This window comes from Haemaphysalis longicornis, unplaced genomic scaffold, assembly GCF_048455015.1.
Source record: "Haemaphysalis longicornis isolate Haplotype H1 unplaced genomic scaffold, Haemaphysalis longicornis Haplotype H1 scaffold_6, whole genome shotgun sequence".
NCBI classification, from domain to species: Eukaryota; Metazoa; Arthropoda; class Arachnida; order Ixodida; family Ixodidae; genus Haemaphysalis; species Haemaphysalis longicornis.
The window spans coordinates 101,811,202-101,883,290 of record NW_027526407.1 but is presented as its reverse complement, the minus strand read 5'-3'; the positions used below and the strand labels follow the sequence as shown (position 1 = coordinate 101,883,290).

General features: G+C 46.2%; 1 protein-coding gene across 1 annotated transcript; it reads left to right on the top strand.

Annotated features, from left to right (window-relative positions):
* Nucleotides 1–15,212: 15,212 nt before the first annotated feature.
* On the top strand, nt 15,213–44,191 carry LOC144143172 (uncharacterized). The gene is made up of 6 exons (XM_077674971.1): nt 15,213–15,821; nt 18,149–18,296; nt 21,915–22,057; nt 39,668–39,923; nt 42,513–42,607; nt 43,961–44,191. The coding sequence occupies exons 1-6, from the start codon at nt 15,231–15,233 to the stop codon at nt 44,189–44,191; spliced, it is 1,464 nt and encodes a 487-aa protein (XP_077531097.1). The 5' UTR covers nt 15,213–15,230.
* The last annotated feature ends 27,898 nt before the right edge of the window (nt 44,192–72,089 follow it).

The following is a 72,089-nucleotide window of genomic DNA, read 5'->3' as shown; positions in this document are numbered from 1 at the left end:
AGAGCATGAAGCACGGCCAGTGATCTGTGCCTGCATAGTTACTCTCATTTTAGAAGAGGGAATTCGAAGTAGAGCCAGTGCACGTTTGCCTTAGGCGTATCAAATGAACATACCCATTGCATCTAGGCAGCAACATTTTTCTAAAAAATTACGCCCACCTCCCCTCGCGGGAACCCTGGTGTGATGCGACGCTGGGAGGGGTTCAAGCGCAAGCGGAGAGCAACCGTCGACCGAAAGGCCGCCGGAGAGCGGCACACCGGTTATATGCGCAGCGCGCCCGAAGGAGAGGAGACCGCGGAGAGAGAGAGTGCCGCGGCTATGACGCAACACAATCCAACACAATCCACTTTAATCCAACCCAATCCAAATCCAATCCAATCCAAGTCAAGTCAAGCCAAGCCAAGCCAAGCCAATCGAATCCAATCCAATGCCCCTCGCGAGAGAGTGCTCGCTATCGGAGAGGAGAAGGGGATGGTGGCTGCGGACAACAACGGACGCACGCGGACAACAACGGACGCACGCTGGAAGGACAGGGCCGCTGACAAGAGATGCTCTGAGCGTCGCATCTAAAAGGCCTGATGTAAGCGAGATGAGCACCAGAGTGATTTAAACGAGGGAAGTCTGCCCCTGGTAACTGTTTCACCCTTCAGCGCCTCATTGTGGGAGTGACGGCCATGCTTGCCAGAAATTCGTATACTAAAGTATACATTTTGGTAGTCAGTCGTAACTCCTTGACATACAGTGGCTGCTTCAATATGATAACTTTGTTTTTTAGACACTCCAAATACGAGGCCTCGGGATGCTCCAGCAGGAGGAGAGGCGGACATGCCTTGAGCGTAAATTAAAATGAATATTTATAAACCAACTGCATTTATTATTGCTGAAACAATGGGTTAAAGTTTCACTCGACACACAGAAGGTACTGTTATACAAAGGCTTGCTTTGAGTAAAGCTAATGGGGCTAGTATATCTACACTCGGGGACAAATTTCCGTGGCACTGCAGTCGAGGCTACCGAGATGAACCACGTCGTTTGTCTGCGCACGTGCAAGAGTTCAACCGAAATAATCCGCTAGCTGTACCCTAATCAATTCCCAGATACATATTTCTTATGGTTTAGCCTTGGATTGATTATGTCACTAAATTACTTTTTAGGTTATGTAGAAAACACGGTGGATTATGTTTAAATTTTCGAATTTGTTTTCGTTGGAGCTGTCGCCACTTGCGCCCCAGTAATTCTCTTCCGAAGAAAACATGGCATCCTTGCTGCTGGCCTTCGGCATCCCACTACTTCATTCTACACATTGATTATCAAGAAGCTTGAGAAGCAGAGGCTGCTAAAACAAATGAAGCAAGTGGTTTGCAAAGTGCACACCCAAATGGGACTGATATAACCTGGACTATCCTTCGTTTCCCCAATTCGTACGGTTAGCCAGTTTGAACGCGGAAGAAACGTGTACGTAAGAGTGTGTGCATATGGCACTTTCGGTATACCGCGCCCGCGCAATGTAAATACGCTACACATGTTGGTGGTGCTGCCTATTTTTGATCTCCAAAAATTTTTAGAATTGAGTGCATGCCGACAGAACAGCCGCGCTGAAAAAATTCACTTCGCTCCTGAACGATACAACGCTTGGTGGTGTAGTCCACGGGTGGTCTGAGTTCTCCAGTCAAAGCGTTGGCTTGCGTTTACCAACAAATGAAGTACTGGGAACGAGACGCAAATATCCCTGCATGCTCGGTGATTGTGGTTCAGTGCACCCACAACAGAGCTCATGCGATGTATTGAACTATACCAAATCCATATCTTTCCGGCCGACACTAAGATCGAAACCGATCGATTGGGATCGATTGAGGTCGATTGAGATCGATTGAGATCGATTGGTATATACCTTGGCAGGCTAACACAAAGCAGTTAGCTCCTCCTCCTACATCCACCCATGGCATTTTCCCCGTTGCCACAGAAAGTTGTTCCCGAGTCTAGTGAGATTAGCTTTTCTAGTGATTGTAGCCTTGCTTGATATGATAGTGTCGTTGCTGAGTCTTGTGCCTCTAGTAAGGCTGCTATCTTCAGTGACGCTAATGTATCCGGGGAGGCTAGTGGCTACTGATTTTAGCGTTACACTGGACCGAAATAAATTGTGATGTTTGGCACTAGGGCCGGGTGCTATTGATTTTTGCAAGAAGTTTAAAAGGACGCACTTTACAAAACTATCCCAAGAGGACACACCGGCACATGAAACAGTCCCCAGGGCTTTGCTCTACGCCTGAAGCCCCAAACCGAGTATGCCAATGAGGGCGCTTATACCTGAACGCGGTGGCTTGCAACCACGAATTTATTGACCTTATAATTGATCATTCCGTTGACAGAAGAGATTTTTGAAGTTTTGTTTTGGTAGTCTGGTCAGCCTACCGGCCGCGCAGTTTTTGTTTGATCTGATTACTTATGTTACTCCGTTCAATACGGTGACCTGTTCATTCATGTTACTCAATACATAAAAGAGAAATATGTAGTGAAGTTCCAATACACAGAAGGCATCTCCCGAGAAACGTGAGGCCGCCACTCGAGTACAATCTTTTAATACATTCGTGTGGTTTTTGAAAGCCTTCTTATTCACAATCAAGGCATACGCATGGGCTCTTTGCCAGGCCAATCCGCAAACATAAATATTTGACTCGTTGACCGAGACGTAAACTAAGCTTGTAGAGAAACTGTGGGAAACGTTTGCCCGTAAATTCAAGATTGTCTATTTCCATAAACAAAACAGGATCCGATAACAGGAATGCCTTTCGGTAGGCAGTTATCGTCGACCTTCAGACAATTGGGAATCCTCATGCTCCACCTGTGAAACGCCGTAAAAAGACCACTTAGAGTTTGAAATACTACGACTACTTCTTTCGAAGCACTATGTGTTGGTATACCAAGCGTACGTCAGAAATTGAGCTACCTCTAACATCACCACCAAATGTGGATAATGCCTGTTTCAGAGATGGGGCAAATTTTACACTTGTGTCCACCTGTGAAACCAGTACCTATTTGACCTGCAACACCACTTGTTGATTTTGGAGACATTCAATCAGTCAGACATACATACATACAAAAATACATGCATACATACATTGAAACATACATACGTACGTGCCTACACCCATACATAGGTACGCCCACACGTATGTACATAAGCACGTACGTGCGGGTATACATACCTACATATACATAACATTCATGCATAAACGTATGTACAAACTACGGAAAGACGAACATATGGCCATACGAAAGTCCAAAATGTTACTACCTACCAAAGCGGCCAATGGCAATCATAAAACCATTGAATAGATCGTCCCGTTAGCGAGAAAACGTTACTGGCTAAGAGACAACAACTTAGAAAGTACAAAGCATACGTATATTTTCGTCGAACCCTGACGTATTAACCCGTGGTGTACAAAGCCATTACCAAGACGAATCTGTCTTGTTGCCTCGCTGATATCCTCGTTTACTAAATTAGGCAATGTTGTTTGCGCATAAAATTCGGTTCCCTGTAGCCACGATTGCTTTATTATTATTCCTTTTGGCGCGGACGTCTTATGTTTATGACAGCAATCAAAAGACCCCTATCAAATGGAGACCAAATACAAACCAACTAGTTTTCTTGGAAATTGCTCTTCAAACATGGCTCTTTTGATAGATATTACCGTTGTTTGTTTTATGCTAAAGCTGAGCGCAAGAAACGGGAAGGCATTGCATTGAAGGCCAAACGAACGACTCGCGACCCCAAGGACAAAAGTACTGGTTTTATGGTATAGCTGTATATCTAAAAGTACTCGCAATACCAGCCTTATTTTTATGTGGGGTCCCTGCTTTCGAATTTACAGAAAAACAACCAAACAAACTGCTCTGCTGTTAATGTAAATGTTAATATTCTTATGATGTACCTAGGTGCCATGCTTGTAAATCCCCAATTACTTGCATCGCAGACTAATATTTCGCCTGTAAGTTGTACAGCCCAATTATTAGGAAGAGACACACAATATTTTCTTTGTCAAAGAAAGACAAAAATCAGGCATAAAAGCGTTCAGCTTCAAACTACGAGCGGAACAGGTCTGCCAAATGCCGTCACGTTCGTGTGTGTGCTCTGGGGTGTTAGTTGTTTCACTGCCAATTAAACGTAAAAGAATTTTCAAAAATTATAAAAGTATTCACGTCTTTGTTCACAAATGCAGCGAAAATATGGTCTCAGCATAACAAATCCTCAATTGTGATCGTGTTATCTCCTGAAAAAAAAAATCTAGAAAAAGTTTGTATTTTCGATTTTTGAAACACCTCTTTCAACAACACCTTGATTTAGCAGAAAAAGTTTGAAAACAAATTTACAGAGCGCTGCCCAATCCATGCTTCGAACTATGTTAATGGTCATGTTGGATCGAGGAATTCTCTTGTAAAAATGAAACTTGGTCAGCGGTTTTTTTACAGTAAGTCATGAAGAAGGATTTCAATGTTTTTAATGTTATTATCTTGACAAACTCGATGGTAAAACTACGCGCATTATATCGCTTTGTGCGTACGTCATATTCTGCACCCTGGGAAGAGAACTTGAGCAAAAGCGATGTCGGATTGCTTATTTATACAAAGGAGGGAAATATCTTCTCACAGGAGGTGTCGCAATAATGGGTAGTATAAGAAAACAGCAACTAAGCTATAATGATGGCCTATCTAGTAATTTTTTAGGAAGTTCGTCGTATGGCACGAAGAGCACGAGAATGTTTCAAATTGCTACATGGAAAACCAGAGCCTTGAGCTTAGTGATTCGGAGGCTTGACCTGTTGAAACAAGCGGTGGTGTTGAAAGGTTGCAAAAGGTTCAGCTGTGTTTTTGTCAACAGCTCTGTTTGTTTGTCAAAGATGAGCTTGTATATCGTCGTCGCAGCGTGGACGGCAGTGACCAATTAAAGGCACTAGCACGAGCATTGCCTTGCAGGCCCGATAGCGGTCGTGGTAGCATATTACCGATGAAACCAAGTTAGCCTCGTTAGGAATCGGCCAGTGGTGTGCCATTTGTCTCTCTCGCGATGGCCACTTGCATTGTAGGGCAAAAGTGTTGCCGCTGCTGTAAGATATCAGCATAATTCCGCAACTTGCCGGGAGCCTGCTAGCTCTCGGTTAATAATGTAGAGGATGAAGGTTCCATGGACACTTGTTGCTGCGTATGCCTGTTTTTATTACATTCGGCGTGCATGGTTTTTCTTCTTTTCAGTTTTCCATTGTTTTTGTTTTATTTTTCTCTTGTTCTTGAAGGGGATTATCAAAACACCATGCTGACGGAGAAGGGGATGCCCCATTGTGTGGACGTATAAAGGAATGTAACCAATCACAGAGAATTAGGCGCTCTTTTGTGGACATTGCCTAGGTGGAGCAAAGTGACCTTAAAATGTGAGTTACTACGTCTGTTACATTTCTGGTACTAAGTACTGTCAGCTATGCTAATTAGCTAGTTTTGGCTTGGAATGATTTGGCACTAGCCATCACGTACGTTTCACTGATGTAGTTATATACAATTGCCCTAATACAAGCTTATACGCGCTTCGTTTATGTAGTTCCTACGAAGATTCAAAAAACATTGTTACGGGGTATTATTCAAATTCACAGCAAAGCTTATGTAGATTCTCTTCTCTACACCAGTAGGGATATTTTATATATGTTCAGTGCAGGGCACAGATGTGATTTTGGGAACTTGGACATGTATCTACAGAGGTGTTTGTTGTCGTCAGGGCTGCCACTACACGCGATTGATTGATTGTTAGGTTAAACGTGCCGACGCAACACAGGTGAAGAGGCGCGCCGTAGGGGAGTTCTCCGGATTAGTTTTGACCCGCTGGGGCAGTTTGGGGTGCGCGAAAGCTCGTGCACACGGGCAGTTTTAGATGCGACGCTGAGAGCATCTCTTGTCGGCGGCCCTGTCCTTCCTGCGTGCGTCCGTTGTTATTGTCCGCGTGCGTCCTCTGTTGTTGTCCGCAGCCACTCTCCCCCTCTCCTCTCCGATAGCGAACACTCTCTCGCGAGGGGCAATGGATTGGATTGGATTGGCTTGGCTTGGCTTGGCTTGGCTTGGCTTGGCTTGGATTGGATTGGATTAAAGTTGATTGTGTTGGATTGTGTTGCGTCATAGCCGCGGCACTCTCTCTCTCCGCGGTCTCCTCTCCTTCGGGCGCTGGGCATATAACCGGTGTGCCGCTCTTCGGCGGCCTTTTGGTCGACGGTTTCTCTCCGCTTGCGCTTTGAACCCCCCTCAGTGTCACCTCACACCAGGGTTCCCGCGAGGGGAGGTGGGCGTAATTTTTTTGCTTTTCGCCTCCATCAGAAAACCGGCCGCCGCGGCGGCATTCGAACCAGTGTCCTCGTGCTCAGCATCTCAATGCCTTAGCCATTGACCCATCGTGGCGGGTGCGACTACAGGCACTATGGTACATACAAAAATAAGGAATTGTCATAATTGCGATTACACATATTGCGGTAACACGTATTTCTTAAAGCTGATATTCGATTGATTGTTAGGTTTAACGCGCCGACGCAACGCAGGCGATGAGGCGCGCCGTAGTGGAGGGCTCCGGAATTAATTTGACCACCTGGGGATCTTTAACATGCGCCGAAATCTCGAACACACGGGCATTTTTGCCTTTCGCCTCCATCAGAAAAGCGGCCGCCGCGGCCGCGAATCGAACCCGCGACCTCGTGCTCAGCAGCGCAACGCCTTAGCCACTGAGCCACCGCGGCGGGTAAAGCTTATATTCATGGGCTGTAGTTTCTACTATGTTTTCGAGTTTGTAAGGGCATTCGGAAATATCGCATCAATACTGTTTACCCAACTAACACCATTGGTATCCTAAAAAAAAGTGCAGGCTAGTAGGTTTTACAACGTATATATATTTGTAAACCTCAGTTTGTTTTAAGGTGTTCTATAAATTTTTCAGACAGTTTATCTACAAGTCCAAATTCGACTTTTGGAGGAAAATGCTTCACGAAAAGCCCCTTAAGATTGGCCTGCCTATTCCGCCTTCCAACAAAAAAGGTCGGATTCTTCTTAGGAAGCCATCGCGCGACATTGATTTTTTTAATATTTTGACATTGATTTTTTTTATATTTTGGGAAGATATGCAGTTTTACATTTATTAAAATATTTTGGGGACCAATGCGTGCCCCACCGCCATCCTACCCTCCAAAATATCTCTCCACAGCTGTTTAAGTGCTTTCGCTAGTAAAGAGTTGAACCGCAGTAGAGTAACAAAATGCAAAATGTCTTCCGTCGCATTTGTCACAGCGATAATAATGCAACGGGTTTAATAGGTACTGTCCATATGGAGAACACAATCAAAGCCAACCATCACAACAGGCATGAGGCCTCTACTTGACAGGGTAAGCAGGACTGTGAGGAACAGTCAGAATAAAATCAAACCCTATGACCTACAGAGTTATTTGCAGTAAATAATTCCCCTAGGCGTTTTCGGAGCAACTATCCTCTGACCTTAAGCGTAAATAGAAAAAGGCGCAAAATTTTGTCAAAGGAAAGTGGTCTCTTTTTTCAGTATTTCGTCTAATAACCAGGCATCAAACCAACCGTTTGAACTTTTTATTGTGAGCAGGGATGCTTTGCGATTTCACGCTTTTTGATATGTTCTTTTTCTATGCTGTCAGTCAATTGGAGACAACACTTTTGCCGTACCCTGCTGGGCCATCAGAAATTCACCCTAGTAGAAGCAGCAGTTATTTTTCCCTAAAGACATGTGTAGGGCAATGGTTGAAGTAAAATTTGTTTTTTTTAACGGGCTACTTGCACCTTAAACGGCTTGCATGTCGACTATAGGATCACACATCAACCGCTGTCATAGTGTTTAGATATCAGCTTCAATCTGTTTTACGGTACCATGCCAGCTATGCAACCAAGGACATTTTGGTTTTTGTAAGTTGATATATCTTGCGCAGCAGTTTATTATACTGTTCGAGCCACGAATAGCTCGGTCTTTGAGCCCGCCCCTATATAAATTTGAGACTCTGGCATATAGCCCTCCTTGCTTCGCCTGGATCTATTCAAGATTGGTGAGTTAGGCTTCGTTGCATCACGTGATGAAATATTTGTAGCCTCAAGGCGCTTATTTTGCTTACCAATTTTGGTCTGCATGGCACTAGAATGCCGTCTGCCTTTTTTAAGCGTTTATATGAACTTGTTGGAAAATATTCTGTAGCCCTCCGCTATCTCGCGAGTGCTCTCAAGCGTTCTGCTATTGTGCAAATATAAGTATTTCCTTTGTTGTTTGGACTTTTGAAGTTGGTGGTTAGGCGCCATAAGTATGTAGACTAAAATTTCCGACAATGAGCTACCTCTGCCGTGAAAACGTCCACGGAACCAACCGATAAGTGTGTTAGTTTTGTAAGGTATAAAACTTCCAAACCGATAAGTGTGTATTTATGCAATATATAAAACTTCCAAATTTTACTGCGGACAATAAAGAAATCTTTTGTCTGCCAAACGAGCTATAGGTGACACTTGTTGGGGATTGCACACTGAGTTTAAAAATAGCATAGTGAAAAGAGAAAATTGTCTATACCAAATATTGAAGTTCAGATTTAGCAAAAGTAGGGTTTGGTACGAAAGTGTGGCAAATTATGGGCAAGTGAACGATTAGTTTACCATAGTGCGAATAAAGAGGCGTAAACAAAATAGGGAACGGCAAAGGACTCGATGTAGAGATGAACGTACAAAATTTGTGGGACAGATTATACTATGGCAAAAGACCTGATCTAGCGCCGAACTTACAAAACTTGTGGGAGAGATTGTACTAGCTTAGTTCTGGGGAGAAGTTATTGGAAGTATTAGCGAGAAGCCTTCATCCTGCCGTGAATACAGATGGGGAGTTATTGCTACTGATTAGTTCTTGCTTAATAGCCTTCGTGATAAGAAGAACGTTTGCAGCGAAGTTGCCACACTCTATGCGCCAGGGAGTTTGCTTGGGTCTTCTGGTTCAAAAAAAGTTCAAAGGGAATAAAAATGGTAGTGAAGAGAACAAAATTGAAGAAAGAGTACTCGACCCCTTACATCAGAAGTAAGCAGTGAATACAAATTATATCGTTATTCTGGTATTGCGAAACTAAATGACAGGTGTACCTTCGTAGATGACAAAGGGTGACATACAATGTCAGTGTAAGGTAATAGTAATGTTTATTTCGGTATGCGTTTATTTCTGTACTGCGTTTTGTACTGCGTGGTTATCTTGTAAGACATATACAGCGTGATCAAAGGTAAGCCAACAGGTTTTGAAAAACTTCGTGCTTTAGATGTTCGACAAAACAACATTTTCATTGAGGTCATGCAGACAGGTGGAAACAAATAGGTGCAATAACTTGATTTTTGTTGCTTACCTAATTATAATACATATTTCGTCAATGCAGACAGAGGATGGTTCGAACTAGGGTGCCGCAAAATTCTCACGGGAATATAGGCTCCGGGTGCGGCCTTATCAGGGTGACAACTCCGGTAACGCACTTCCTCACCAGAGTAGGATTGGCCACCCTGGGGTAGTAATGACCCCAACCTCCCAATGAATACACCAATTAACCTTCGGGCATGAGTCCCAAGCGGCTGGGAAGCAACTGACCACGGCGGCGGTCAGACTTGTGAGGCGGCAGACTGTGCTAAGAATCCCTGTGCCCCGACATGGCGCCAATAAATTCTGAACCAGGCAACGTTCAACACGAGGACTTTATCTAAACAGGAGACTCTAGAGGTGTCGTTAGAGGAATTGGAGGGCAATACATTCGATGTAATATGGCTGAGTGAGATTGGGAGGACAGTGGAAGCCTTCACAGTGCTGAAAAATTGGAAGGTTCTATGGTACGGTGGTCTAGGAAACAAAACAAAACTGGGAGTGGGATTTTTATTTAATAAATGCATAGCTGGCAACATAGAGGAATACTATAGCATTAACGAAAAAGTAGCAGGTCTTGTAATTAGGCCCAATAATAGGTACAAACTGAAAGTGGTACAGGGTTACGCGCCCACATCCACCCCGACGACGAACTAGTTGAACGCCTCAATGAAGATTGGGAATCAGCAATGGCTAAAGCAAAAACACAGTATACCGTAGTTTTGGGAAACGTCAACGCTAAAATAGGGAAGAAGCAGGCTGGAGAAAAGGCAGTTGGGACCTAAGGTGTAGGTTGTGGAAATAACATAGGGGCCCTACTGCTAGTGTTCGGAGAACCAAATATTCTACGCATCATGAATACCTTCTTCCGCAAACCGGAAAGCCGGAAGTGGATGGGGAGGAGCCCGAATAGGGTGCATAAAAATTGAAATAAACTTCGTACTTTGCGATAACCCGGACGTTGTGTAGGATGTGGAAGTGCCTCGAAGGGTAAGGTGTAGTGGCCATCTGATGGTATGATCTCGAATCAGGATAGATGTGAGGTGGAACTGCAACAATCTAGTATAAAATATGGCGATCAATGATCTCACAGCAAAACGGGACGTTGAAGAATTCAGGACCGGGCTGCAAAATTGATATTGAGCGCTAACCGGGGTAGCAGAGTTTACGACACAGGAAGCGAGCGGCAATCTTTCACGCATTATCATGGAGTGGGCAGTACAAATCTGAGGTATGATCGCTAGGAAAGATACTGGTAAACTTTCCCAGGAGAAGACATATTTTTTTAGAAAACAGGAAAGCATGAAAAGCTCCACCCCAGCTGATAGAAGAGAACTAGATGAGCTTTCGAAGTTAATCAAAAATCGTAACACAGATGACATACGGCAGCATATTATGAAGAGCATTCAGCATGTCGTAATGAACGGAGTTATAGTGATAACAGTGGAGATGCGTCTAGGCATGGGGAAAAATCAAATGTATGCACCTAAAGACTAAGGCCATGTCTTACAAATAGGGATAGCATAGTTATATTAACCGAGGAGTTCTAAAGAGACCTGTACAGTAGTGGTGATATGCATGATAATACACAACAAAGAAGTACTTCACAGAAGATAGACATCATAGCAGCAATGACAGAAGAAGTAAACGAGGCTTTAAAAGAAACTCAAGGGGCAATGCACTTATGAGTATCTTATTACAGCAGGCCTCTTGAAGTATGGCGGGCATATTGTCTGGGAAACCTGTATACCCAATGGCTAATGACTGCTAGTGTACCATATTCTTGGAAGAACGCGAACGTCATCACAATACATAAGTAAGGTGTCATGAAGGTCCTAAATTTCCGGCCGATCGGCTTACTGTAGGTTGTCTACAACGTATTTACTAATTTAATCGCTAACAGAATTTCTGACACCTGAGATTTAAGTCAACCAAACGAACAAGCGAGGTTTCGTAAAGGCTCTTCAACAGTAGACCATATTCATGTGTTGAATCACTGTATAGAGAAATGCGGAGAGTATACTCAACCCCTATATATATAGCCTTTGTTAAATATCCCGCTCAGCCGTTGGGAATTATAGTAGGGGGGCTGATAATTGGTATAAAATTGATATATAATCGCTATAAAAAACGGTAGGAGACAGAAAACATCAATTGTAACAGAACATACAAGGCTAACATTTCAGGGCCATATATATCAGACCGTGACTGCAATACCAATCAAGCATGGGGTACATTAGGAGGAAGCACATAACAACAGAGCGCTATAGTGTTACAAGCTAAAATTTAAAAAAATCTTAGTTAATGTCAGGCTTAAATGTTCGGCGTCCTTAATGTTTTTGTTTAATTCAAGGAATCTATTGTATAAATTATTGACATATCGTCAGCTTGGGCAGTGTGTACGTCAGCCTCGTTCTGGAACAACTTGCCGAGTACCAAAGAATGGCGAGATAATACATGCGTTACAATTATTATGGGCACACCACTTGTTGGTGCAATACGGCGGCCAAACCACTTCGTCTTCACCGCCATTTCAAGCAGGTTATAACGTTTCGGAGAACTCTGTGCTGGCGCTGCGATTCTTGCTAAACTAATAACTTTCTCAGCACCTTTCTCGTGCAGATGATGAATTCCTACAGCAACGAAGCATGCCCGCAATTCGGCAGGCTCGCGAGCATGGTATCTCCACTAGATTTCGTTTTTCACTTGAAGTAATACTTAACTAGCCTACATATCAATAAATTATCGCGCTATGCTGTGTAGGTGTGTAGCGGACAAAAACGCGAACAATTTGCGAATCATATTTTCCATTTTCTACAGCGCAAAACACCATAATAATATCGCGAAAGCAATCCAGGCCGCCGATACGTCGTTATAAATATTTCAACTAGATTGTGATTGTTCATTTGTGCGCTTATCAGGCAGAGTACCCAAGTCCCTACTTTTATTTATAAACGTGTATATATATATATATGGCTTTCAGAAGTGCGCCCCTAATAATATATGTATATATATATTGTCGCGTGGATTGTGTGTTAAGCAGGGCAATCCCCTGTTTAAGGTATGTAAGGGTCATTGCACTTGGTACAATCTCCAAGTGATGGATACGTGCCGTGTTTCTAGGATAGCCATCTAGTACGAAGACGACGACACAAACGCGTGGCCCGGGCCCCCCGCGCGCCTCTCTCGGTCAGCCATTTTTGCTGAGACTTGACGTGCTCTCTCGCCTTCCCATTTTAGGCGCCCTGCCCCTAATAAATCGGTGCAACACCGTACAGGCGATTTTGCCTGCGTCTATCGGGACGCAACAATATATATATATATATATATATATATATATATATGTATATATATATATATATATATATATATATAGAAAATAAGGGTTGGCAGTCAAGAAAACCTCGGAAAGCAAAGGGGAGGTTGTGGTGGGTCATAGAAAGAGATGGAGAATTTTTTGAGTCGAAAAGAAAGTGGTGAAAAAATGCCCGCCGGGTGGGATCCGAACCCACGACCTCCAGAATACCGGTATATATATATATATATATATATATATATATATATATATATATATATATATATATATATATATATATATATATATATATATATATATATATACATATATATATATATATTCGAACTGGCGCCAGCTACCACCCCCAAGTGCAGGAAACTAAATATACCTTACATAAATACCCCATAAAGTGGTGGGGAAACAGCCCCGTCCATAGTGTAGTGGCTATAGCATCAGACCGGTATTCTGGAGGTCGTGTGTTCGGATCCCACCCGGCGGGCATTTTTTCACCACTTTCTTTCTCACTCAAAACATTCTTCAGTGCATTCTATGATGTAACGCATTCTCCCCTTTGCTTCTTTGCTTTCCAAGGTTTTCTTGACTGCCAACCGTTACTCTACATTAATTCACTTAGCCCCTCAAGCCCCTGATTTCACATTTCTGATTCGATATATATATATATATATATATATATATATAGATATATATATATATGTATTGTAACGTGGTGACAGATGACAGCGATGTATTTACACGACTATTTACAGGCAGCCATTCTGAGCCCGGGCTCGTGGCGTACCACACCCATCTTCTTCCTTGTCGTCATTAGTGGTGGGCCATGCCGGCGCGGGTATTGTCCCGTCCAGTGACATCACCTCCCCGATCGATGACGATCGTCCCTGTCCACGCCGAGTGAAATTGGCGATTGAATGCGGATGAGATAAAAATGCAGTTATAATCACTTGCAGCCACGGATGAGGATGACGGCGTTGATGATGCCTGGCCCAGCAACAGCAACGGCTTCAACCACGGCGAAGCACGAAAGGTCCTCGAGCCACGTCGGACGGAAGGGCGGGGGAACACATCGTCGGCGTGTCTGGGTCGGCTCGTCTCTGCTGGCCTTCGTTCGGGGCTTGAGGGCTGGGGATACGGGGCGGAGGACATCGTCTTGGTATGGTCTCGACTGGGCTGGGGCGGCCCGGCGCGGCTTCGTTGTCCTTGGCGGCTATGTCCACGCATATGCGATGCGATTCCGGGGTCAGGATGGGGATGACGTACCCCGCACTTTAAACAAATGTAACATGGCGACAGATGACACGAACCGTCAGGCGATGAAGCGATATATTTACACGACTATTTCAGGCAGCCATTCTGAGCCTGGGCTCACCGCGCACCGCACCCATCTTCTTCCTTGTCGTCATTAGTGGTGGTCCATGCCGGCGCGGTTATTGTCCTGTCCATCATTTCCATACCCTATTATCGTGCGAAAGCTTAGCGAGGGCCTCGGTTCTGGCAGCCTTGATGCCAAGGTAGCATAAGAGGGTTTCCCGCCAGTTAACCGCTCATGAAAGGCTGTAGACGTTTGCGTCACACCCCGGGGGTTGAAAAAGAGGGTCCCCTTCTCCCCGTGTACTCTGAGTGGCGCTGGCTACCACCCTCAAGCGTCAGATACAGTTGTAGTAAATATAAATACCCCAGAAAGTGAAGCAGAACACAGTCGCCCAGATAGCCGAATTGGTAAGGCATTCGAGATCTAATCGAAAGGCGTGGGTTCGGTCCCCCCTCTGGGCGCGTGTTTTTCTTTCTTTCTTTATTTCTCACGTAATTAAAAAAATAATGTAACGTCAATAACGGCAAAAAAAATTCTAACCACTCCCCTATGCCTTCTTTGGCGTTGTAGACTGCCGGCATTTCTTTCTGTATTTCCTAACGAGACCCTCATTTCCATAGCCTATTACCGTGCGAAAGCTTAGCGAGGGCCTCGGTTCTGGCAGCCTTGATGCCAAGGTAGCATAAGAGGGTTTCCCGCCAGTTAACCGCTCATGAAAGGCTGTAGACGTTCGCGTCACGCCCCGGGGGTTGAAAAAGAAGGTCCCCTTCTCCCCGTGTAGTCTGAGTGGCGCTGGCTACCACCCTCAAGCGTCAGATACAGTTGTAGTAAATATAAATACCCCAGAAAGTGAAGCAGAACACAGTCGCCCAGATAGCCGAATTGGTAAGGCATTCGAGATCTAATCGAAAGGCGTGGGCTCGGTCCCCACTCTGGGCGCGTGTTTTTTTTTTCTTTCTTTCTTTCTCACGTATATCAAAAAATAATGTAACGTCAATAACGGTACAAAAAAAGTCTAACCACTCCCCTTTTCCCTATGCCTTCTTTATATATATATATATATATATATATAACGCTCGTACCCATCACGTGGCCACGAGGGCTAATTTTCTCTTTCAAATATTTTTCAGGTGCCTTGGTTATTCTCGTTACCTGAACCTTGTTACGACAAAGCCACTTCAATCCTCGCGATGAACGGAGTCAGCCGTACTGCGAAGAAACCCCAGAGGGAGCAACCAGCGTATGATGCCGAAGCCTACGCAAACAGTGTGGTTGATGTGTGTTTCAAAGACATTTCTCCCACGCTTCAATTTTACAACACCACATTCGAAAGCGATTTCATGGGGAACAGTCACTCAGTTCGAGAAAGAACACCATACGAACAGCAGCAGTTCCTCGATGTCGGTTGCGGTTGCGGCCGCGTGACCAAAGAACTCCTGTTGCCGAGCTGCCCCAAGAACATACGAAGGATTGTGGGAGTCGACATTTGCGCTAACATGGTGTCTTACGCCAGAAAACATAGCGCCCATCCAAAGATTATTTACGAGCAACTGGATATTGCGGGCGATATTTCAAACTTTTTGCAAGAATTCGGAACATTCCACCGTATTTACTGCTTCAACAGCCTCAATCGAGTTAAAGAACAGGCCATGGCTTGGAAAAATGTTTCATTTTTATTGAAGCCTGGAGGAGAGTGTCTTCTCTTTTATTCAGCATGGTACGCAACTCCGGACGTCTGGAGGGCGCTGGCTAAAAGAGAAAAGTGGAGCCGATTTTCGGAGGTTTGTAAAAAACCAATTGTTTTGTGTCCACCATAAACTGCAAATTGCCCTTCTGTATAAACTTGCAGCGATGATCTTAATGACAGCGGAACGTTATTTACTGACCTATAAAGGGTACTAATTGCATACAGAATGAAAAATAATAACACTTTCATTGAAAAATTGTGAGAACCATTTAGGTTTTTGATGTAAGAAATTTTGATCTTTATACACTTTATCTGAAATCAACTTGAACACTGATGTTGCTGCTTTTCCAACCTTCTAACGTGTTACTCATTTTCTCAAAGCGGAATACAAAACGACAGCTTTATCAACCTAGGGCTAAGAAAGTCTGTACGCTGCAGTATTCTTTTTGCTAGTTTATAACAGTAAGTGAATCGGGGTTTCCACAGGACGATTTGTATGCTCACAGTACAAAATACACTCTCTTTTATCGGTTTAGTAAAAACTTCGAGAAAACCGTTGTTTGTAACGAACCGTATAGGACCTATGCATTCGAATATTATGAAGAAATATGTATGCAAACAAAAAGGCAATTGTGTGATTAATTATCGAATACCGCAAAAAGAGCTTGACGAATTAATTTGGTAAAATGGTACACGCAAGAAATTCCAGCTCCAATCTTACTGTTTCGGATATAAAGTAGATAAGTATGTGAACCCCCTAAGGGTATTTATCATGACCATGATCTTGATTAGACTAAGGAGTTCTACTGTCAGATGAAAGCCTCTCCCATTGACCTCCGACCACCCCTGTCCTCCCCTGCTCAGGTCCATTCTGTGCCCCTGATTTTAATATTTCTTCCCTCCATCGAGATATTGGCCTTCCCCTTATTCTGTACCCGTGTCTTCGTACTTACGCCGTTACCCTGGTGGGCCAACGGTTGCCGTTTCGCCTTACTACATACTCATCTGAAGTCCATTTCTATTTTTTTATTTGAACTGTGTTATCGTCTGCTCGAGTTTGTTCCCTGATGCGAGAAGCTTACACCTAATTCACTTTTATTAAGTAGAACTGATTTCAGCATTTTTTCGGACTATTTTCTGTGCTTTTTGAGTTGTTTATGAATGGTCACAAGAATTCTCCCAAAGGGAAATGTAGGCACAACATATTGAAGCCAGAATGCGTCTGGTTACAATAACTAATACAGCGGCAGCATAATGTTAGAGTCTTAACGTTCTATATTGCCCCAGCATAGTTGTCTTAGGCGTATAATTATACGTAATTGTATATTTTTGCTTTTACGTATTTATTTGCACAACCAGTTTTTGTAGAAATGTGTGTCGATTACCATTGCATTAAAATTATTTACGGTGTCATGAGCACAAAAGCACTAATTTATGGTATTGCGTAAGCATGAAACAACCAGAAAAACCAGAACAAACGGTAACCGCGAACTCGATAGTATTGTTTGAAAATTTGAGCCTTCAAAGGGCCGCTGCAAGTCAGTGGGTAAATTTCGGGTACCGAGCAACATAAGCGCTTTGGAAGGTATTGTCAATTTATGCAGGCATGTTGTGAAGTTATCTTTGAAAGCAATTGCTTTACTGTTTGGTTAAACATCTAAAACACATCCCGCTGACAGGAACGTAAAATAGAACGGCGCTCACTCATGCTCGCGACAGTCCTAAGCAAATACGCCATTGAGACAGTGCTTTGCTTCTATGTAGAAAGTATGCTGTCGATAAAATGATTTATTAAGCATTTAACAAACATTGCAGTTCGGGAGCAAAACTTATCTTGAAACTGAACCGACACAAAAACGGCTTCCTTACATCTTGCTCGCAATTGTCGCGGTGGTTTTTTTAAAGCTGTCAATTTCTATCATTTTAAAAATACCCATGTTTCACATTAAGGACACGCCGATGTTTTTTTATCTCATAATAACAGGAACACATCAGAAAGCTAGTCGGAAAATGTACAAATTGTACTTTTTTCCCAATACTTTCTTGAGGTCCCCAATATATCCAAACAATCATCAGAAGAGATCACAAATATTCTCCGAATGACAAAGAACCAAAAGGAGTACGGAGTTTTGAAATCCCTACCATTGCCTTTCAAAACCGCAAACATCAATTAAAATTTTTATTCACCCTCTTTGGCTGTTTATTTGGGGTTATTCGTTTTGTCTGGTGCTTATCATAAATTCAGTCGTTCATACCAACACACACTATAATTGGCAGCCGCACTTTTATATTTCTTATAAAAGAGTGTGTAAAACAGAGTTTTCTACAATGAACCATTTCAATGCGAATGATTTGAAACGACGATGCCTAGTCGCAATTGTATTTCACTTTGTATTAAACAACCTTTTCAAATATCTGCAGCTCTGGGAGAGCATGATTCCAGCCACCCAGGACATGGACAGCACCGAAGAACGTTTGAAATATGCGCGCACTTTGGCAGACAATGTCGGACTGGTTTTGAGAAGTTGCGAGATAACGAACATGCACCCACCGCCGCAGGAATATGAAGGCGAGTTTTCATACAAACAATGCATTACTGCACTAAAATTTTGTTGAGATGTTAAGTATCGTCGCCGCGTTTTAGTACCCTATAAAGGGGCATTGCTGATGATGCACCTTTTATACCCCGTTTTGTCGAAACACTTCGACAAAATGAACTAGGGTGCCTTTTTTAACACACACCGGAATATAATGAATAACTATCAAGGCAGGAAAAAAATATGAAACATGATTTATAATTATTATCGAAAAAGTAACTCATCTACAGCGACTGGTAGATCATTGTACATGTTGTTATGGTGGTGATTCGCAAATTTCCCAATGAGCAAAAATTTGTAACTATTTTTGTTAGTTTCTAGAAATTTGGTTTTTAAGGTAACAAATACGCGCTATGGCTCGTATGCCCTGCACTTGTCCATCCAATTAGCTGGTTACGATGGTCAAGTATGCATACCCTTATAATCAGCTGAAACCAGATTGTGAATGGTGGTCTTCTCACGAAAATACCTGTAATGTGAATATTTGAGCACCACATCCGCGATGCCTAGCTGCTTTGATCCCGAGGTACCGGTTTAGAGTAATATAAATAAATTAAGGATCATTGTATTCGCTGAAGAATGATGATCAGTGAATGCTTTTAGCCCATAACATAGACTGGACTAAAAATTAAAGGAAAACGGATCAGCCAATTTCATTTTTTCCACGCTGTGACAGCGATCTCCACTATGAAAGGTTTTGCATCTCGGAAGCAAAACATATGCGGAACCGAAGCCATAATTTTTGCTTTGGTTTAACGCGGGTAACGTAAGTTTTCCGAGCTCGGTTTTGGCAAAAAAACGCGCCGTGAACTTGCGCGCAAAAGCTGCACAAAACGTAGACGCTTCTCGTTGCAGGCGGTACTGTAGTCACAAAGTCGGAGTTAAATGGCTACAGCCAGGGCCTCCTTTAACGGTTTTCTAATAACACGCCCCCTAATCCTTTTTCCTGTTCCATTTTCTGCACCCTTTGTCTTGAATGTCCAACGTAATTAGATGCAACAGCACAAGGGTACAAAAGATAGAGCGAAAAATTCTCATCACATGTGTTAGTCAACATACCTGTATTGTATAAGCAGTCCTTGGCTTTATCGTGAAAGTGTTAGGAGTGGCATAGACGAACTCAAAACCCTGTTGTATGATCTGAATAAACCAGAAGAACATGAAAATGTTTTTGAATGTAAAATGTTTTGTTGCCAAAGACGCTACATAACACTGTTAGACATGAAATCATCAATTATACTTAAGGCCGGTGAGTAGAGCCTACGTTATTATACTATGTGACCGAGAATGAAATCAGGTGGCATCCCAAAACGTATGTGGTGTCTTTTTATTTCGCCATATAAATCAAACTTTTACTGCCTTCACCCTGGCTTTTTTAATTTTAATTCACGCAAAAGCGCCTATGCACAGCAGATTTATTCCCCTTCGACGACATAACTGGAACCGTTTGCTCAGGCAACAGGTGTGATTTTATTTTACGATTCGGATGTCCCCGTAAGTCACTCTACGTTCCGGCAATTCCACGTTCGGGCAATTCTATTTATTTAATTTAAATTTACGCAAAAGCGTCCATGCACAGCAAATTTATTCCCCTTCGACGACATAACTGGAATCGTTTGCTCAGGCAACAGATGTGATTTTGATTAGCGATTCGGATGTCCCCGGAAATCCTTCCACGCTCCGGCAATTCCACGTTCAGGCAATTCTATTTCGACCTTTTTTTATTACGGCTCTTCCTTTCGAACAGATGTACTGAGTTTAGGTATGTGTATCTAAAGCAAAGCGTTTTATGCCTGAGTGATAGCTTTCCATGTAGTGCGGAAGTTTGCTGCAGGAAAGGCAACTTTGACCAATGTGTTTCACATAGCAATGATTACAATAGGCGAAGGTAGACCAAGCACCTGAAAAGAAAAAAAACATACCTGCAGTCGAAGTCAAACCTTGGTACAACGCTTTATCAAACCGACGCCTTTTCAATTGCACCCTTCAGACACAATCGAAACAATTTTGATTTCGGACCTTGACCTAAAGTCAGGTTGCATGGTAGTATCGTGTTTTAACCATAAATTTCTTTAGAAAGAGGTTGTGTTTTTTACTCCTAACACAGGGTTCTCTTTCACACTTACAATTCACCTGCACTGCCGCAGCTCCACCCAATTGCCAAGCGCCCCTGCGGAGTGAAGCTGTGGGTTGCGGGGTACAGCAGTTGTTCTGCAAATAACCTCGTAGGCGGCAACCTATACATTAAAAAACCAACTAAGACATAAAAAGTGCAAACGCAATACGCATTGGCATCTTTCATTTCGATTTAGCGCTGCAGTGCCAGCTTAGTTCCGCGTATCCTTCTCGCTAATCAATAAAAGGTATGCGACAAAGCATAAACTCAATGAAATATTCAGCATAAATAAATTTCGATGGCACGATATTTTCTGCAAATGAGATGATACGAGATCACTGTAGCGGCCCAGCAATTTGCGCGGCGCTGTTATACTAAACGGAAAAAAACCAGCGGTTGGTTATTCGAGGCCCTGCCAATACGGCTAGAATGCCAGATGCAACTTTTAAGGGCGGAATATTTTAGCCCGGTTGGTGGTTCAAGTTTTATAGCTACCTTTCAGAATAAAAATTGTGCACCTGGTTTTAGAGCGATTTGATAAAGGGACCCCTTCCATCCTTTTATTCGGCAATCCGTTAGTCAGTGTTTACTAGTGGTGGAACAGGCTGAAAGGTGAGTGGGGTTGTCACAAAAAATTTATCAAAATGAAGCTCCTGTCAGCGCGGTCACGCGTGGTATTGTTTAATTAATGGGTTATAGAACACCCAGAAAAATTTCTATCAACGTTTTTTGCTGTTTTACTTCAAAAATACAGAAAGTAGGTGGGCAGGTCGAGTCCGTGCCCCCCCCCCCCCCACCCCGGCTAGTCCGAACTGGTTGTCAAGTCCGGGATTACCCGAACCCCTGGTGTGTGGTGGCTGGACGCCGGGCTGACTTGGTCCGGCGCTCCTAAAATCCTTGAAACCCTTGGTTCCACCACACGTCCACGTAGGCCAGTTGCCGCGCACCCCTTTAGCCATCGGGCTCGTGAGCCAGACGTTGCCCGTGGGACACCACATGGAGGCGGGTGTGGGCAGGAGGGAGTGTACGCCCGCTTCTACTACTCCCCAAGGAGCAGATGGTCAGTGCTCCTGGCCCTGATGGGGTATCTGAAAGGAAGGAGGTTGACGCCACCCTTAAAAGACGTGCGGCGAAGTGGTTCCAGGATATGAAAAATCAATATACTAACAAAGACCTTTTTGCACATGCTCAACCGCCACATGGCAGCTCTTGGCTTTATCCCGATAGTAAATTTCTTAGTGACGGTGACTCTGTCTTCGTACAAACCTTGCTCCAACACGTACTTTGTCAAACCGTCATGCCAGCGATCCAGCAGCTCGTGCCTGCCGTCGATGTTCCGAGCGGCCAGAGACGGCATTCCACATTCTCGAAGAGTGTGAATCTGATAGTCTGGTTCGTCAGGAACGCCACAACTTTGTGGCCCGGCAGGTTGCGCGTATTGGCCGTGAAAAGAATCCTGGGGGGTTGGTCGTAGAGGAGAAGGTGTACACCAGCCACTCCGGGGTTCGACTACAGCCCGACATAGTTCTTGAGGTTGACGAAAGGGTCGTGATCGTGGACGTCGCCATAACATGGGACAGCAATGAGGGCATTTTGAAGCAGCAATGCCAAGAAAAGGTTGAGAAGTATTCGGTGTTAACAACTTTCTTTCCTGGTGGTGTCGTCTCATTTCATCGGATGGCCTTCGGAGCGCGGTCCATGTTGTGTCGGGAGACAATGTAGGCTGGTAAGAAGCTGGTTCTTCTCCAAAGAGATATGAGTTGGTTGTCGGCATGTGTCGTGCGTGGGAGCTTCATCACCATGCAACGTTTTACACGATAGTCCTGGGGGGGGCACCTCAGTTGACTATTGTCTAATGGTGTTCCTTTTTTGGTGTTTTTCTTTTTCTTAAGTTTTTTAGTGGTTTGTTATTCGGTTGTGGACGGCCACACTTGTTTGTATGAGGCCGGCCACTGGGATTCCATCTAGTCTAAGTAGTTCGTTCTATTGTTCTTCCGTTCCATCCAGCTTAGCTAATTTATGGCACGCCGGCATGGAAACAACATGTCGTACAGCCAAACACCGGCTGGGCTACGGCCCGTCGTGTTGTGCTAGTGACACGTGTCAGATTTGTAGACCCCAGTGGCCCACACACTCTGGCTTTGCCGGGGAAATTAACGTATCTAATGACTAACAATAAAGTAACGCCGTAAAAAGAAAAATAAAATCATTTTGTGAACCGGACAAAGGTCGAACACATTTTTGAATACATAAGCTTGGGTGAAAAACGTTCACAAATTGAGATTTAAACCCTTTTCATCAAAAAGAAAGCCTCAACAAAGAATTTACACTATCATACATTTGAAGTCCATGGGAAAATTGTATTTCTTTTTGTAAGTATTAAGGCATGTATAGTTTCTTCTTCCTCTGTCACTTGCCCCGTCTGGTGCTGGGGCCTAGTCTGGTGACTATTACACTGGCTTTCTGGCTCAGCGCCATGGAAATTTCCGATTGTTGAAAGCCTAATAAAAAACGTTTGCTGATTTGTTCATGGTACACTGAAAGAGCGAATGCACTTTATTATGTGCGAATGCACTTCTTAAGCGACCCTGAACCTGCGTTCACCGGCGATGTCCGCATAGCATACCCACGTGGGGGATTGGCCAGGAATCTCCTCGTCTTCCTTGGCAACGGGGGGAGATGGGCGCGCGCTGCCTGGCCGCTGACATGGAACATACCCAAGTGGGGGATTGGCGAGGAATCGGGCGTGAGAAGGGCTAATGCACCCGCTTAAAGGAGTACTGACACGAAATCTCAAAGTTGAGATCCGCTCTAGCAATCAAGTACAACGACAACACAAATAGGTGTCTGTGAATAAATGCATCTTTCTTTCTTTGTAGTTGTGTGTGTGTGAGTGTTCTCTCTCTAGCGAACATTACCGAACCACGCAAATTCAACTCGTGCATTCGCACTTTCACATTCTTCTCCCCGGGGAAATGCGGGGAATTTTTTTTCATTATTATCTGCAATTTCAAAATAATTTAAAATGTACGGTTTCGTTGTGCCAACTGTTCAAGAATTTTGTTTACAAAAAGTTCAGTCATTCCGAAGGCGAGTGGGATTTGCACCAATAATTCACAGTGCGCGCCACCGTTCCGCTGCTTGAAGCCCGCAACGTCTGCTCAGATCACCCGCTGCCTCAACACGGTGGTGTGCTGTAAATGGGCCATACAGAACAAATAGAGAAGAAAAAATCAGCTACAGGCAAATAAAACAGTCTAGGCGAAGGTTTTCCAGGATATCTCCTTTGAGAACTACATCGATGTGAAAGCGTGTCCACAACCATTGCGATTTCACCGCCACAACAGCCCGATAGAACAGGACGACATGTGAGCACGCAAACAGAGCGTTTATTAAAAACTGACTGCAATCGCCGACGTCCGCTTAATATTTTGAACATGCCCTAGTGCTTTCCATCACTCTGTACTGTCGATATGCTCTAAGTTAACAAGGTCCAACTTTTATTTTTTCGGACTAAGATTTCATCCCCTTAGTGTTTCAGTTAACAAGCTTTTCTTTACCTTTTTTCTTGGGGCTATTCTGATGCCGCTAAGGGTCGTTTTACGCAAGGGGCAATGCCGCCTATGGAAACGATGTTTCATACACTGGTATGTAATCTTTTTCAAAAACACAACTACATTTATACTCTACTTAATAGAATGCATTCTAAGCTCTCTTTCTTGAGATGCTTGCAATTAGGCTGCAGCAGGCAAGCGCTGACTCCTCTTTGTCCTCTTTTGGTCACTCTCGTGAAGCTTCTCTATTTAGAGTGAATTTCTAAACTGTCCCAAAAGTTACTTTCACCGAAAAACAGTGATCGCTGTCGTGTAGTGAACAGCTCAAAAGTTTAATTCGCCATGTTTTTCTGTGTACTTGATTTTAATTTAATGGCATGGACTTCTCACAGATATGCTGGCTGCCCTGATCCCTGGACTTAAGTCGTTGGCGCCTGCAGAACAAGAAATGTTGACTCGAGATGCTCGCGAGGAAATGCAAAAGTGGCTCAAAACGCATAACACCTCAGTGCTGGTCCAAGACTTTGCCATTCACGCCCTGAAACCAGCTCTGCAATCTGCGGCCAACTGAATTACTGTGCCATTACCAGCAGGAAAATTACTACATATAATTTTGTTTGTGCCACCCTTGATGAGCACAATAAAACAGCCGGAATCTATTCCTTCACTAACAAAGTTCGGAAAACATGCCAGCATTGCCTTGCATCACACCTCAGTTACAGCCTTCACAACAGTCGCAACCCTTTGTGGAAACTTGCGTCGTCTCTTTTCTAACAAATTATTTAATAAAAAAATTTGCAGTGTTGTTTAATAGCTTTATCCGCTTGCCGAAAGACGCAATTGTTGTGTAACTGCTATGCAAAAACTTTTCGCAGAAATGAGGCGGCCTTGGCAAAAAGCATTCTCAATCTGCCGACTGCGTTCGCAAAAAATGTGACTGATCCTTCTTCCATAAGAACCGCTAAAAGAGGAAAGTGAAGTATGCTTTCACAGTTGAATGTTTATTGCGCATCCATATGAACTTGAACATTGCTACTTATATTTCGTCGGCACGGTGAAACACGAAAATGAAATCTGCCTTCACAAAAACAGTTGAATAATTTTGTGCATCGATATCAACTTATACATAGCTAGTTGTATTTCGTCGGCATGGCACCGTTATACGCATCTACATTAGACACAGGAGTGCACGCGCCGGAGCATTGAGTAAATGCAACTGAAACGGCAGGCGCTCGCAAACCGTCCGTGCAAACGAAACAAAACGTGTTGTGAGTGAATCATTCGGTGTACACACGATTCGCTGCAGCGAAAGCAGCAGCGCACCGTGCCACCATCGCGAATTCGCAAGTCAGCGTCGATCTCACTCCGTGGGCGTTACCTTGTAGGCTTCTCGGTAGGTTACACTGTGCGTTCCCCGTAGACGTAGGCGCAGGCATCGAGTAGCCAACTATCGACGCTCGTTAGCGTCATCATGCACTACTTCGCTTCGTCTCTCCTAGACGGCGGCACCATCTGAAGGGAACAATATCGGGCGCGTTTGGCGTCCTGTTAAAGCGTCTGTTCATAGCGCCGTCGGGAGAGCGTTTCGTACCTGCCGATGCGGCGTAAGCGTAAGAGTTCGGGGGTCGAATCCCGGCGCCGTCGCGTCAACTGAAGTTTTTCTGGTGATGTCATTTACGTGATGAATATGACATCATTTATGTTGGTGGACCCCGGCATCCAGCACTTTCGTTTTAAAACAGCTATGTGATTTACAACTCCATATGCACTCTTGCTTATTAAGGCGGTCAAGTGCACACGCTTTTGCCCCCTAGTGCTTTACTGATGCGGCCATTCGCTGGGTTTCCCCAGCTTTTCAAGCATCGTCGTCGTTAGATGAATTGATGTATTGTTTGTTCATTGATTCATTGATTGTTGTGTTTAACGCGCCGACGCTACACAGGCGATGAGGGGCGCCGTAGGCGAGGACTCCAAATTTATTTTGACCACCTCGGTATCTTTCAGTTGCGCCGAAATCTGGAAACCACGGGCGGTTTTTACTTTTCGCCGCCATCAAACGTATTGTTTGTTCAATTTTTTTCATACAGTTTGTACCGTTGGAGACTGTTGTAAAGTGGCGCATGACCTAAAAACGCTTCAAAAGGAAACGCACAAAAACTGCACTACAGGAAAGCCATCTTTCTCTGATGATGACGATTATGATGACCATAGAGGAAGAGAAAAAAAAAGTAAACCGCTTCCCATGACCCAGGTTCCTAAATTCATGTCCCAGCGTCCATCCTATAGTGCCAGTTCAGCGCGGTCGAAGCAATTGGTATTTCGAGAGAGTGCATGGATCTGCAAACAAGTACTGTGTGTTCAGTTGCACACCCGTGCACTCGATGTGTTGCCCGACACAACAAATCAAATATAGATGTATATCTTTGGCTTTTATAACAACATGCGGGTCCCGTAGTTAAGGCACTGCCGTTTTTGTAAGAACTTTTAAGGTGCATAAGTGAGCGCTGCCACCTAACGACATCTAGGCAAACAAAAATGTTGCCATTGTAAGTGCGTGATCGCGTTTAATAAATCTATACGAAAAAAAACTTTCTTTGTTTTGTACCCTTACCAACAGTTAGCCACTTTCTTAAAATTGGAAAATTCCTCGTTAAAAACTGGCAACATCTAAGATTGAATACCAAACACACACAAACAGAACGTGTGTCTGAAAAAGTAGTACAACCCCGAAAAAAAAATGTAATGATGATGATGATGGTTGGATGTTATTGGCGCAAGGCAAACTGGGGCAAAGAGCGTCAAAACAGTGGTTATTACGAAGGATGAAGGTCTAAACACTAAAATCACTCAACAAGAAGGAAAGTAGAATCATTAAAAGACAATGAGAATGACTGGTACACGAGGCCAGGTTGTGGCTATGTGTAGAATGAAGAATTGCTTGGGTTTGGGCGAGTTCGTTTTCCATATCGACTTGAAATTTCAGCTTGAACAAAAATAGATAGGACTTAGGAAGGAAACGCGGACCCAGCACTGTGTCCGTGTTTCCTTCCTAAGTCCTATCGTTTTTTGTTCAAGCTGAAATTTCAAGTCGGTAGAATGAAATTATGTCTGATAAATTTTGCTTGTGCTAAATATTTGAAGACACACTGGACAAGAACATGGGATCGTTAGACAGGAAAAGGGGTGGGTGTAATGGGATTTGTAGTCCGTACAGTTATGGAAAGTGTTTCCGCCGTATTGTGTGCAGTGCTTCGCATGGAATGAGTATGTGAACTAAAGATAGGATCTCTCCGCACCCGCTACACAGAGGTCTTGAAGGCCCCGTGTGCAGGTACGAGTGCTTTGCATGTGCGTGCCCTATGTGTAGCCTTGCAAAGGCAACTGTTGTGTTTCTGTTGTGTGTCTCAGTGGTGTATGGTCCCAAGTGTGGTTTTATTACGTGCAATTTGTTGTCTGTTTGTCCACTCCAGTGTGTTTGCTAAGTTTTTTTATGTTGTTTTCTCATGTGTGGCTCCATGTCAGTATGCTGCTGTTGTTATGTCAACTGTCTTACTAAGTGCAGCCGCAGCGGCCATTTAATCTGCGGTTTTATTACGTGTAATTTGTTGCCTGTCTGTCCACTCCAGTGTGTTTGCCAGGTTTTTTTAAGTTGTTTTCTCATGTGTGGCTTCATGTAAGTGTATGCTACTGTTGTTATGTCAACTGTCGTACTAAGTGCAGCCGCAGTGGCCATTTGATCTGCGGTCCCGTTCCCTGTCATCCCAGAGTGACCTGCCAATCTGCTCACAGTCAATTCGAGACTGAACCCATTTAAAGACATAATGGTTCTAATCAGAAGATTGACTACATGATTTTTAACGTTTTTTGCGCATACAATGTCCGCCCAACACTTAGGAATCAGCATAGATTACGGACTGCCGAATTTTAGTTTGGAGGATATGGTTCATGAGAAGTAGTATACCATGAGCCTCGGCTGTGGAGGTACTAGTATACACATTTATGGTTTTACTAATATTCACGCTGGGTAGGTGTGCAGCACAGGACAGAGTGGTGAATATTTTCAGACGTCAGTATAGAATTCTGCACACTTGTATTTTTGTTAAAAAGACAAGAAGTTTTGCAGGATCGCACTTCTCGGCACTCGGTTTTTGTTGATATGTATAAAAGGTAAGTCACATGGTATAGGACGAAGATTCCATGGGGCTATAGAATTAGTAACAGTCGGTTTCATGGTATAATAAAAGGAAGCTGAGAGTTCTCATGCTTCCTTTGTGGCTCTGTATGAGAACGGAGAAGAAATAGATACGTGGTTTAAGACAAGCTCGGAAATAGATGTATCATAAAAGGCTGACTTATAGGGATGGTTAGGCATTGACGAGATTTTAAAAGCATAAAGAATGTTCCGGTATTTTTGATGACGTTCTAGGCTCCATTTTTTCATTCTACATAGAGGCTTTCAGCTGTGCTAGTAAGGAAAGCCACATGTGCAAGCCGGAGGGCGTGGTGCAGGTCTGAGTCCAGCATTTTCATGGATGTTTTAGTCGCTGACCTATACGCCTCGAGCGCGGCCTGTAGGGGCGCCACTGAAATCCCACTAGCGGCCCGTTTCGAAAGCAGGCGCGGGAGTCCCCGGCTCGGTTCCCCCTGTCGCCGTTGCTTTTGGGGCTCGTTCAAGACAGCGATTTACCGTTTGTCCGCGTTAGAAATACCAAATAACGTGAAGCAGGCACTCTGTTTGCAAGCGTGGTGTGTTCACGAGAGTATAAACGTTTATGACGCGATCTTAGTGAGATCTATATGAGCGCCGGGCGTGTGTCACAGGCCGGCGTCCCGAAGCCAGCATTTGCATCCAGCTGATTGCAATTCCGCTGCCCTGAAATTTAGTGGCAGTGTCTCCGTAAGCAGTGTTTCCTCCGATGGTCATGTTGCGGCCATACACATTATGATGGAAATCGACTTTGTGCACTTACAAAATCTAGCGGAGCACTTATGCCTGACAGCACGCAAGTTACGCCTGCCAATATCACATAGAAGATATTGATCAGTACCATGAAAAAGCCAATGCGGCATAAATTTCACAAACATTGTATCAAAAAAGTACGATGGATAATGCAAAATTACACTCCGGAGTCAGCACACGACGACAAATTTAATGCTGGGTCGTCTTGTCCCGAGGTGAGCGCTCGCAAAGATTCATCTGTTACATTTATCCTCCACGAGAAGCGCGAAGACGGGTTTATAGAGTAATTCGCGCCCGCGACCAAACTCTTCTTCGAAACATCGTCATATGACACGGGGAGATTGCAGAATCTAGCATGAACCGAAATCAGAACCTTTATCAGATACGACACTCTTCCAACGAGCCCGTGTGTACGAGATTTCGGCGCACGTTAAGGATCTCCAGGTGGTCAAAATTAATCCGGAGCCCTCCACTACGGCATGACTCATCGTCTCCGTTGCGTCGACGCGTTAAATCCTGCAATCAATCAATCAGCTCTTCCAACGACACCTCGTATCGCTTGTGAACTGCCTACCCTGTATTCTTCAAAAAATGCGTCCGCCGAGTGAGCAGCCGTTCGTTAAAGGCGAAAAACAAACGAAAAGTGAACACGCAGCAATTGTGTGTGTGATTACTAAAAACGTTAAAACGGTCATTCGTTGATCTCGCTCCGCATTTGTAAACAACGATAGCTGAGCGTCCTCCTTCTCACCCCCCCCCCCCATGTCTAGCGATATATCCTGCATTTCGCAACCAACTAGATGGTCTGGTGGATACTACCTTGCTCAAACAAACGTATTTAGCATTTGAGAAACTGCACTCGGTTTTTTTTTCATTCCCGTACGACTATTCTATCTATTCCTGACTTGCAGACCATTGATTTTCCCGTGGTTTCATTAACATATACCTTGGTTCTTACTATAAGGCATGAGCGGGCACATATCTGACACTGCACATCCTTTGAGTGTATTAACATTCTCGCGTGGCTTATATTCCTATAAAAGGCACAAGTTTTTGTCAGCTATTGGGTTATCACCTCCCCGAATCATATTGTTCTACGACGTACATAGAAGCAAAGCCGCATTTGTTGTCTGCGCTGCAAAACAGTGCCAATATGATGTCTAAACGAGACGACAATAAATACAATTCACTTGTTCTGACGTGTTCGTAGGTGACAGCGGTGATATGCTGCTACCGTCGCCGACACCCGCAAGAGCGGCCACGAAGCGCGCAGAACCGCCTCCCCGCGGGTAGCTCTTGTTGGCGTTAGAGCGCTCTACCAAGACGCAGCTGTTTTTTTAAGTGCCCTATACGTGCAGTTAGCTTACAGACGTCACCATAACAAGTTGTTTAGTGCGGGAAAAGGCAAAGAGAAGCGAAAGAGAACGAAAACACTGCATGGCCGCCTATCAGCCACGCAGCGCAATCCCGCAAACGCCGCGGAGAAGCGGCAGCAGGCGGCGCAGCGATCGCGAATCTCGAGGCGTATAGGCAATACTCCCATAGTCCTGCCGGGAACCAAGCAGAGCATTATACAGACGTTCAAGGAATTCTTTATCAGCACCGTAGGCTTGGTATGACAGCACTTTAAGTATGTCCGTTATTTTTAGGTATTTGTGTTTGAGCTGTTTCAAGTGAGGGATAACTGTGAGTTTACTGTGAGGCCTAAAAACGTCTGTTCCCCTCTGACAGGAATTACTACACCATCATTGGAGATATCAGGGTCCGCGTGTATCCAGCGCTTCCGGGAGAACACAACACAAGTAGTTTTTCCAGGTTTCAGTTTAAACCCGTTTCTGTCCGGCAGCCAGTAAGTTTGTTCACCCCAAGCTGGACTTGGCGTGCACAAATGGAGAAGTGACAACGCTTAAAAGATATTTAAATGTCGTCTACATATGTAGAACAGGAAATAGTTGGTGGGAATGCCTTCCGGAGCGAGTTCATCTTAACGATGAATAGTGTACAGGTCAGCACACAGCCTTAAGGAACGCCATTTTCTTATATATATACAATGGATAGGGCACTGCCAACCCTCACTCGAAAATTTTCTTCTGACATGTACCTAGCGAGGATGTTCAGCGTGTTGCCTGAAACGCCAAATGACTTCAGTTCAGTCAAGATAATGTACCGCCAGGCCGTGTGATAGGCTTTTTTTATATCGAAGAAGACTGTTATACAAAACTTGTTATGTACGATGGAACCTTTTACATACAATTCCAACACAACCAGTTGGTCGTTGGTTGGTCACCCACCCTGAAGCCAGCCTGGCAGCTGTTGAGAAGACCATTGTACTCTGAGAAGTACATGAGTGTACTATTGATAATCTTATCGAGCAGCTTACACAGGCAGCTTGTCTGGTTGATGGGACGATAACTTAAGGAAGAGGAAAGGTCCTTACCCTCTTTCAGAAAGGCCACTAAGATGGCCTCCCTCCAAGGCCCTGGAAGGCGCCCCGAAAGAAATATTTTGTTGTAGAGGTGAAGGAGGGCTTCAAGTGTGTCTGCGTGTAAGTGCTGTATCACGGTGTATCTAATGTTGTGTGCGCCTGGAGCTGAAGGTTTACAAGTACTGAGTGCGATCTTCAGCTCTTGAATTGATAAGGGGGTGTTATATCATGAAGTCGACTATCTCCCAAGCACTTCCTTTCACCGAATGGTTTGTGCTTTATGAAAGTGTTGGAGTAGTGAGCTAAACTGGACACATGTTGAAGTGTTGTGCGAGCGTTTGCCTGGTCTTCCAGTGTGTTCCCTGTTGTACTAACCAGGGCAGGCTGTGTGTCTGTTGTCCTTTTAGTTTTCGTATTCATGTCCAGGCTTTGTGTATATCTGTGTGTGAATTGATGGAGAGAGAGACAGAAAGGACTTTATTGGATCTCCTGCAGTCGGGGACGGGTCAGGCCTCGCAGGCATAGAGTTAATACTACTGCTCGCAGGGCTTCACCGTCCCGTAGTCTTCGCCGCTCACTGCGGCGTCGGGCCGACCCCGAGGCCTGCGTCTGGTCGGCGCGGGCTACTTGGAGTGCCGCCGCTGTCTCCCCTAGCCCTCGCTCCCGCAGGAGGAGGCCGAGAGGAGTGCGGGTTCTCCTTTCGCCGTTGCTTGCCCAGTGCAGCCTCGAGCCGCTGGATAGCCCTTAGCTGGTGTTCGCGGTCCGAAGAGCCGATCGAGTCCGTAACGTCCGGAGGGAGGGTCGGCCTCCCGTCACTCGCATCGTGTCTTTCACAACCCCACATCAGGTGGGTCAGGTCCGCGGTCACTCGCGCACAAACACTGCACACACAGTCTTCATACAGGTCCGGGCACACGTGGCGCGCGAGCGCCAGCGTCAGCACCGTCCGAGTCTGTAGTTGCCGCAGAAGCACGGCCTCCCTCCTCCCGAGCCCCGGATGGGGCGGAGGGTAGGCCCGCCTCTCTTCCCTGTACCAGCGCAGCGTCGCGCCGTACGTGGTCAGGGGTTCCGCGTCGCAGTCTTCTTCTTCGCTCGATTCCTCGTCGACGTCGGCGTCCGTCGCTGGCGCGGCTCGGCACGTGGCGAGATCACGGGCCGCGGCGTCGGCTACCTCGTTGACGTTTCGGTGGCCGTTGCGGAGCTCCCGGCCCATGTGAGCCGGAAGCCACCGGATGGTCGTGCTGGTGTTCCTGCGCGCTCCCTCTCCGATGCCGGAAAGGACGCGCATCGTCGTCTTGCACACCGTGCCCCTGGCGAAGTTGGCTATCGCGGACTTGGAGTCGCTGAACACCGTCTTCGTCCCCGGGTGGAGCAGGGCCAGCGCGATCGCCGCCTCCTCCGCCTGTCTGGCGGACTTGGCGCGCACGCTGCCGGCGCTCAGTAGTTCTCCCGTGGCGGCTCGCACCGACACCACCGCGTAGGCGTCGTCTCAGTCCCGATGTTTGGAGGCGTCCACGAACACCGCATCGCCTCTCTCGTTGTACTCCTTGGCGAGCGCGCACGCCCGCGCCATTCTCCGTTCCGAGTTCCGTCCCGGCGCGACGTTCTTCGGGAGCGGGGGCACCACCACGCTGTTGGCTATGTCGTCTCGTAGCGGGATCAGCTCGTCCTCCTCCTCGAAGGGGCAGCCCAGTCCTACGCGTTGCAGCAGTCTCCGGCCCGTCCGGGTCGACCCCAGGCATTGATGGAAGTGAGGACGGTGCACCAACTCATTCCACCACGGCCTCTTATGGTTGCGCGGGACACAAGAGGCGTAGGGAATGGACTTTACGGCAGCGTCGAGTATGTGTGTTGGGCTCGTTCCTCGACGTGTAGGTGTGTTATAGATGTGTGGTGTAGTTTAGATGTTTCTGTGAATATACTCCAGTTTGATTTTGATTCAGTAAACCTGTTGTGGGAAGATGGACTGCTCGCGCCGTTACCTACATACGATAGTGAAGTTGGCCGCCACGTCGTAGAATCTGGTAAGGTCCGAAATACCGTCGCAGAAGCTTCTCACCGAGTCCGCGTCTTCGCACGCGAGTCCAAACCTACACACGATCCCCAGGGTAGTACTCGGCGTGTCGGCGTCGAAGATTATAGCGTCCGGCATCCGCCGGCTGCTTGTCTGTTATACGAACTCGAGCGAGCTGGCGGGCCTCCTCCGCACGTTGAAGGTATCCTTGGACGTCGGCGTTGAGGTGGTCATTTTCTACGTGCGAAAGCATGTCATCGAGCATCGTAGACAGCCGTATTCCATAGACAAGCTCGAACGGTGTCATCTGCGTAGTTTCCTGCGTCGCTGTATTGTACGCAAACGTGACATGCGAGAGGACTTCGTCCCAAGTCTTCTGCTGAAGATCGACGTACATGGACAGAATATCCGGAATCGTCTTGTTCATACGTTCCGTTAGTCCGTTCATTTGGGGGTGGTACGCCGTCGTTATTCGGTGATCCGTGTTGCTGTAGCGTAATATCCCTTGCATAAGTTTCCCAGTGAAGGCAGTTTCGTGGTTCGTGAGTAGGACTACAGGGGCTCCATGTCGCAGCACAACTTGGTTTATAAAGAAGTTGGCGATTTCTTGTGCAGTCCCCCTCGGAAGAGCGGCGGTGTCTGCGTAGCGCGTCGTGTAGTCTGTCGCTACAATTCACTTGTTCTCTGATTGTGACGTACGGAACAGGCCTACAAGGTCCACTCTAATCTGTTGAAAGGGCCTCAATGGGACGGCGATCTGTTGCATAAGTCCGGCGGGTCCTGTCGGCAGCGTTTTTCGTCGCTGGCAGCCACGGCAACTCCGAACGTAGTGGGTGACGTCGGATGTAAGGCGGGACCAGAAGTACTTCGCCTTAATTTTTGCAATTGTGCGACCTGTGCCGAGATGTAGGGAAGACGGGTCATCGTGGCAGGATTCCAAAATTTCGTCACGGCGGTCTGCGGGGATGCCAAGTATATAATTGGTTCTCGTACCGTGGCTGAAATTCTTCTTCACGAGGACGGAGTTTTTAAGGCTGAATGCTGGTAAGTTCCGCTTGAACGCTCTAGGCAGGGCGACGTTGCGTACTTCGAGGTAGTCGATCATCACGCACAAGTCGGGGTCCTTACGCTGCAGGGCGGCTAGTTGCTCTCTGTAGCGACCCTGAAGAACGCGCTGTCTTCATCGGAGTCTTGTGGTGGTGAGTCGACGGGGGCGCGGGACAGGCAGTCGGCGTCGGAGTATTTCCTGCCGGATTTGTAGACGATTGTAACGTCGAACTCTTGCAGGCGCAAACTTCATTGCCCAAGACGGCCAGAGGGGTCCCTCAAATTGGCGAGCCAACACAGCGCATGGTGGCGTGTCACAACCTTGAACGGTCTACCATAACCGTATGGGCGAAATTTCGAAATGGCCCATATGGCCGCCAGGCACTCTTTTTCGGAGGCGGAGTAGTTTTTCTCTTCCTTCGACAGACCACGGCTTGCATAGGCGATTACCTTTTCGCAACCGCTTTGCTTTTGGACGAGGACAGCATCCAAACCTATATCGCTGGCGCCGTGGGCATTTCCGTTTCGGCGTTTTCATGGAAATGAGCGAGCACGGGCGGGTTTTGCAGGCGTTGTTGTAGCTCCAGAATGCTTTTTCTTGGGCGTTTTCCCAGGCGAAAGGGGTGCAATCTTTTGTCAGGCGCGTGAGTGGCTCTGCAATGGGTGCAAAGCTTGCAATGAAGCGCCGGTAGTATGCGCACAGTCTGAGAAATCTTCGAACGCTCTTCTTACCTTTCGGTCTTGGGAAGTTCGCTATGGCTGATGTTTTCACCGGGTCAGGCAGGACTACCGCGACATTGACGACACGGCCCAAAAACTTGAGTTCCTCGTACGCGATACGGCACTTTTCCGGATTCAGCATTAACCCCGACGTACAAATAGCCTGGAGTACAGACTGCAACCTTGCAAGGTGTTCGTCGAAAGTCCGGTAGAATACCACAACGTCTTCAATGTATACGAGGCAAGTGTGGCACTTCTGGCCAGCTAGCACAGTGTCCATGACTATCTGAAACGTTCCTGGCGCCGTGCATAGCCCAAACAGCATCACCTTGTACTCGTATAGGCCGTCCGGGGTTATGAATGCAGTCTCCTCTCGATCACTCTCGTCCACTTCAATTTGCCAGTAGCCTGTCTTAAGATGCATTGATAAGAAGTACTTCGCGTGGCAGAGGTGGTCGAGGGCGTCTTCGATTCGTTGCAGGGGGTACACGCCCTTTTTGGTGATCTTGTTCAATCGCCGGTAGTAAACTTAAAACCTTAGTGTGCAGTTTTTTTTCTTTACGAGTACGACCGGCGCAGCCCATGGACTTTTCGATGGCTGTATAATGTCGTCGCTGAGCATCTCGTCGCCTTGAGTCCGGAGGGCTTCGCGCTCGTGAGAAAAGACGTGGTACGGTGACAGTCGGGTAGGTCGGGCTCCATCCTCCGTTATTATCCGGCGGTTCGCCAGAGGTGTATGACGTAACTTTGAGTTCGACGAAAAACAATCGCTGTAGCCACGCAGCAAAGCCAATAGCCTGTTCCTTTCTTCTTAAGGTAGCGCCCGATTCACGGCGAAGGGTGCGGAAGCCTGAAGGTATCTTCGGGTGAGCGTTCAAAGTAGGTGACCGCGATCACGTCACTAGCTTCTTCCGTTTCTTCGAGGAACGCAATTTCAGAGCCATAGTTTAATTGCTGGTACTCCTCGGTGAAATTGGTGACCAAAACCAGGGATTTGCGTTTCGCAAACCCCGCAATGCCTCTTGCGACAGACACACCGCGGTCGAGAACCAGGCTTTGGTCACTCTCCACGATAGCGTCGACGTCGAAAGCAGCACCTTCACCGTAGAGGGTGATCAACAAGCTTGTGCGGGGTGGCAGGGTGTCATGATCATCGGCCATCCTTACAGCTGCACGGTTTTCAGGGTTCGGTTCCGGTGGGATGAAGTGATCGGAGGAAAATGTTATCGAATTGGTCTGCCCATCAATTATTGCGCCGTTGTGCGTCAAAATGTCAATTCCGAGAATCACGTCGCGGGAGCAGTTAGGCAAGATAACGAACCCGGCCGGATACGACATCATGCCGCATATGGTGACGCGGGATGTGCACGTTCCACTTGGCGTCACGAGGTGGCCTTCTGCTATGCGTTTGTGGGTACCGTCCCATCTGTCTGTAACATTCTTCAGCTTAGACGCAAATGGTCAGTCCAATACTGAGTAGTCGGCTCCCGTGTCTACGAAGGCGACTACTTCAAAGCCGTCGATGGACACCTTCACGTCGAATGCCGCCTTCCTCGAGTTTCGGGTGCGTCGGGGCGTCGCATCTCGGCTTTTGCGTGTGGACGGTAGTGCACTGTGCGTCGTTTTTGTCGTCGCTTCTAAGCGGCAGTCTCGTTCATGTCGGGTACGCGTCGTGCCATGTAGCTGTAGTCATGTTCGGGAGACTCGTCAGGGTTAGGTCGGGTCGTCGGGATGAGGGCATGCCGTGAATCACTGTCTTCGGCGCGTCCTCGCGTCGTTGGAGGGTTTCCGGTTTTTCGCCGTAGAGCAGTTTCACCTCCAGAAGTTGCTGCTTTTAGTTTTACCCGCGTGAGCATGGGGACCTTCCACGAGCTAAATCAGCATTGCTACGGTGTTTGGACGACTGGTATGGGTAGGGCGATGGCGATCGCTTGAAACGGGCTGGCCCACGGGTGGTGTTGGACAGACATTCTTCGATATCCGTTGGGCGGTGGCCGGGTCGGGGGCGGGGTGCGTCGATGCAGAACCCTCGCAAACCGAGCCTCTTGTAGGGGCAGGGACGGTAGATGAGGTCGGCCTCTCCGCAGTGGTAGCAGAGTGAGCGATTATCTGGGGTTCGCCAGACGTCCGTTTTCCTCGGGTTCTGGTTGTGGGCTGCAGGGGGTCGTGATGGCGACAGTGTACGGCAGTAGGACGCGGCTTCTTGACGACGGGTTGGATCGGTGCGGGGTTGACGAACAGCCGCGAAGTAGATTATGGCTTGTGGTTCTCGGGGTGCTTCCGACGGCGTAGAAGTTCCCAGTGCCTTTTGACCTTGTCGGATAACGTCAGTCAGGGAAGCCACTTGAGGTTGCGGCGTCGTTAGCAAAAGCTTCCGAAGCTCCTCCCTGACCACTGCTCGGATGGTCTCGCGCAATGTATCGGAGCTTCCAGTTGTCGCACCGATGGTCTCCGAGAAAAGCGCATTTAAGGGCGGTCGCAATGCCTCGTTCGAATTTCTAGCGTCTTATCCAGCGCGACAACTTCAGACGAGAATTCGGCCACTGTTTTAGGGGGGCGGGTTGCGGGCAAGGCAAACAAAGAGTTCTTGCTTTACTCTCCTGATCCGAAACCTTAGTTTCTTTTCAGCCGTCATTTCTAGGTCCGCACGGTGAAAAAGTCGCTTCATATCTTCAAGAAAGATCATGTCCCGTTCGTTAAGGTGCTGTATTCGAGTTTTAGGTAAAAGCGCAGCGCGTTCTTTTCTGACCACGGTAGTGAAGGTCTTAACGAACTCGCTTTTAAAGTGAGCTCAATTGGTCAAGAAGCTCTCGTGCTTCTCGAACCAAGTGCGAGCTGAATCTTCCCAGTAAAAGAAAACATGCCGGAACGTTTCTGCGTCGTCCCACCTGTTGAATTTACGGACGCGCTCAAGTTTCGCCAGCTATTCTTCTGGGTCTTCTGGAGCGGCTCCTCGGAATGATGGCGGTTCCCGTGGCTGCTGCACGACGATTGGTGATGTTGCTCCTTGCACCATGGTGTTGGCTGCAGCATTCGTTTTCTTGGTCCCTTCTGGCAGAAGAACGAAGTCAGGTAGTAATCCTTGCAGTCGGCGGCTTTCCCTGGTTGGACTGGTTTGGCGGCTTCCAGATGTCGTAGAGAGCATCAAGGATGCGTACCCAGCACCTCCACCCTATGTCACGAAGCCAGAGACGGCACAGTTGTCTTAGAGAAAAACACGTTTATTGGAGCGAACTTGTGCTGCCCTAACAAATCAAAGAATACACAGGCGGAAAAGCAGCAGTCAACAAAGTGACGTGTGTGACCAAGCGTCGACGATCGAATGCCGTGGCGTGTGCTCTGCATTCTTTTATCTTTCGGCGCGAGTGTTTCTGGAACCGTTGATTTACATCCAGAACATTTTACATCAGAGAAGCTTATTCTGGGCTAGTGGCGTTAAGACGAAACAGTCTGCTTATCTGAATGAGATAGCCCGTGCGGCATAAAAATAAAGAAGGCAGGACGCGCTTCCCCTGACACAGATAAGAGGGCCGGGCGTGGCCGGGCAGTAAAAATAAACAATAAATAAACAAACAAACGCATACATGGTTTGCGGCAATATTGATGGCTGATAGCCCACCAAAGTGCTGCTGATCCCTTATGTGGCTTCGGCATCTGAACACAGTGCTTCAGCATCCAAATGAAATCCTGATGTTTTACGCTGCAGAGGAGCCTTTTTCTTAAGCAAGTCCAGTTGGCAGTGGTATCTCGTCGTACCAATTTTTATGATGTTCAGAATCCATTCTGGAAGTTATTCGTTTCTACGTCTATTGCAAGCAAACGTTTCTGGTAACCGGGCAACAGTGGCGGGGGACAATTCCAAAGGATGGACATGTGCCGGGTGAAGAGGAAGATGTGGGGCGACACGAGCTAGGTCAGAACATGGCGGTCTCGGCTGGGTTAGGTGTGCGCAGCCGGATCGGCTGAGGAGCGGACCTTGGCGGAACAGGACTCCCAGTAAAGGTGTGGTTTCAGGGGGCGCAGTGTCTTTCTGGGGAAGCGCGGCCGGGTGCAAGAACCCCGGTACCACATTTGGCGCCCTGAACGTGGGGCCGGCCGCGGTTCTTTTGAAGGGCATTGTGGTCTTTTTCCTTGTTCTGGTGTTCAGCGTTGGGCGTTTTGCGGGACTAATTACATTGGCGTTTTTTCTTGACCGCCGGGATTTTTGGTAGTCCTTCTCGTATTTTGAGGCGCATTTTTTTAGTGGCTTGTGTTGTTTATCACCATTTTTTCTTCTTGTGTTCGCTTCGCGGCGCGCGAGAGCATTTCGTCCCAGGGAAATGCCTGTCCGTGGAGCCGCTACCCGTCGGAGGCCCTTGGTTGCTTCGCGGGAGCCCGCAAGGGATGTGGACGCCACTGGGCTCGTCGGCGTGCTCCGTCCAATCATGGACCTCTGCGAGAACCTCACGAACCGGCTGGCAGGTCTCGGGCTAGAACGCGGTAGGTCCGACACGGGCCATCGTTTCAGCCGAACATTGAGGTACCACGGTTCACGGGATACGATGACCGCAAGACAGTGGCGGACTTCCTGGGCGACCTCACCGTATACAAGGCGGCGTCGGGTGCCTCGGACGAGTTTGTCCTGGCCCGCGTCCTGCCGGGTGCTCTGGAGGGATCCTCCGGTCGCTGGTGGCGCCTGCAGGCTCCGTTCGCGTCCTGGGCTGACTTCGTGGCCCGCTTCCGCGAGGAGTACCTGCCTCCTGACTACGACTACCGCATCCGCCGTGAGTTGGAAGCACGTACGCAGCACCCGCGCGAGGGCTTGCTCGAATACATCCGAGCTATCCAGGAGCTCTTCAAAAGAGCTATCGCGGGTGCGTCTGAAGCAGAAATGGTGAGGCACGTCTTACGACGATGCCACCCGCGCTTCCGACCTTACTTACGTGGTCGTGAGTACTCGAGCTTAGGAGAAATGGCACGATCAGGCCGGTGAATCGAGGGAGCTCTCATATCGGAGCTGAATTATGTGCCCCCTCCGCCAGTAGGGGAAGCAATCGAGCCAGCTTGTGCATGGAGAGACACCCTTGAGACTTCGCCAGAGCGACGTCCACAGCCGCGTACTGCAGCGGCGGGCTTGAATTTTCCCCGTACACTAGATCCTTCTGCCCTTGGCGACAGGCATTTGGAGCAAGGGAGACCACTAGATGGTGCAGCCCATGGCGGGAACTCCCCGCAGCGGTTTGAGCCAGGGTTCCTGCGTTGGAAAAACAGGCCCTCTTTACTGGCAGGCTAACCGCTCCCGGACCCGAGTCTCTCCCTTTGGGGTTGGCAACGAAATCCCTTGAACTCCAGAGGTCCTTCTCGTCCAGTTCTCGAGACGGGAGGGTCTCGAGGCTACATGCCTGACGGAAATAAAGCTGGCGGCTGTTACCAATGTGGACAGCCAGGACACATCCCTCGTGAGTGTCCCCGTGTAATGGCTGGTCGCCGAAATACAAATAGCCATCGAGATGAACGAATGCAGCCCGAGGCAATGATGGTGACTAACCTATCACTTAGTGGCCCACAATTGGCTGGTGGCGAGGACTGGTGCTTTTTACCCAGTGCTTGCCGTGTTGAAGCACGCACACAGCCAATAGCACCACATGTTTCTGTTCACGTTCTTGGAACGGATGTTTCTGCATTAGTTGATACCGGCGGCAGTTTGTCGCTCATTGGTGATACCGTCTTTGAACTTTGCCGAGCACGTGGTGTTACGTTGCGCCAATGCAGCACCCGGTTGCAAGTGGCCAATGGTGCTGTGGTTGAAGCGCGTGGGGCTGTGCGCTTGCACATTTCTTACGCAAGCAGAAGGTGTCGGCAGCGCTTTACGTACTGCCCTGGCTTGGCGGTACCCATGATTTTGGGCCGGGATTTTATTATTCGCAAGGGTCTACTGCTTGACTTGGCGGAAAGTGGTTACAGATTGGGCAATGACGCAGAATTGTTACCTTTTCTGGCGTCAACGCATATCTGTACCGTGGCAAGGTCAGCCGCAGTCGCAACGAAATCCGTGTTGCCTGAGCGAAGCAGGCAGTTGCTTGAGGAGTGTCCTTGCAGTGACTATGAGATGGAGCAGCTCGCTTATGTGCTGGAGCCGTTTGCTGAAATGTTCACGGAGGCCCCTGGGCGGACAACCGTCCTTCAACATAGCATTGACACGGGAGATGCCGTCTCAATGACGTAACTGTAAGAGACGCATATCCTTTTCCTGCCGTAGAATCCATCATTTCCTCGCTTGGTGGTGCCCGCGTGTTTACCACTCTTGATTGCTCACGCGGCTTTTTGCAAATTGAAATGCACCCTGATGATATTCCTAAAACAGCTTTCACATGCTACAGGGGTCTTTTCGAGTTCGTGCGCATGCCGTATGGGCTGAAGAAGTCCCCGATTTCGTTTTAAAGATTGGTGGACATCGTCCTTGACGATGTACGTTATAAATACGCAATGGCCTATATGGATGATGACGTAGTCGTCTTTTCGCGCACTTTTGAGGGGCATCTCGTGCATCTCAGAGACGTGCTCGACCGCATGAGACGCGCCGGCCTCACCATCAATCCCAAAAAGGTTCAACTCGCGTCAAGCAAGGTTGACTTGCTCGGCTTTGTCGTGGACAACGAAGAGCTTCGTCCTAACGATGCCAAACTTAAAGCAATTACAGAGTATTTGTGCCCGCGTGACGTTAAGATCTTGCAGCGCTTCTTGGGCATGATAGCTTTTTACCGTAGCTTCATCCCTCATTGTGCGGAGCTGTCACGTCCGCTAAACCAGCTACTACGGAAAGGCGTGAAATGGCAATGGGAGGAGGCTGAACAGCAAGCTTTTGAAGCTCTGTCTCGCGCAATCGCGGAAACAGCGGCGTTAAGGATACCGAACCTTAACAGACAATTTGTCTTGCAGACCGATGCTAGCGACTACGGACTGGGCGCAGTGCTGATGCAAAAGTATGAGGGCGTTCTCCGTCCGGTCGCATTTGTTAGCCATACGCTCACTCCGGCTGAGCGAAATTACGCGGTCGCAGAACGTGAGTGTCTAGCAATCGTGTTTGCACTGAAAAAATTTGACATGTACCAAGGCGGTGCCTCTTTCACGATTCAGACAGACCACATGGCATTAACGTGGCAGCAGCGTTTGCAGAACCCTGCTGGTCGTCTGGCACGCTGGGTGCTTGCGCTTCAGCGCTACGATTTTACCATCCAGCACAGGAAGGGTTCGCAGAACCAAGTCACTGACGGGCTATCACGCGCGCCCCTGCCGTCATCTTCGGACTCGGAAATGCCGCTGCTGGTGGCCGCAGTGGATGCTGACGCACGCGGGGGTACGCTGGTGAGCAGGGCAGATGTTCTCGCTGCGCAACGTGCCGACGGACTCTGTCGTAGGATCATTGAGCACATCGGGGCACATGGTGCTGCTCCCCCCAGCAACAGCGGTGAGTTTAATACATATGTGTTGGCGGAAGACGGTCTCCTGCTGCGGTATATTCCGCAGGAGGACGACGAAGCTAATTCACCCTTCTGCGCTGTTGTACCTCGTAAGCTTCGGAGGGCTTTCATCCGTTACTTTCATGATTCAGCACTAGCTGGACACAGCTCTGGCAGCAAAACTTATGAGAAGTTATGTCGGACTGTCACGTGGCCGGGAATGAGGCAGGATGTGCTGAGGTATTCCAGGAGATGCAGTCTGTTGAGAGTAAGAGCCCCTGGCAAATCGTTGCTTGCGATAGCAGGGGCCCTTACCCCCGCAGCCCGCGTGGTAATTGTTATTTGTTTGTGGTGACGGACCATTTCACGAAGTGGGTAGATCTGTTCCATCCACGTACCGTCAATACACCGAATGTATGGAGGTGCCTAATGGAAGTGTTTTCGCGCCTTGGGTTCCCCGCTCAGCTCATAACGGATAATGCTACGTATTTTACGAGCAAATTGTTTCAGGACAACTGCCGATCTGTAGGCGTGAAGCATAAACGTACGACCATCTATCACCCTCAGGCAAACATAACTGAGCGTGTGAATCGCAACCTCAAGGCAATGCTAATTGCTCATACGGAGCAACACAAGGATTGGGATGCTAAGCTGCCTGATATTGCATTTGCCACTCGCACCACGGTAAATCGTTAAACCGGGTTTACGCCGGCTTATTTCAACTACGGTCGGGAAATGCCATTTCCTCATGAAAGGACACTTCCAGAAATGGAGGCGGGTTCTGGTCTGTTGCCCCATGCTGTGGCCGTCCGCCAGCGACTGCGTGACGCGATACAGGCTGCCCGGGAGCAGCTTGACGTTGCTCGTCTCCAGCAGGCGGAGCAGTACAACCGGGGCCGTCGGGATGTTCAGTTTGCGGTTGGCGACATAGTTCTCCGGCGCACTCATCCACTGAGTGTAGCCTCACGCAAGTTTGCCGCGTCGCTAGCCCCTAAATGGGAGCGCCCTTTAACCGTAAGCGAGAAGCTGTCTTCCATAACGTATCTTTTACGCCACAGCAGTACAGGTGAACATGCAGGCCCGGGTAATATAGCAGACCCTAAACAGTACCACGTGGACTGATCTGCTTTTGGCCGCAACGCCTCTTGTTTCTCAATGGCGTCTGCGCACCCGTCATGTTAACTTTCTATGGGATGTATCTAGAGTTTCCTTTTTAGGCATTTTTTTTGTTTCGGATTACCTTTTCTTGGCCCTAAATTTGATATCTTATCAGTCCCACATGATGCGTTTCTTTATTTTTCATTTTTTTCCCAGATAGAATTGTTCGTAAGGGCGTTAATTTTTGCTTCTTTCACGCCCAGAATCCATTTTGGCATTCGCTACGGCTGCACCCGCATGCACCAACGCACCATTTGGGGGACTTTTACCACTGCCGCATCAACATGCGCATTGGCATGCCCCGGTGGCATCCGGAGCTCCTGACTCCCTTGCCTTGGGACCACCTTCCCGGCACCACAGCACTTGCTCCAGGCCGTCGCTGCTCCCTCCTCTCCACTGTGCTGCTACCTTGGCGGGCGTGCTCTTGTCTATGAACTGGACTGCTTGGTGCTGCTCTAGGCTCCCCTCTGACTCTGCGCCCTGCTGGTTGGAGGCCCTACCTTTTCACTCTGAGGCTGTCGGACACGGCCTCGTCTGTAATGGATTCTTCCAGCAACGCCAGCGACCCTGACGCTTCCCTGACAGTACCTGTGCTGGCATCCTCCTGTGGCTACTTTCGCAGAGGACATCTTCAAGTTACCACATTGCTGTCCCACAGCTCTTTCATGGACAAAGTCACAATCTTGGTGTCCCAACGTCTAATCCATCCAGTTACTCTCGGCTCTTTCTCGGAATCCTCGAAGACTGTATCTCAACCTTTTCTTCGGAGGGGAGGAGAGTGTGGTAACCGGGCAACAGTGGCGGGGGACAATCCCAAAGTTGGACATGTGCCGGGTGAAGAGGTAGATGTGGCGCGACACGAGCTAGGTGAGAACATGGTGGACTCGGCCGGGGTAGGTGTGCGCAGCCGGATCGGCTCAGGAGCGGACCTTGGCGGAACAGGACTCCCAGTAAAGGTGTGGTTTAAGGGGGCGCAGTGTCTTTCTGGGGAATCGCGGCCGGGTGCAAGAACCCCGGTACCACACGTTCTAGATGTTATATAGAAGCGAGTATTGCGTAAACGAGAAACATACAATTGCAACAATTCTGTTAGATACAATTGCTTGAAACGTTTACTTCCGGTGGACCACCTCACATTATTGTTAAAAGAGGCATGAAGAGAAAATACAACTTCGTTTAATTTGAAGGAACTGGGATTCCGTATCTTATTGAGCTCCATTACAGCCACAAAGGATGTTTTTTTAACAAAAAAAAGCAAGGAGTATTTAGAAATTTCAAATTTAACGCCACAGTGACGTGTATGAGCAAGACTGACGTCATACGGGCCAACTAAAACATAATTTTCAGCGCGTTAACTCAACGTTAGCATTCAAGTGGTGCGGTCAAATGGAACTAGAGGTCCTAATTAAGACATCCAGTCATGTGTCTTTGCGACAGGTCAGTTAGGCGGCCGCCAATCGCACAAACAACGTTCCGTGACGTCATGGAAAAGTTTCGGGAAATTAACTAGGGGTCGCGACTGCTTCACACATTTTCTTTCAGATCTCTGCTATTTCTTCGAAGATTGCGATTATATTCATTGTTATCGGGACTAAACAGTCTTTCTACTAAACCCAAATCGTATTTTGTCTTCATGGCTCCTTTAAAACATCGACGGCTGGGCTGTGGAACTGCTTTGGCCGGTGTTGCTGGATCTATAGAAGGGTGCTTACAATTAGGTATGAAGCGATAACATTGCTATTTTGTCATAGTTATCAAACTCAACCAAATAACGACGAAACAAAATGGGCAGATGCTTTCAGTTCTGTCGGCCCCATCGTAAGCAAACACCCAACTAAGACAAGAAATGGTATCCAAGTTGAGATTATGTTGTTGATGGATTCTTAATAAAAGTATGTACCAAAAATTTTGATTCGTTAGAGACAGTTATCATAAAACAGGCCGTGAAAAATCAAGATTTTATTACACCCTGCGGGAAACGTGGTGTGTTTTTTAGGCAAACAATCAACGTAGATAATTTGTCGATCATTTTAAAGATAATCCGTGGCGTACAATTGGCGAAACATGATAATTTTAACACTGCAAAAACAAGTTTCTTCTAATAAGACAAGGATTAGAATTTCAGAGATCTTAGGTTAGTCTCAAAACATTTTTGAGGCACCAATTACACATAAAACACAAAACAGCTAAAATTTAGTCAGTTGAGAAAAAGAACTTTTTCAGCCCTTAAATACATTCCCATAACCCATGTCGTACATTAGGCACACCATGAAAATTTAAAAACACAAAAACAAGTTCATCCTTATAAGACAAAGATTAAAACTTCAGAGATCATAGGTTAACCTCCAAACACTTTTGAGGCACCCATTATATATAAAACATAACAAAACACCAAACATTTCGTCAGTTGAGAACAAGAAAAGTTGTTCAGTTTAAAAGCATTGCCATGGCTTTTGAAAGGGTTCAAATACGATACATATTGTGATTCTCTCTCTATGGCTGTTTACTGAAGGATAATATTGTTGTTTGTTGCTTATTAGCAATGAAGTTATTTGTGGTACCACAAAGCTTAAAGTGGCGGTCGTAGTGTGTTTTTTTCATACTAGAGAACCGAGCGCCATTTTCGTCGATGGATTTTTATTTGCAAAGCAAGTACAAAATGCAAGTTCAGTTGTCTTCCAAACAACATTATGAAATACCTGCAGCTCTTGGAGAGTACGATTCCAGCTACGCGTACATGTCAGGGCTGCAAGAACGCTCGAGATATGCGTTCATCTTTGCTGACAATCTACGGGTTCGACTTGAGATGCTGTGAGGTGACAGCCTATTCTTGCCGCCGCAGTAATACGAAGGCAAGTTGTTGTGACACAATGCCTCAATGTACATTTGTTTTCAGGAGTAGATCGGCATTGTAATGGCACTCTACTACTTTTCGCAGTATCCGGGCTCAGGACATACGTTTCTCACTGCGTTTCCTGGAAACACTGTAAAAATTCAGTCTGCTTTTCATTTACAGTCGAGACGAGTTAACACTAAATGAAGGCGGCTCCACATACATGGGGGCTCACCGGATATATCGTTGCAAATGTAGAAGCTCAATATTTCAGGGTAATGTGAAGAAAACGTTTTTAAGTTTAGCGAACGTATAAGAAACCGGCAGATTGGTTGTGCAGGAAAACCTACAAGTTACAGCCATGAATTCAGAATACCAACTAGCCCGCATAACCGTGTTATCGCAGGAAAACTGTGCAATCCCGCCAAAAAATACAGTCCTTAGTCTGATACTAAATTGGCAGTAACTGAGTCACTCCTCTAACAAAATTAGTGAAGAATCAAACGCGTTATCTGGAGGTTTAGGGTGGCGACCCCACCAGGGAAGGAACTTATTTCGGTTTTCACGTAAATTTAAAATTCAGTTCTTCAGCGAAAAAGAAGAGGAAGTTCGCTTTCATTCTCTTGGTTTGACTTAATTATATTTGTGTTACTGCAACTAAAGAACACACACGTGCGACAAAACAAAAAGACATTGTCTCTGCACAGGGCTTCACTTGATTAACTGTTTTGTATATATGTGCACACATTAAGAGTTCTGGAGCACGTTGCAAGGTATATAACTGGGTGAAACTTTTATGTTTCCAAAACAAACTGTAAGCCAATAAATTCAGTGGAGGTGGACGAAGTGAAAACCGTTTTATCTCACCTCATAGTTGTGACACAAAAGTTAAACCTAGGCATAAAAAAATCGATTTTTCAGTTGTGAAGCTGTGCATCTCTAAAAAAAGTCGTCTCCGACACCACTTATATAAGGAATGGTAGCCATAAATGTTGCCTTTATTATATGCAGTTGAGAGAAGTTTGTCGAGCGATAGCTTGGGTTTCGCACGGAGAGGGCGCCTTGAGCACGACCACAATTGAATCACAAAAAACAGACGCTGCTCGGATCATTCAGCATGTACAGACGGTGAACTTGGGGGCCGGCAGACCTCGTCCCATAATTTTTTTATGGCACGTGCCCTCACTTGTTTCTCATTTTCCTCTGTAGACACCGCTTTTTTTAAAGTCAACGGTGAATAAACACTTTTACTGCGTAAACGCAATACACACTTTATCTATCTTGGCTGAGTACAAAGAGAACAGAGCCGCAACAAGGAACAAGGAGTTTCCTGTGTTTTATAGAACAAAAAAACTCTTATTCTAGGTATACCTAGAATAAGAGGTTTCGCCGAAAGTCCTACGCATTCTTTTCCCGCACTCAGAAGCCCACTTGTTGAAAGCGAAGATTATATTCCTATGCATTTGTGTATTGGTAATGTCTGAGAAGAACAAGTTACTATACTTGTTGTATATTTAAAGCTCGAGCTGCTGTATAGCGTTAAGTATTTGATGAAAAGTTTCTGGGTGTCTGTGAAATTTACCGCCACCAACGTTGTATTTTAACCCTTCGGGTCAACTTTTAGTGTGATTTTAAGGATAAGCACTTTGTCTGTAATACTTTCACGATGCGAGATTTGCAAGATTAGAAAAGTACTTTGACCGAAAGGTTACTTGTATCTTTGCTCGGGTTGGCCATTTGAACACATTAGTTATCAAACGGATTTCTTTTCTATATCAGTACAGCCATAATAGAAGTTACCTGTGTGTGTGTAAGCGTCTCTCTCACGGAAAATGAGTGTGTCTGCTTAAAAAAATAAAATGTGCTCATGCATTTCACCTATCTTCGGTTTGGCATCTACGTAGTGTGCTAAAATGGTTTCCTGCACATCCAATTTCACACCTAACAATGGCGGATGTTAATTTGAAAGAGCCAACAACGATACAGTAGCGGCTCAAGCAATGTAGACTATTCTGACAAAATGTGGTTGCCTATTTTATTTCCATGTACAGAAAACAATTTTGTGACCACATACTCTGTGAATGTGGCCACTAGGCATTGGGCAAAAAACATCTGCAGCCAGCGCCGTCCAGCGGCAATGTAAAACTGTGATATCTCCGGCATTCACATGAAACGCAAGAATACGGAAGTGGTGAAAGTTGACCAGATCATATCTGCGTTTAACTGCGGTTGTGTTGGGGTGGAACAGCCTGCGTGCATTGAAACTCACACCGAATAAATTATTGCATGGTTAAGTATGGTGAACACGTCTCTGCAGGCGTTTGCTATCACCCTGGTTAGGCTTATCCTTTGGTCATCCTAAGCATTAGCTAACAACGTGGCAAGAAACACCCAACTGTAATTAAGGCTGGAAGTACCTATCTACGCACCTAAAACACCAACCGTAACGCTATTCCTGAAGTAAAAACCTTGTATGGCAGCATTTCCTTTCGTTTGGCGGAAACATTTGGTAATGAGGGTTAGCCAACACACCTTGTATTGTACTTCTTTGCTTGTGTATTGACCACTCAGTTTTCGGACTTACACAGACGAAACCAAAATGGCCGTGTTCGATCTGTCGAAACCCCCGAAATATGTAGGAATATTTCAATTAACAGTTTGCACTTGTGAAAAGATACTACTTAACACTGATAAAAATATTTGAAATGTATTAGTTAAGGGAGGTCCAGGGCTAACACTTTAGAACACATTTTCACAAAATGGCGTGACATCCCAAAATCAGTTTGGCATGTTTTGAATGCAAAATTTAAATCGCAATTTTTCCATCTTCTTCCGGATTTTCAAAGATAAAACGGAGGAAAAATATATGCACAGCCCATATATTTGCCTCTGCGTAAACTACTAGAAAGATTTGCAGAAGGAATGAGTGTAAAGCACCAAGGAGTGGGTGAGAATATAGTAGGGGGTTCGGGTGCCCTGTGAGGCATTTGAGATCATTCCGCCGCCACAGGGGAGAACTTTCATCTCTAAGGTTTTTCAGAAGCGTACCACTTTAGAAACGCCTGTACCTAGAAGAGGTAATCGTGTTTTTTCTGATAACATATGTCCACCTCATGCGCTTAAAATTCAGCGGCATTTCCTCGAACCGCACGTTGTTGCTAATCGTTTGTGCAGAATGAAGCTGTCACACGTGGGCGACAGCAAGTGTTTTGTAAATGGCATCGTTGGCGTGACGTGCCCTCATTTCGAAAACTGGAAACTAAAACACGCCGCAGCTGCTCTACAGGTGTGGCTCCGGTGGTTGCGACAACTAGTCCACTGTCAAACTTAAGCGAGAAATGCAGCATAAAAAGCCATGATGGGTTTGAGGTCGGCGCCTTGCCTATCAATTCTGCGCGCAAGAGAGAGCGAGGATCAGAGGACATCGGTGCAAGAAAAGAGATAGGAAACGTGCAGCGTAGCTGCAATTTTTTTATGAAATATTTCACACTCATAAACATTCACTCATAGGCTTCTTGCAGCCAATGAAGCGCAAGCTGTCTTTGTGAAGGTCCTCTAAAAGTGTTCGGAACTTCAGTCCAAGTGAAACGAGAGCGTGCATCTGATTGAACGACGCTATGTAAAGGAACCCAGATGAAAGTCTATGGGTACAATATCTTAGCCTGCTTTGTTCTTCACGTTTCCGGCTTCCTTTAGGAGGAATATATTATACCGCTCCTGAAGATGCGATATTAGAAATTGGTACCTCCGTTCCTCTAATGAACAAAGCCGTATATCCAAAGCCGTATATGAAATAATAGGCCTATTGCAAAAACAAACAATTTCATGAAATCCAGCCAAAGCGGCACCGACCAGCCCATTATTTGTAGTTTTACTTTCTACTTTCACAAAAACTATGTAGATTATTTAAGGCAATTTTTTCTCCACTTTGCTTGATTGAGACAAAAACAAACTTGGCAACAAAAGTTTAACGTCCTTAATAAAAACAATAAAAATTACATCGTCTACTAATCAAACGTTCCATAATTTTTGCATGTAATATATCGTGTTAGAAACATTTACAGTTAGAGATCGTAGCTGATTTATTGGAAAATATTTCCGAATAATTAAAGCAACATTTTTTTTTATATTTATCTGTAGGCCATTTTGTGCTGCCCGCTTGATTGTTCAGTTAAATATCGTTGGTTCAATCTCGATATTTAAATTTATTCATACCTTAAACTGCAGGATATCACAGCATAGAAATCTTTGTATAACAAGCCAGTTACATCCAAAGTGAGTGTGATCCGCTACCGAAAATTTGAAGCACACGCCAACACTTAAGGTCTCCGCGACAGGCACGTATGCATGGAAGCGCGCCCACTGCCTACAGGCAGGGATGCGTCGCCACCAGATCGTTGAGAACAAAAAGAGGAGGTAAAACCATTACAACTAAATAGTTTACCCATGGCTGACGTTTTCAAAGTTGTATTTTAAACCGGCTACGTAGATGTGAATGCGGGGGCAGTGGTGTGTGGTGCGTTCATAGGTTATAAATCTCCTCTGATGTCAGAAGTGTAGTGTATCGCTGCACGTTATGACGCGGAGGTGGAGAAGGAAACAAGAGCACGGCCGCCCGCTCAGTAGGGATGGCTTGATTCATTAATGCGAGAGCGGTATTAGGCTCGTTTTTCTATTCCCGTTGGCCCCTATCCCTCTGGTATCATCCCTGCTCGTCAGCTGAGCACCGAAATAAGTCACCGCTGCTACCCGGAAGCTACGACGCAGGCAGCAAGTTTCGGGGACTCCGCTGAATCTGTAATGTGGTGCTGCGGCAACTGAGGTTTGGAAAGGAGGACCATACTACAACGTCGCTGAACAAAAAAGGGACACTTTTTTTAAGCAGATGCCGTGCATATGCGTTGAAGTATGTTCTATGCACAGCCGGGGGTAGCATGCTCGCAGACACCGTCACCAGCCATGCTGCAAATAACGCCATCGCACTAAAGCGTGTTTCCGCCAGACGATCAAATAATATAACATACCGACAATTCATGAGCCGAAGCTACACTTGCGCTACGAGGCACACCGTAGTGGAAATCAGCGGAAAAATTTTTAAGTACTTTTGGTATTAAACGTGCGCGAAAATCTCGACGCACTCACATGTTTATTTTCTGACGCCATCAGGAAAACAGCCACCGCGGCTGGTTATTGAATCCGCGTAGCGAGACGCCTTATCCACTGAGCCACCGCGGAGAGTTTTCCAACAGGACGTATGCCGGCCCCAACATTTGGTGAGCTAACTAAAAAGAAGGTGTTATTGATTAACGTCGCTAACTAAGAAATAAAAAAGAACCCACAATAAAGGCAGAAAAGTACTAAAAGAGAGCCCACTATATAGCGGCTTAATACATAAGTTTGTAAAATACTTTTCAATATTCCCACGGTACTCTCTGAATTCCAAGCCTGCAAGCTTGCTTGGGGAAACGGGAGTTGGCGCAACGTGGCCAAGCTAAAAGTCATCCATAAAATAGATACGGATTTCCTCTCATGAAGCAGTCACGTAAAATGCTGGGCGTTGCTTTAGAGACAAGCGGTAGTGCCAGACCCACAATCGGCAAAACACAGAAAATATTCAGCCTACTGCGCACAAACAAAACGCCCAACCAAGAGCAGAGCATGAAAAAGAAAAAAAATTAATAATACTGAAGCAACCCATGATTATGACACCAATATTGCAGAGCCTCGCGTATCACAAATTTATCCGCAAAAAAGTGGGGAAAATTTGCACCATCTTCCCGTAGGGGAACCCTGAGTAGTATGCGAAGAAGGCAGGGGGTGTATTCAAGTGCCAATTAGTTTTTCGTGAGGTTGAGGTACGTAGCTACCGTTATATTTACCGTTTGGTTTCCATGGTAACTACTACACTTTTCACATACCGGAACTACGAAATGGGAAATTGCTTTTACCCCATGACTGTTTCACATACTACTCGGGGCTCCGCTACGGGAAGATGGTGTAATTATATTAGAGGAGGGTGGGGGCGTTAGATTGGAGAAGAACTAAAGAGAGAGAGCGACAGACGTTGTACGTGGTATGAGTATGTCTTTATTTAAGCATTATTATCATCATGTTCAGCGTAGGTGACGTGGAGCTGTTGCTGGCGTTCCGCTTTTATTATGACCGCGATATGGTCTGTGAAATGTAATGTCAAGGGCTGTTGTAATGAACAAACCCTAGAGTTGCTGAAGATGAGGTCGATGAACGTTCCCCGGATGGTTGTGGGCTGCTTGTAATTATGGCCCGCCGAAACTCGCCGACGCACGCCGCTGCCGACGACGATGAAACGTGGAAGGCGCGTGAAGCGTGCACATTATCTCGTGCCGGCCCAGGAAGAGACCAGCAACACTGTCACTCCAGGAGCCCTTAAAGAGGAAGCGTGCTCGTCTCGTGCCGGCCCAGGAAGACACCGGCAACACTCTCGCTCCAGGAGCCATAGAAGGGTAAGAAACTACTGGGCATTCAGCAAGCTGAGCATGCGCAGTGGGGGTGTGGACGGCGCAACAACGACAGCGACAAGGGAGGAACATAGCCCCGAACATGAGATGCTTCGAATCTAAATCACCATCATAAGGATAGCATATAAGGCAATCCTCAACATTGCAATTTTTATTGTGAGACAAACTATTCTGAACCATTAGCGTAACGGAATGAGCATGCATAGACTGGTCTAGAAGAAGGGAGAGGCCATGAACTGATTGGGCAGATAGAATAACAATATTTAGAGAAAAGAATGGACTCGGGAAGCGAAGGAGAAGAGCACGTGAAAGTCACTAGGAAGAGCCTTCAAGCTGTAGTCTTCCTAAATAGGATGTTGGTTATAATGATGATGATATGTCCTCCATTTGTGACTTCCTAAAGCACTTCAACAGATCCGAGAAACCACTCTCTTAGCACAAAAAAAGCGAATAGAAAAACAAAATAGGATTGGCCATCGAATAGAAGACAGGCACCCCCTCTTTTAAAAAGGAACTACTGCAACGCGATAATAGACATGGCACTGATCCAGCGAGCCTGGATAAGAACTCTCCTCTACTAAAAATATGGATCTAATCCCTCACAAGAGTAGGCGATACGGCAGGATCAAGTTCATTCGAGAAAATTCCCATTATCACGCGAACACAGTGCACGCCGACTACGGAATGTACTAGAGACGAGGCCCAAATTCCGGCAGTTGACTACTCTGCCAATCATTTTGAGTGCGTGGCTCTCCAAAATACAGTAAAAAAGAAGTAGAGGTTGGAGCCCTTAATTCTGCGCAATCTGGATCCCATCGCCCTCGAAAATCTGCTCACATAAATGAATGAACACTGGACAAAAAGAACGCTCCCGCCGCAGTGGAAGCATTCTGATATCACGCTAATCCCGAAGCCCGGAAAACCCCTCACATTAAAAAACCTCCGTCCCATTTCTCTCACATCGTGCGAGGGCAAACTTCTAGGGCATATGGTTCACAATCGTCTCGCCCATTACATAGAGGACAATAACTACTTTCCAACCACCATGTATGTATTTCGGCCCCATCTCTCCTCCCAAAACATCCTGCTACAGCATAAAGAAGACATACTAATGAAACTCTCAAACAACCACAAATATTTCATTGTCGCACTTGATATAAAAGGGGCATTCGACAATGTCACACACCAAGCCATCCTACAAGGGCTAGCTACTACCGACTGCGGGCAGACTTCACAACTACGTTGCGGCATTTCTTACCAACCGAACCGCCACTGTGCGCATCGGCCATCTGCGATCTGACCCTTTTCCAGCAATTCCCAAAGGAACACCTCAAGGCTCGCTTATTTCACCCCTACTCTTTAACCTTGCCATGAAGGACCTCCCACCCTTGCTCCAAGATACTCCACATCTCCGACAAGCTTTCTACGCGGACGACCTCACGCTATGGACACCCACTGGATCAATCGGAGTTCAGGAAGATGCACTTCAAATGGCAATTGACACCGCCCAACAATATCTCCAATCCAGAGGACTGGAGTGCGCCCCCGAAAAGTCAGGTTTACTTGCGCTCAGCAAGAGAACTACCCGCAAGACCGCACACAGAATACCAGAACCAGAATTATAAATAAATATTCACCCTGTCTCTAACGTCCCCCACCTTCGGATATTAGGCCTCATACTACCTAGAGACGGATCTGGCTTGCAAGCCATACCACACTTACAGCGCACACTTAACCAGCTCATGCGCATCATCCGCCGCGTCTCCAATCGTCGCTTCGGACTTCGCGAACACGACACCCTACGCATGGTCCAAGCCATTCTTATCAGCATGATAGCGTACGGAACGCCATACCTGGCCCTCAGACCACAAGAAATATGGAAACTCTACGCCACCATACGCCAGGCCTACAAGACCGCTATGGGGCTCCCAATCAGCACGGCAAATAAGAAACGTTCGGAGCTAGGGGTCCACAACACCTGGGAAGAAATACAAGAGGCCCACCACGCATCTCAGATATGCCGACTACAGATCACTCCCACGGGAAGAGAGACACTTCTCCGTCTAAACTACAACGTTCCACCACGACAAGATCAGAAGATTCGAATCCCTGCAGACATTCGGCAACACATCCGCGTAGCTCCTCTACCCCGAAACAAGCACCCGGTTTTCAACAAACAACGGCGCACGGCACGAGCTCGATTAATTCATCAGGACAATCACCATCTATCATGCACTCGATACACAGATCCATCGCCGTACCCTCATCAGAAAGCGCATACAGCCCGTGTCGTTAACACGCGAGGCACAGAAGTGGCAGCAGCGACCCTTCTCACCACTTCCATCGAGACTGCTGAGGAGTGTGCCATCGCCCTTGCTGCAACAACAGACGAGGAATTTCTTACTGTTGTAACTGACTCACAGACTGCCTGCAGAAACTTTTTCATTGGCCGCATATCTCAACCCGCACTGTACCTTCTTCGTCAAGTAGGAATACTACCAGAAATAATTATCATCTGGTCACAAGGCCACCAGTCCCTCCAAGAGAACGAGGCGGCACACGCCACTGCCCGTGCTCATACATACCGGGCCGTTACCTCAGAGGGAGAAACCAACGACCGAACTGCTTCAAAGCCAGCACCACTCCACACGTACACCGAAATCTTAGCTCACTACAAAAACGACCGCCGTCGCTTCCCGTTACCTCATTCACAATTAACGCGCGACAAAGAAACCACTTTCCGGCGCCCACAAACTAATTCGTATCCCCATAACACCCTACTAAACGCTATGTACGCCACCCAAAGCCCTGCCACCTGTAGCTTCTGCCCTGTTGCTGGTACCCTATACCATGTGGTATGGGACTGCCAACGGACCCCTACTCTAACCCCAAATCCCAACCCTACCTATGAGCAGTGTGTGGAGCAGCTGACCAGCTCCGAGCTCTCGGACCAGCGCCGACTGGTGGAACGGCCCCGGACGGCCAGCCAGCTCCAAGGCATCTTGGAATGAGGATGCCTCTCACTGGGTGGAGGCCCTACGAACATCCTCCTGCTCAACAGTATAATAAATGTTTATCTCTCTCTCTCTTCTGGCAATCTCAATATCCGAAATATTGAATAGAAGCGTAACACTGTTAGAGGCTTTGACAGGGCATTACTCTTTGTTGGATCTCCCAATGGGTATAATCCATTTCATCACCACCATGGTGCAGAGCATGCATTAGAGTGATCAGCCCTATTTCAGGCAGTCATTACGCCGCTCTCACTAGTCATTCTTCCGTAACATTTTGGCGCCGTTCGAACCCAACACAATGAATGCGTGTGACAACGGAGACCGCCGACGTCTACTTCGGCTTGAGGTTCGTAGACCCCCGTCCTTTGACGGTTGTTTAAGCTGCTCAGCCCCGTCCTCAGCCGGAGATCAGCATGGCTGGCCCTGAACGCTGTTTGACGACCGCCCGAATTGGTGCGATGGATAAGCTGCCCCGAGAGCTACGTATGCTTGGCGGCGCATGTAACAGACTGCTCAAAGCAGCAACGAATCTTTTTAATGCCACTTCAGTGCCTCCGCCCAACCTTCAGGTGGCCATTAACCATCTCGAAAGTAAGGAGACCGCCCTTAAGGAAGCAGGAAAGAAAATAAGCTACCGTCTGGACGATGATTAAATTGAGCGATAATACTATGACGCACTGGCGTACCGAGGAACCATATGTTGTGCCATCAACTACGTGCGCTCTGCTTTGAACTCTTCGAAGGAACCCGGATGACAGTCACTATTATTGGTATATCAGGCTGGCCAATTTGCCCACGCTCATTGACATTTGTAGTCAACTACGTTCGGCTGTCAACACATAGAAGCGACCTCTCTAAAGTGCACTCACATACATCGACTTTGTAATTTACCTTACTAAAGTTCCAGGTTCCCACATTCAAACGCTGAGCCGAGTGGACTGGAGGTGCTTGGGAAAATTTTCGAAGGCACTACGCGCAAACGCAGGGGTTTTTCCGAGATGGAGCTGACAGATACGTGGTCGTCCACGTCTATCACGCCGGGAAAACAAAAGGTGAGCGTACACCGCGTTGTGCACATGACGACATACGGGACAACGACTCGGGATAGCCTGAGGCCAACAAGTCCGTCGGAGTACAACTGCTCCCCGATGGGGATAAAAGAACCAGTTCTGTCTAACGCGACGCATGATGCAGAGAACTTATTGCCCCAAACGAAACAAGAGAAGGTAGTCATGAATAATTTTTCGGTGAACGTCTCGCAAGTCTCCGTGTAGGAATAAGCCATCAGGATTCAGGCTTCGAAAATGCCGAAGATGATCCTCGGCGCAAGTACATGAAAGTGCTAGCCAGCACCGACTTAGCTTTTCGGGTGTCCGGAAGAAAACAACGTGGGAAGAACACGAGACCACGCGTGCAGGAGACAACAACTTAGTGGATCACATTCAAGTAGACCATGAAACACGGAATTTAAGGACGTGTATTACGCAAGAACGTCGGAAGCGAGACCATGGCTATGGCTCCCCGAAATGTGGGTGATCGCGCTAATGCGGGGTCTACACGCTGATTGCGATGCAATGGCGCATACCTATCAGGAGATACAACACACTCGCGCACGCTCAACGTCCGCGTTTGCCTTTAAGAGTACAAGCCTCGTCGTTCCATGTTCTGGCACAATCGCTCCATACTGACCCCATTCCTGCGGTATTTGTGAAACTTCTTCGCCTCTGACTAGCCATCCCAGAATAAACATTTTGAACATGCTTCTGATGGGACGAAGCTTGCTCGAAGAGCCCCGTTAAGCATAACCTTGAAATCGTGGTTGCGTTACGAGCTGATGCGCTGCTCTTAATTCGTTTCGGACTTGCCTACGCTGAGTTGCGGTTGAGCCTTAATGCGCTGGTTGATTGTTTATCAGTCGTTCATAACCACGCGGGACACTTTTTATCTTGTGCCTCCCAAAAGTGCTGCTTTTCTTGACGACCCATCTCCTCCACTCAGGTGTTTTGCGAAGCAAAAGAGAGGCTGTCAAAAGACAGCCTGCCGTATATTGATAAAATTCCCCACAGAACGTCACTGTGATAATTTGTTTCACCGTTTTAAGCTCTGGTCGCATCTCCCTCCCGCCCGTGAGAAAATAGCTGCGAGGATGAACAATAGCCCCAGAATTCTTATAGGCTGGCGTCCAGTTCATTAGGTCACTGCTTAAAAAGGTGTCGGGAAATGCGGTCCTCTTTTGTCTCTAGCGGTGCATGCGCCGTCGTACATCTTTCAGCACAGCGTGGCGTCGCCAAAGCGAAGAGGACGTCAACCAAACTCTGTCCGCAGCCTCTTGAATGGTTCAATACTACACAGTCTTGCAGCCATTTCTCGAAAAGGCGTGGTCGGGGAACTGTCAGTGCCTCGGTGGTGCGGTAGCTCGTGCCAAGACAGTAAAGATGTGTTCTTGGAAAAGTCTTGTAACTACTTCGGATGGGTCTTTCGTTAGATTTTTCTCCTGACGAGCTCGTGTTCGTTCTCGTTGTATGCTCACCCTGTGTTTCTTGTGGTTCTACCAGTCATTGTGGTATCATCGCAATGCAGAGAAGTTGTAAGCAAAAGTGGTGAAGATTTCCTATCTCCAGGAATACGGAAGCACTGATATCTGTGTTCGGGTAGAGCCTCCCGGAGTACTACGATTGGTGCTAGCCAGCCTTTACGAAGTTCCGGTAAAGATTCGCTCTTCGTAAAGTCGGGGAAAAAGATGTACTCGAACTCAAAATAACGCCGTGACCGCACTATCCTTTAATTGACGTTATTGAATCTCCGGATGGGTTTGCGCAATTACATCATTATCATCGTGTAGACCATGCAATATAGTGATCATCCCCGTTTTGGGCAGCCATGGCTCCGTTCTCGCTTCCGTCGTTCTGAAGTAACACTCTTTTCTGCAGGCAGAATGGCTAGCCGCTTCAGTAACATATTCCCACCCACAGCGCGAAAGGTAATGACGTCACCTGGACACCCGGACCCAATTATCGCAAAGAAAACGACGCACTGACCAAGAGGCACACGAACTCACATGGCGTGCTCCTAGTAACGTCGGCCGCGACACTGGCCTCCTCAAAAAAAATTACACCATCTTCCCGTGGGGAACCCTGATGAGGATGCGAAGCATCGTGGCGGTCCCGTGTGGTTCCATTGTGTTGCCGTTATGTTGAGTGATCTGGTTTTTACTAGCGCCAGAGAGAATTCCGCGTTCGGGTACACACCGGTGCCAAAGGCACGGAAGTGCTGTTGTGATACGGTGAGTAGGCGGTGGTTCTCGAAGCGCCGAAACTCGTCCATCATGTTCTTGTCGATGTTGTCGTCTCTGTGGTAGAATCGGTAGTCTCCGTCAGCGTTGGTGAGGTGAAGGTTGTTGACGTTGGTGCACCGGCTGAGAGCAACGTACACGCCCTCCTCTTCGCAGCTTTGTCGTCTTCTCCTTCTTCTTCAGCGGTTCCCCTACGGGAAGATGACGATGGTGGTTGAACGCGAAGCTATCTCGTGTGGCATTCTTTGGTTGGCCAATCTCTGGGGGCATCCTGCCACAATCATCATCAGAGGCGCTGCGGACGCGGCTGGTTGAGCTGCAAGGCGCGTGGCGCTTCCCGCCACAGCTTTCGCACGGGAAATTTAGCATCCCCCTCTAAAGTTTTCAGTTCGTCGTTTCCGTTGACGTTCAGCTTCGAGTGCCCTCGTTGTATCAGTAGCTTTTTGACGTAGTTTGACTGAGTCAAGGACATAAGGCGCGTTCGTAGCACTTGCTCCTCTCCCGGATTTTTATCGCAGTAGGAAGAGCACCGCGTACCTCCCGTTGCGGCCAGAGAGTCGTGAGATCTAAACCGGGCGCCGCTAACTATTTCTTTTTTATAGTGTAGTATCGCGGGGATGTGAGTGTAAGGAAAGGAAGAGAGTTGCGTATGCGCAGTGAGCGCGTGGCCGGCGCCGCCATCAACGACGGAGGACCAGGCGAGCCTAAAAAATGCTCCGCATTTAAAAAACTTAAGAACATCCTATGCCTACATACGCAATCTTTAAACGTCCTACAACGAGGACTCCATGCAGAAAAATCACAAACTCTGGATACAAAAAACCAACACACAACACAAATACCTGAAAATTTAGTGTGGCAACGAGTTCTGTGGGAACACCAGACATTAACACAAAACTCAGCTAAAAGCGGGGAAACATCTACTCTCTTGCACACAACCTTGCCATGTCCAATGGTATGGTCGGGGGAAAACAACTCAAACATAACAGGTTCCACTTCTTCGAGACATGGGGGCCATCCTTTACCAGCTTATTAAATCAAGACCAGCGCGAGCTGATTGACAGGGCAAGGACCGGAGATGCTGTATCTGGCGCCGTAGACTCAGGTTCTACCTTTGAGGTCGCTGCCATATCTGTACCTCATTTTCCTAAACCACAACTATTTCTTTCTGAACAAGGATCTTCTCTCTCGGTCTCTCTCTCTCTCTCTTTCTTTGGAAAAAGCAAAACATTTTGAAACACAGACGCTGAGGCCCCCTCGCTTAAATTTACCAACACTTCGCCTCCGCAAACTTCCACACTCACATTTTAGGCTGCAGAAGCGGAGAGAGCCTTTGTCATTACTAGGCCACAGTCATCAAAAACACTCGTTGCAAGTTTGATTCATCGATGATCTTTAGCGCTAGTGAAACTTAGAGCGGAAATGGAGCAACTGCCTATAAAAACGCTCCGTGGAGGCCAACTATCGCTATCGCGCGTAAAAACGTAGGATCCAAACGTAGATGAATCTCTACGTTTGGTAACTGAGTTTTTTTTTTCACTTTTTACGAAGGAAAAGCGGGGGCATTCAGGTACATGCAATTGCCAGAGTCCAAAGGGCTGGCTATCACATCGTCGTAGAAGATACACCGCATTCGCTAAATTTGTTGGCAGTAAATTGTTGAAGTTGTCTATTGGTTTTGAAATCAACATTTTACTCCGGTTAAAATTCGAATCTATTATCTTTTTTCTTATTTCAAACTAAGATGGTTTCCTCTGGCAGTTCGAGTTGGCCAGGTTTTGCATATCAGCCCTCTGGTGTCGCTCTCTAACCTAGTGGAGGAAGCTAGGTGCAGCAAGAGAGGCGTCTTTCTCAGGCTAACCCCAAATCAAACATGAAAGGTCATTCTCCCTCTTTCTTCCTCTCTTTCCGAGAGACGTTTTATTGGCGCTGAGGGTCGTATCATTCCAGTGGAAAGCCGCCTATTGAAAGTGACCCTTCGAAGACCTGTATGAGATCCCATCAAAAAAAAGCATTATGCTATGCTGCTACAACATTAAAACAGCCATCAGACATTCTTGCCTTCTGCTTCGGAAAAGCCCTGGCTTCTCATTTCGTTGTTCGGGCCACTCGAGTGAAACTGCTAAATTGTCAGTGTCGCTCGGAACTACACCAGCAGATACTTTGTACTGTAAACAAAGGTACATCAAATACTGTTACCTGCTAGCACTTTACTTTTGCAGCATATTTGTGTTCCTATATACCTTTTATGGCTTTAGTTTCTCGCACATTCTGGCCGAACAATTCTCGAATGGTAGTCGTTCGAGCATTCTGAAGAGAAATTGTCCACCAGGCGCTCGCGAGGAAACGCAAAGCTGGTTCAAGAGGCACAACAGCCTAGTTAACGCAAGACTTTGCCGTTAAATGCCGTGAAACCGCCTCTGAGGTCTGGGGCCGACTGACATCTTGCAGCGTTAACTTTACTAAACCCACTTTTAGACATATTTGGTTTAAAGCGAAGTTTTCAACATATAACAGCCAAGGGCTCTGTCGTGACCGTCGGTGTCAACAGACAAATCCCGCGTACAAGTGAAATAAATTACTGGCACCGCCAGGAATCGAGCATGGACTGAAAAGAGAAAGGGAGCGTAAGCCCGTGTTCTTACCAACTGAGCTACGCGCGCACGCGGAGAGGGAGAAACAGACGGTGTGCTCACCGAGCACAGTTCTAAGTGAATTCCACGTGATAACGTCACGCGACCTCTCACGGCGCTGTGCGCTCCGCCCACTGCACGTGTAGCACTCGCGTGCGCGGAATTTGGTCCTCCAGGAGCTCGGAATCGTGTGCAACACCAATACCACACAGCCAAGTACCATCCGTGAAACACGCATTGGCTTAACGTTCACTTCAATGACGTGAGGGAAGCCCGTATTGTCGGAATATATGTTAATTTAGAAAGACAGTGACGCCGACCGCACGTTAGTTGAGTTTAAAAGGAAAATAACGCTTCCGCTACCCAACAAAAACCTTGGACACAAAAAGTCTTGATCGGAGATAATCGCGTTATGTACGTTTCACAAAGCTGCGCAGGCAACTTCCGTAGATTGTCGCCAGGTTTCCGGCGTTCTAATTAAGCGTGTGTTCCATCGTCTGTATGTGAAGGGATTCCAGTAACTGCCGTGAGGTAGCACTGCTTTTTTTCGGCAGGACACGTGCGGCGGACCAGTTGATTGTGACCTATGTCTTAACACAGTGCTCGGCAAGGGCGCTTGTCGACACTTGTTTCTTTACATATTTTCTATGTTGCTGCAAGCGCTTCAGAAAGTTTCCTGACTCACCAATATACACGCACTGGCAATCTGCACAAGGAATGGAGTGTAAAACTCCTGGATACCTCTTTTTGCAATTTGTCCTTAATGTTCACAAATTCATGCGTTAGTTTCGGAGACGGGACATGCGATGTTTGTACGTTGTACGAGTGGAGAATGCGTGACAGAGCCTCGGCGATGCCTGGCACTTACAAAATTGCGGCACTCAGTCCGACGTCGACAAAATGCGCAGGACGAGTGCGCTGCCGCTGAACAGAGTTGTTGGAGGCCCCAGCATATCCGCCCAATGAAGGCACATATCGTAGTGTCATCTTTTCCGCCACCCGGTGTTTTGGCGTGCTGCACATCCTGCCAGCTCTCCGGAGAAGGAAAGGGACCACAGACCACTTCTGTGCTGCGGAATGCACTGCGCTAAAGTGTAGGCGCCGGCTGGTGTGAGTCTTCATTCTGAAAACCGCAAAGGTTAGCCCAAAAGCATGCTTCACGAGGTCGTTTAGGAACGCCAGATGCCCCCCACCGTCTTCCTCAAGCATCATTTGGATGGCCGGGTCAAGTCTATTGAGGGGAGCTGTGAAACACTGGCGACTCTTGGTAGCACACAGAAGCCGTCATCGAGGTAGCGCAGGAACGTCTTCGGTTGCGATGCAAAAGAAGCGAGGGCGCGCACATCGCGTGCCTCCACCATGTGGTTATCGACTGTGATGGAAATAGATGATCCCATCGCCGCTCCGTAAACTTCCACAAAGAATCTCTCGTGGAGTGGGCGGTATGTGTTGGGCAAACAATATTATGCAGCCGCCCAAGGAGGTGTGCCTCGATGGGGCTTCTCCCCGGTAGTCAGGGGTCAGTAATTAGTGCGGAACAGCAAACCACCAAAGCCAAATCAATGGGAACGCTCGCAAACAGTGATGCTACGTCAAACGGCACCATTGGCTTAACGTTCAAAAAGAATATAACTGCGGTGAGAACGCATAGTCTGATTGTGTATCTCACCGATAATAAGGTCACTCTGAAGGTGGTGCTTAAGTGAAATTATAAAGAGCGTGCAACAGATACATTTTAACGTGTGATTAAGGCACGGGTGATAGCAACCCGTGGTATATAGTGTATAACGCGCGCTTCCCAAGCTCCTCCAGAGGGTGGAATAGCCTGCACTTATTTGCCAAAGTCAAAATAACAAATAAACATAAAAGGTGTTTATTGCTACACTAAACAAGCTCAGCTGATCAATTACGCTATTATTGTCACCTTCATGCGAGTAAACATAGCGTTGTTACAGCCCTCCAACGAAGCGCAGCCCGTACTCGAAACTCATTCAGTCGTGTTTTCTAAAAACGTTGTTTATAAAAAAATTCTCTGTGATAATTACAATAAAGTTCTTTGTCTACAATAAAGTTCATTGTCTGTCTGTCTGTTGTAATTACGCGTGTATCTTCCAACCGAAATAAGTAAGTCGTAGGTAACTAATATGCAAAATATTTTCACAAAAAATAGCTCGAATCGATAAACGGCTTTTTACGTATGGGTTGTTCATTCACAAAAAACACCCACGTCTTTTTAACAACCACGTGCGCTGGATAATACATACGCATGCATTTCCCAGAAATGGCTTTTTAACACTGAGGTCAAATGTGGACATTAGTTTTGAAGCAACTCATTGTTACGCGTTTTTCTGTCCTTAAATCTGTTAGCGCATCAGAGGTACGAAGTGAGGCATAGGAGGGGCAGGCGACGCCAGCAAGTATCAATGTTCTAATGTTCCTGTGTACCAGTAACGTTTAGGTGCAGTAATCACGCATAGACTTCAAATTGTGTCCCCGTGAGTGCGTGCTTTAAAGTAAATTATTTTTTTCCCGCAAAAAGATTTCAAAGGGCGACGGCTATGTTGCACGATAGGTTAAAGTAAAAAAAAACCTTCTCTGTTAGAAACATCTGCATGAAGCTCATGTATCCCACCATTTTCGCATACCTTTATTCCCTTACGGCTGGTGTAATGCGAAGTTCCCGCAACTGTAATCAACATTAGCCGTCAAGACCATCCCCGCTGCGCGACAGGACTTCATCGCCCCAGAACGTTCGACGGCCATGCGCAAACCCACGCACAAAGCGCACCGCTCCCCAGCCCAAAAAGCAACATTTTTTCTGCTCATCGTCTTTGTGCTAATCCTGCTGCGATATGAAGGTTGCGTTGCGCGAAATATCTGAGTCTCCTTCCTAACCTCCTCCAAAAGCAGCAAGTGTTCTAACCGCCGCGTGCTTTCTCGTCTGCGCAGGTAACCTACAAGATTTCGGCCTGTAAGCCGTGCCGGCTAACTCTTTGGTAGATGTCTGTGAGTGGCAGCTGCCTTCGTGGACTTTGAGCTCTCCCATATACGAAGGTGCAGAACTTTACAATAAAACTAAAACATTAGAGGCTTAAAATTTATGATTCGTGTGAGAAAATACTCTTCTGTACCATGTCGTGTGCAAGCCCATACGGCGCTTGGGTAAATTGTGAATCAAGTGATGGACCGGCAATCAAACCATACTAACCTTCAGGCGTGATGCGTTGTGTAATACTAGACATCACGCCAAGAAATTAGTTTCCGGAAAGCGTAAAATTATACATAATTTATCACTGGCCAGAGCGAATAATGTGAGCTTCACAATTTTTCGCATAATAAAGAGGAATCATTATCATCATCATCATATTATTCATCATCATTAGGGCTCCAAGGACGCACTAGCCCCGGACGCCAAAGTTTTCTTATCCGGCACTGGTGCCATCATTCCTTAAATTATACGGTGCGCGTAGTTGAATCGTCATATAAACCCCAGCGGTGGGAGGCTCTCTCGCCTCTCCTTGCCCTAGCCCTTTGGACAAGAACCCGCTAGGCGAGACCACTGCGCTCTCTATGGGTGTGTCAGGAAACCATTTTCTGTGAACCCACTTCCGGTTCGGGGAACTTTCTCAAAGACCGGCGCGCCACTGCGTGGCGCATGACGTGCAGTAGACTTACGAACTCGACCTACAGCAGCTCCGTTGTTAAAAAACGGCCAAAGAGCCTTACACTGTACGCTAAGAATGTTTTATGAAAGTAAGTGGTTGTACTACTGATACAATCCCAGACAAAGGTTTGTTGTGCAAATAAAAGTTTCGAACAATTAGTACATTTTATACGGGACGTACAGTGCACTTAACGAGATTTCTGTATTGTTCGACAAACGTTACCTATACCAGTATTACAAAATAGGCAGTGTCTCTCAACCTACAGTCATATTACTTTTTTCTATTTTGTTGAATAGTTTCGTCGTCCTAAACAACTCCAATCTTTGTTTTTACACACAGAGAAAATTGTTTACATGTCACATAGAAGTCACAAACTTTATTACAGAAAGTACCCTCTAGTCCCACCTTGCATATCTATACAAGCCACCCTTACAGGCCAAAATATTGTCGTTAGTAAATTTTTAAGGTAACTAAATCGGTTTTTCGCTTCCTCGGCAGGCGTAGCATACGAGGAGGAAGCCTTGGTATGCTTGACTAAATCGAACATTTCTGCCCTAATTTGTAGTCATTGAGGATACCTTAATTCGCCAAACATGACCAAACCAAAATTTTTGTATGGTAGCGAGCCGTATCTTCTCTTCTCTGTAAGTTCACCTATGCTGGCAGGAAATAGTCTTAAAGCCTCTCCGTTTCAGTTTGATGTGCGCGTTACGTTCTCAACAAAGCGTTAGTTGCTCGTCGCTTTGTTGAAAGCTACAGAACCATGTGGGAAGAACGGTTATGTTTTGTGTTAAATGTGTTAAATCACAAACAATGACAAAAATGGGTGAAATAATGATGGTTTGAACCATTGTTCTAGAACCTTGAAAATGTCCTTAACCGTCACATTTACGAAGTAAACGCCAGAGTACGGTAATTTATGTTCCTGAAAATAATGTCAGTTTTAAAGGGGAGGCAAGAAATCTGAAGACTACCTGTCAACTTCACAAGATTCCTAGGCCGGTTAATTTTTACGCTGTCCAGCACCTAATCAGCGCTAAGGTGTCATTTAGTCAGCTATACAAGCGGTGCTAATTAATCTGCGCGGAGCAAGGAGCTACATCAGCGATTTTCAGAACCATATCTTTCACGTCGAGATGCATATTTTCTAGGAAATTACAGTAAAATAGGCTAGCACAAAAATGTCTCCGAGCTCACACTCTGCACGCAATCCTGAATTGTGCTATGGTGGCGAGCTTTTTGTGTCGCTATAGGAACGCCATACACCCGGTTCTAAATATCGCCAAAGGTATAGCGGTATATCAATATAAAATTCCCCAAGGATTCCCCTTGGCCTTTGGGGTCCAAAATTCAGTGAGACGCAATGCCCCTCGGAAAAAATGTTCTTTTCCAACCTTGTTATGGCCCTTCGTTTCTAGCGCATTTCTTTTCAACGAAATTGAGCAAGAAATTTCAAATGCAAAATTATCTCTTTATTACGATGGTCCATCGCAGTGAAAACCTGCACTATCTGAGGAATACGTCAGTAGTGAAATTTATATACTTTGAGTGTAATAAGGGAATACCCAACTCCAGGTATAGAATTTTTAGCTTCGAACTTGTGGTTGGTCTTTTACTGTAAATCTAGAGAAGCTTGCAAAATAATAGCAAGAGGCAACAACAATGTCGATTATCCAGTTTTTGAGGACTCCTCAATGCTGACATCAAATTTCTGGCAACCAACGCTCGACATTCCATTGAAAACTTCCAGTTGGAATGATAGTCTTGTCGGTGCGTTCTGCAAAAATACAAGCACAGATTTGTTTGACAGAAACTTGAGTTCTTGAATTATTTGCATGCAGAAAATGCGACGAGGGCTCCACATAAAGAAGGCAAAAATTTTATCGTGTGGTTTGAAGTTGAGGCAGCTGTATTTATGAAACCGGTGATGTAGGGTAAGAATGCGCTGTTTTTTAAACTAAAGGGATCACCCTTTGGCAATGTTTTCTCTGAGTAGAAACCAGTCAAAATAGGGGTTATTCAAAAGGCATGTTTTTTGAAATATACTCATCATTACCAAAGTATTCTCTTTATAGGCGCCAACACACACTGAAATAAGTGTTTATTTGAACTAAGTGACAGCTGATCACTGGTCATGCAGTTTTATTCGCCACATATAACGAATTATTTGGTTCATTTATGATTGTTATCTGCTTAAAAGACTGCAAAAAAAGACTGTACACTAAAAGTCGTTATTTCTAACTCGAAGGAAACCATACATTTGTTCAATTTAAGCCGAGTTCGAACTAGCGGCCTGGCGCTAAAATGAATGCCCATCGGGTTGCACTCACAAAGAAGCCAATTCTGGACGTGTGATCGCATATTAGGCGCCAGTACACATTTGTGGCAGGTGTTTTGTGAATATTGAGAGAGTGTATGCTCATAAACACGTTTATTTACACAGAAGGGTTCTGGCAATCAAAATAACCGTCTGTTCTGGAAGCGGAACAGGCTGTTGCAGCCGCGTTGGGCGCGCGCTACGCAGTTCTTTTTTTTTCGTTGTTAAGCGTCTGTAGTAAACTTTGCTTTGGATTTGCAACAGATTGTGATCTCTCTGGGCCGACTTCTTCTGCAGGGAGCGATGTGAACTAGTTTGTCGCACTTTGAAATAACCGCTCTGAATCCCGACGCGTTGGAATTATCGGAGAGATATTCCCCGGCCTGGCTCAGCCTTGGCAAGGGAGTCAGTTTTTGTAAGCTGTAAGTTCGATTTATCGAAGTTTTAATTATGCAGGTTTTCCTGTATAAAAAACAATTGCGACATGTGTACAATTGGGGTTTCTGTTACCTAACCCAAAGTAGAATAACATATTGTGTTGATGCAATTATCATGTTACAGATACCAAAAACACGGCATAAAACTGTTCAAAAACGGAACAACAACGATACAGATGGGGTCGTCGTTTTTCCGTTTGTGTCCATTTTTAGATTCTCTTTTTAAATAAAAACTTCAGAATAAGACAGCTGGCTATGGCGGTGTGCTGCTGTGCCCAAAGACGAGGGGACAAGTCTTTGGTGAGGCGGCCGCTTTTCTGAAGGAGGCGAAAAGAGAAAACGCTCGTGTGTTCGAGATTTCGGCGAATTTTGAAGATCCCCACGTAGTCAAAATATTTCCGCAGCCCTGCACGACGCCGCGCCTCATCGCGTGTGTAGCAGCGTCGCATTATACCTAAAAATCGATCCATTGAAAACGAGACTGCGGTGGATGCACTTTCAATTTTTCACATAAATTTGCTCGTGCCATATTTTGGGAAACCCGATGATCCATATCGAAATTTAAACCTGTATCGTTTGCAATTACATGACGCAACTCTTTCATAATGTACCCAAAACAAACTTTAGTCGATTTGATTGCAAACGGCCGTTTGACGATTGCAAAACTACAGGCTTTTCTGTTCAGGTTGCCATGCCGACACATTCCCACGTGAAGAAGCACGGTCCTGGAGATAACCTTCATTATACGTGATGTAAGTATAGCATAGAAGTTGGACTTGAGTCAACTATAAACTCGAATTAACACTGTACGCGTAGACCGCCGGAAAAAAAACTCATTTGAGTATGAATGCATCTCCTATTTTTTTAAAACAGGAAGCAAAAAATTCCGGCACATGAAGGGAAATAATTAAAACATTGTCCACCATTTTCGATTGTCGCCGCTCGTGGTAAAGCTTGGATTCTGCGTCAAAGCACATGTTTTCAAACAAATTGTACTTATTTATTGAATCCTTAATATAATTTAAAATGCATTATCTGACAGAGGAATAAAATAGTGGCTCAATTGAAGGGAAAATGTATAAATCCTAACAGAAGGCAAAATGTGTTTGGTTTAGGAACTAATAATTCATGGTGTACCACAAAGTTTTAGAAGTTGAAGCTATTACTTTGACACATGAAATGTCCTTCGTTGCGCTAAAAAGGATGTTTCGGTTTCAGACAACTGCACTAAAAGTATGTATTCAATTACAATTTCAAAATAGTTTTCTTAACTAGTAGCGTGTTACGTTTATATGGCACTAACCGTAGCAAATCAGGTTTTTTGTGTTCGACAAAAAGGCTTAGGTGATCCAACCACAAAAGATAACAAGGCGTCGGATCTTATCAAGCCTCAAGGTATTCCCGCCAGCATAATAGCGTATTTAATTACATCTGTAAAATTCTAATAACGCTCCTTAATTCTGCAGCCCAAGAGAAAAAAAGATAAAAGCGTAAAAAATACGCCGCGAGGCACGAGAAGAAATAAAAATGGAAAACAACAAAACGTGCTCCTGGTGTTTCGATTTCCAGGGCCCTTCAAGTTCTTGCTCTGAAGTTTTCTTATGGCTTCTTCTTGAAGTTTTTAACGCGTCCGTGCTTTCTAAAAAAATGCTTGTTCCCCTTGAGAAGGCTACAGTTTATTTTTTGTCGAAACGGTGGCTGGCGTTTTAAAGAAGAGAAGATGACGTGTCGGATAATTACTCACGCCTATAATAGTTTGTAATTGGGGGACCAGAGTTTCAGTAACACATTCCGTCGTAGTTATTGCAGGCACAGGGCACGAATTGTCCCACAGTCGGCCCAAAAACAACTCGGCAGCTGTTTTTCCTCCGCAGAGCTTGTAAATGCTGCAAAAAACAGCATTTAATTGGCATACGTTTGATTTGGTCGCGCCACTTTGAAAAATAATTAGTAACTTTTACTGCTCCGCTCATCGCATGCCCCTTATCCAGCTTTAATGGTTTCCCATGTGGAATGATCAGTAACCGAGGACGTCCATACGTCGAAAAACCATTTTTGGGAGTGGTTACAGTACGAAGTAGTCTCCCACCATTCGTTTTTCATACAATACTTTTATTTTACAGCTTTTATACAATATTTATCTTATTTTGTAGACAAAATAAAAGCGCGGGCTAAGACTCCAACCAGGCATTTTATTCTGGCATTTTTGCGATTATAGTTAGTAAACGTGGACAGGAATAAAAATGCTGGGGAACGCCGCAAAAAGCTATTTATCGTGAATCACGTTTGGTGGGGCAGCTGTTTATACGGTTTATTTTGCCAAAGTTTGCTGCGCAAGTTCTAAAGCCCTATTCAAATTATATAGCAGTACATAATCCGTCAATACATGAGCACCAGAAGAAAAGCTGTACGCATGTTGATCACGATGTTCACCATAAATGGTACAGCGAAAAAAATTTTATGCGAGAACTTTTGCCTATCCAATCGTTCAGCCTTCAGTAACTTCAACCAGTGCACAAGCCGAAGATTAAAACTTCTTCTCGTATAGATATTAGAAGACGAGGCTGAAGTTGTTTTCCGGATCATGGGCCGCCCAGTGATAATGACTGCTCAAAAGTTTATTATGACCCTGACCTTTACGTCTACCCATAGCACTGTTCTCTCTAATTCCAGACCCGCCCCTTTTGAATTCTGATACATGCCAAACAAAGAAAAGTTCAAGGAAGAGCATTCCGACGATTGCTATGAGGCCTAAACAAGCACAGCGGATGAGACTGCGTGGGAGTGTGTAGCTTTTATTTAACCACGCCCCTCTTATATCCTCTCACTCGTACCCTTACTGTTATTCCTCCCCACAACCACAGCACTTTCGGCTGTACGGTGTACTTACGCCGAGGATTAAAAGGTCGTCCCTTTTGGCACATGACGAAAATGTGCGAGTGAGGTCAAATTGCAATTATACCCTTTTTGGTGTGCACATAAAACGATTACTTTACGAATTAGAAAACCTGTTAGAGTTTTCCCGAATGCGGGCACTCTGAAATGCTGTGTTTTGAACAGTTTGTCTGAAAAATTCGTTTTTCTGGCAAAAAAGTTGTGTATTGAACAAAAAAATAAGCACAGCTTACCATGAGCCAACGTTCTTCACGCAGGGTATTATGCGCCCCTTTTTGTTTCGTACAGTAACTGCGAGTCTTGGCGAAGATGTCAGAGGCTTTCTAATGGCAAGCGTGAAATCCACCGTCATTCTTTGTCCGATTCGTGCGTTGGAAATGGTAACGTTACTGATTTGAACATCCTGCGCTTCTACATAGAAAAATAAATTTTCAAAAAGCGTTCTGTTAAAAATTTAGTGCAGCAAGCAAAGGAAAATGGCGTGACAAACAACATAATTCAATCAAAATAAACAGTAACTAGCTTTGAATAATTTCGCGTCTTAAATATGCATAGGTGTGTAGAAACTACGCTTTCGGGTAGGAAGCAGGCATCTACATGTACAATTAAAACAACGGCCCGCAGTTGCAATCGAATAAAAAAGTTAGTAGTTTATTGTTAAAATTTTTTGATGTGATAAGATTTCAAGCTTCTTGAGGGCAGCAGAAAACCAAAAGCCTCATTTTCGCTTTTTGTTTGTTTCTAGCCCA

Coding starts and splice junctions, on each gene's coding strand:
- LOC144143172 (XM_077674971.1), top strand. CDS start 15,231: ATGAACGGAGTCAGCCGTACTGCGAAGAAACCCCAGAGGGAGCAACCA. Junction 18,297..21,914: donor ACCGCCGCAGGAATATGAAG/GCGAGTTTTCAT, acceptor GGTTGGTCGTAG/AGGAGAAGGTGTACACCAGC. Junction 22,058..39,667: donor AGCAGCAATGCCAAGAAAAG/GTTGAGAAGTAT, acceptor CCATCGTTTCAG/CCGAACATTGAGGTACCACG.